This window comes from Schistocerca serialis, chromosome 2, assembly GCF_023864345.2.
Source record: "Schistocerca serialis cubense isolate TAMUIC-IGC-003099 chromosome 2, iqSchSeri2.2, whole genome shotgun sequence".
NCBI classification, from domain to species: Eukaryota; Metazoa; Arthropoda; class Insecta; order Orthoptera; family Acrididae; genus Schistocerca; species Schistocerca serialis.
The window spans coordinates 347445763-347517851 of NC_064639.1; positions in this window are offsets into that span (position 1 = coordinate 347445763).

Genomic DNA, 72089 nt, shown 5'->3' on the forward strand with positions numbered 1-72089 from the left:
AGCTTTGCATGTTGTGCAAAATTCATCGAAGAATCTCTGTTACTTGTGAAGAAAAGTGTACCTATAGCAACAAATGCAGCCAACAGTAAGTGAAAAGATGATGAAGTTTCACATGTAAAAAAATTATTTTGTTACATTTTTGAACTACCACTGTTATGAGTGTGAATACTGTGTCCTTCCTGGTCTTGCTCAGTAAGTTCTATCAATTTATTTGTAGAAGTATAGACAGTGGAAATTAAAATGTCCTGTGGTGCCTCTCCTGCTCCACGTCGGCCCGTTTGACTTCTTAGCCCCCTTAAATGGAGTGAACTGTTTGGCCTGTACCATGTTCTTACCAACTAGTATAAAGCTTGTACACTTAAAGCAGAAAATACATGCTGAAACGCTGAACCGAAGATATTATCAGTGAAGTCGAAGACAGATCAACACTGTCGAAATAGTTTTGGAAACGTAGGGTAGTATCAGACTCATAATCTGTTTCAAAGTTATAATATTTTCGGAAGATTAAATTTCCATATCCTTCACTCTATACAATACTATGATATTTTAATCAACAGCATTCTAGGACTATTCGTTCCTGCATTTATGTATGTTTTTTCCCGACTTTAGCATTCTGGTTGTTTAAATTTTTATAGGGTTCTACCAGACATGAAGCAATGTATATAGAGGTCATTTAACCTGTTTTTCGCTGCAAACTCATGGATTCAGCTCACCCCTCCTCACGTCGTTTTAAAAAATCTTAGTAAAAGTCTTTACTCACATTTTTCCATATTGAACAGATATTTGCATTTCAGATTGAAGAACTCATCTTTACTCAGAGGCATAAGCTCGCTATCTGGTGATGGGAACAACTAAACGAAAACAATCGATACATTCGTTTGTTGGAAAACAACCGATTCATTCCGTTGTAGTTTTAGTTACCAACTGAGATATTCATTCATCCCTTCGAGTGAAATTAGTCTGTAGGAGCAAGGGACTGGAAACAACCGGTTAAGTCGGTTGGACTACTCATTAATTCTTTGGAGTGCAACCAATCTCTGGAAGGAACCGAATGAAAAAAGTGATTAAGTTTTTCTTATTACTCATTCATTCTTTTGAACTAAACCAGTCTGTCGGAGCAACCGAATGAAAAAGTCGACGCAGTCCGTTGTAGTTTCATGTGTTGTTTGGATCATTATTTATATGTAATAGTGAGGAGTGTAGAGAGTAACTGCCGTTCAGAAAAATAACCCAATAGTTCATATCATTTGAATTGCAATAAAATTGTTCGTGGCTTACGTGAATTATTCGTGCATCAGTTACCTAATACATGCATCCCACGTTTTTAGTTTTAAATTTTACAAGTGCTTTCATAGCTATTCAGATTCGCAAGCATAAATTTTCAGTGCTTAGAAACCTGTATGGGCTAGAAGAAATTATTTAATACATTCTAGTCCTTTTTAAAACGTATTATGTTAATATGTTTTCGGCTTGTAATTATTGTTAGTTAAATTTTATTGAAGATCTCTCTCTCTCCCTCTCTCTCTCTCTCTCTCTCTCTCTCTCTCTCTCTCTTGCCGCCAGTTGGAACCCTACATCGACAATTCTTTTTCGGTGAATGCTGTAGTGACGTGAATATAAACTACATTTAATACAATTTGTTAAATTGGTGACATTGCAAGTTAAGAAATACTGCCACTTGTGGGAAGAATTTTTCGCGAAAACTATTTCTCATCATGCGTTAACTTTCACTGAATTTCTTTTTTTAACATGGTTTCATAATATGAATCGTCCTTGCGGATATTGTATAATGCATTGAATTTGTGTTGAGAGTCGTATGTTACTCAGTCATATGATTTCTTCTATTCATACATATTCCTTTGATCCATATATATGCATATTTATGTAATTATTAAAGCTTTTTTGTTTTCATCAGGCATTTGGTACATCAGAATGACTTACAGCGGTATTTATTTCCACTTAAGCGGTACAAACGAGCAAAATACACTCCTGGAAATTGAAATAAGAACACCGTGAATTCATTGTCCCAGGAAGGGGAAACTTTATTTACACATTCCTGGGGTCAGATACATCACATGATCACACTGACAGAACCACAGGCACATAGACACAGGCAACAGAGCATGCACAATGTCGGCACTAGTACAGTGTATATCCACCTTTCGCAGCAATGCAGGCTGCTATTCTCCCATGGAGACGATCGTAGAGATGCTGGATGTAGTCCTGTGGAACGGCTTGCCATGCCATTTCCACCTGGCGCCTCAGTTGGACCAGCGTTCGTGCTGGACGTGCAGACCGCGTGAGACGACGCTTCATCCAGTCCCAAACATGCTCAATGGGGGACAGATCCGGAGATCTTGCTGGTCAGGGTAGTTGACTTACACCTTCTAGAGCACGTTGGGTGGCACGGGATACATGCGGACGTGCATTGTCCTGTTGGAACAGCAAGTTCCCTTGCCGGTCTAGGAATGGTAGAACGATGGGTTCGATGACGGTTTGGATGTACCGTGCACTATTCAGTGTCCCCTCGACGATCACCAGTGGTGTACGGCCAGTGTAGGAGATCGCTCCCTACACCATGATGCCGGGTGTTGGCCCTGTGTGCCTCGGTCGTATGCAGTCCTGATTGTGGCGCTCACCTGCACGGCGCCAAACACGCATACGACCATCATTGGCACCAAGGCAGAAGCGACTCTCATCGCTGAAGACGACACGTCTCCATTCGTACCTCCATTCACGCCTGTCGCGACACCACTGGAGGCGGGCTGCACGATGTTGGGGCGTGAGCGGAAGACGGCCTAACGGTGTGCGGGACCGTAGCCCAGCTTCATGGAGACGGTTGCGAATGGTCCTCGCCGATACCCCAGGAGCAACAGTGTCCCTAATTTGCTGGGAAGTGGCGGTGCGGTCCCCTACGGCACTGCGTAGGATCCTACGGTCTTGGCGTGCATCCGTGCGTCGCTGCGGTCCGGTCCCAGGTCGACGGGCACGTGCACCTTCCGCCGACCACTGGCGACAACATCGATGTACTGTGGAGACCTCACGCCCCACGTGTTGAGCAAATCGGCGGTACGTCCACCCGGCCTCCCGCATGCCCACTATACGCCCTCGCTCAAAGTCCGTCAACTGCACATACGGTTCACGTCCACGCTGTCGCGGCATGCTACCAGTGTTAAAGACTGCGATGGAGCTCCGTATGCCACGGCAAACTGGCTGACACTGACGGCGGCGGTGCACAAATGCTGCGCAGCTAGCGCCATTCGACGGCCAACACCGCGGTTCCTGGTGTGTCCGCTGTGCCGTGCGTGTGATCATTGCTTGTACAGCCCTCTCGCAGTGTCCGGAGCAAGTGTGGTGGGTCTGACACACCGGTGTCAATGTGTTCTTTTTTCCATTTCCAGGAGTGTACATTTATAAATTTCAAACTTTACAAGTTCATCACAATGCAACACAATGTTACCTCAAAGGTTGTTTTACGTGTGTCGAAATGTGTGTGGGTAATAGAGTTAATTTGTAGACATGGTTTTCGTGTTGTAAGCGTTTGTGTATCGTATAAATGAGGCTGAAATGCTTAACCAGCTCAGCATTCGCCTAAACGAGTGTGGAGAAACCGTGTAAAAAGGCCATAGTCAGGCTGGCCGCCAAAAGTAATTCGAAGCGACCGAGAATGAAACAGAGATGGGTCTCGCTTTCCCAACTCTGGCACACAGAGTGCACAAACATTTTAAAAATAATACCTTAAAACTGCGCTGTTGAATTACATCATAACATCTTGTACCCGTGTTCAAATACGCTGTGAGCATACTCGCTCAACTTTACTATGAGCATAAATATATTTCAGTAAATTAGCTTAGGAAAGTTATAATTTTGCAACATTGGGTTTCCGCCGATTAGTCCTAGTTTCGATGGCGTCAAGAGGCGTACTGTAGGGATTTTCATACAAATATCTGAGGTAAACCTGGACATGTTTTCATGACGGTAGAGGTCCGATAGACTGGAAATAAATAGATCTGAAGAAACTATGTGCTCTCATCAGAGCAGCAATAGGACACGTTAACGAGGCTGGACGTGGTACTGGAATATCGCTTAGATACCCTGTGTGCTACGGATGGCGCACGAATTTAAGATGACTATCCATGCTCCCGCCCTTTTCTCCGTGACAGTCACGATTTTTCCAGCTCTGCTCCGAATTTTTTGAAAGGTAGTTCGGAACGCCTATTTGTTACGGATTCAACAATTATGAGACGATTTATCCAAAATTATATGTTTATTTCACCTGTATCTGTATTATGGTACAATAAGGATAGTTGCCGGCCGGAGTGATCGAGCGGTTCTAGGCGCTACAGCCTGGAACCGCGCGGCCGCTACGATCGCAGGTTCGAATCCTGCCTCGGGCATGGATGTGTTTTGCATTGGCAAAATAACAATAATTATTTATTTAGACAAGTAATAGTGAAGTGTCTTTTGTTTCCCGAAGCTGCAACGTTTCCTCGCGGCAATGTCACGCCACCGTCTCAGGAGCAGTAGGTCAGTTGGTGTCGCCTCAGGCTGTTGTTCCACGTAGCATATAGCGGCCTTGAGAGCAGCGTAGCCAGCAGTGTGACTCATCATCGGTGCAGCCTCTGCCGTGTCATCATCGTCACTCTCATACTGCGATCGAATGTTAACCACGTCAATTATGGAAGAGTCTGTCACTTCCAACTGTTCGTCCGAATTTAACCACTCGCCTACTTCCACCTCTTCTGCCTCTTCACACCCTGGCAATCTTCTGATTAAACTACACAATGGTTGATCGTCCTCATCTGCTAGATCTTCAGTTTCTGTGTCTGGCATACTTTCCTGTAGAATTTTCCTCCGTGACTTAGAAATTGTGTCTGACTTCATTTCGCTCCAAGATTCGCTAATCCAGTAACGACGTCCTTCAAAGTCACTTTCTTCAAAGCTCCTACAATGCTTTCGTTGTCTTCGGAATGCAGGATTGACTGTAGCAATCGCCGTCGATCATTTTTTATTTTAGACATTCGAGAACGCCCTGATCCATGGGCTGAATGCGACAGGAAACGTTTGGTGGGAAATACAAAGCTCGGATACCGTCGCACTGCAGTTGTCCTGCACTTGGATGTGAGGACGCATTATCCATGAGCAAAATTGCTTTGCGTAGCAGTCCCCTTTCTTTTAAAAAATTCTTGCAGTCAGTTACAAATAGTTAAAAAACCAGTTCTTGAAGATTTCCTGATCCATCCAGGCATTATTCTGATGTGTATAGACAACCGGAAGAGCTGAGATGGATACATTCTTGAATGCTCTTGGCTTAGCAGACTTCCCAATCACAACTAGTTTTAGTTTGTGGTTTCAGTTGCATTTGAAGCTGCCATAACTGTGAGCCGCTCTTTGCTTTTTTTGTGCCCAGGAGCACTTTTTTCTTCACAAGAAGCAAGTGTTCTTGCTGGTAACATTTTAAAATTTAGCCCAGTTTCGTCACAGTTATATATTTGTTCATTAGACAAATTTTCGTCAGTTATGATTTTTTAAACTCGACGATAAATTTTGAAAAGGCCTGAGCGTCACCAGAGAGTTTTTCTCCGCATACGTCTAGTTGACGCACTCCATACCTCTTCTTCCACTTGTCGAGCCAGCCCACACTAACGGCGAAATTGTCATCTCCTTCCTGCAGTTGGTTTCTGAAAAACAGAGCTTTTTATTGCAAGATTGGGCCAGAAACCGGAGCACTCTTATGTCTCTGTTGGGTAAACCACATGAACAATGCCTCACTTGTTTTTTTCGAAGTCTGATTTCTTTATACTTCTTCGTCTGAGAGATTCGTGTGAGCATTTCTGGGAAGAAAACTGTCCCAATTGAAGTCGGTTTCTTCGCCAGTCACCAACAGTAACTTCACCGACACCATATTCGAGAGCAAGTTTTTTTGTTGTTTCTTCTTTGTCAAGCCGTCTTATTGCTTCTAATTTTAGATGCAAAGGCACAAATTTCCTCTTTTTTGTTACAGCACTCATCTTTGTAAGGTGTACAACGGAACACACAGTCAACAAACAAAACGACACACAACACTGTACAGTACAGATACTGTACTGAGAGCTACAGCAGCGTATGAACTCCCCAGTTTTGATCGGTAGCAGACGGCAGCAGTCGGGGTATTTCGTGCTATACTGACAACAGATGTTCGTGCAACAGGGCAGCGAGCTAATCGTCGGTGTTGATTGCATTGTTGTCTGCTTTGTCACTGAGCTGTACTCTCCCTATCAATCTTTTGCAATGATGTTTTCATTATTTATCATGCCAGTAAAAAAAAGAAAGTAGATCGTTGCAACTTTTTAAAAGAGGCTCGGATTATTGGAAACTCGAACTATCGAGACTTTACTGTACTAATGTACCTTTGAAATAAATTAAACTGATAATTTGTATTTACTTCATTTAATTAAGACATCCTTTTGCAAATCTCAAAATTTTTTAATATGTCCCGAACTCTGGTCTAGAAAAAGTGGTCACCATAACACGCTGAACTCTGTTAACTAGAACCTAAGCTGTTTATTTTCATTCAGTTGTTCCCATCATCAGATAGCCAGCTTAGGCCCCTGAGTAAAGATGAGTTCTTTACTCTAGCTAGCAGATATGGAAATAAATTGTAAATAAAGCGTCGGTTCAATAAGATAAAAATTAAAGTGAGTAAGGACTTTTACTAGATTTTATAAAACTGCCTGAAGACTTAAGAGCGATGTGAGCTGAATCCATGAGTTTGCAACGAACAACAGGTTTCAGCAAGGAACCCGTGTAGTTGGCAGATTCGTTGGAAAACTACGTGAACCAATGGACAGATTGAAGTTTGTAACAATTTAGAAACCAATTAATATTTTTTGCAAATAAAAATGATCTTTTTTTTGTAAATTGCTTCATGTCCGAAATAACACTAAAAAATTTAAACCACAAAAATGCAAAAGGTGCGAAAAAATATACATAAATTCACAGACAAATATTCTTGAGTGATCGAGTTTTATAATCCTGTTAATTTAAATATCATAGTATTGTTTAGTACGAAAAACGTGGCAATGTAATCTCTCTAAAATATAATTTCGGAACAGCTTATGTGTCCGATACTGCCCTATCTTCCCAGAAGCATTTCGATCGACTGGATGCGTCTTTGACTCACTGATAATGTCTTTGATTCATTATGTCAGCTTAGCTAAACGTCCGTAGTGCATCAGGACATCGGCAAATAACTTACCCCTCTATCTAGTACATTTTATCACGTAACGTTTCAAAACGTATTTTCTGATTTCGGTGTGAAAGTTTTGCCCTATTTGGTAACAGCATGGTACATCCTGATACTGCAGTTAAATCAGCTTCTTGTATAGTTTTATGAGTTATGTTTAAAATTTTTTCTCTGTTACTTCCTTGTTCTGCAGATTCTCTCGGCTTTTTTAACTTTTCCGTTTTCAATGGTAATACCTTACAAGAAGAGGACGATGATCGTTGGTAGTATTGGTACTAATTAAGTTCATATCAGTTCCCCATATTTTCCATTCCAGTTCCATGTTTTCTCGTTGTTTTCGTTGTTACACTAACAGTGATATTTTTTCTCAATATGTCATTGTAACGGCAGGTTTTTCTCTACTTGCAGTTTTGAATTATACTCGATTACATATTCTACAGTAACATTCAAATAATAATGATAATGTTGATGATTTTTAGAAGGAGAACTTTAGGAAAGTAACTGAATCTTGAGAAATTCCTCATTCGAAAGCAATAACAGTCTAAAATATGTCAGTCAGTGCAAACACATATTTAATGTTCAACGTACGAAGAGCTTAAGAAGAGTAGTAAAGCAATGCATACCTCATATCTGGACAGGCTTTTAGAAGTAGGTTCGTTCTTTGGAACTTACAAACGTACTGAGAGTGAAGCGAATTTGGTGATGGAAGAGCGCCGGAAATCACATGCCGTGCCCAGATGCACCGCGGACGTGTACTTAAAGTGGGTTGCTTCCTGCCACATTTGCTGGTGAGAAGGAATTCCAGTCGCGTCGGAATCCTTTCCTGTGCTAACATTCCGGGCGGCAGTAGAAGTTTTGCAAGGCAACAGCGCCCTATCGTGTGTATCTGAAGAAGGGATATAGGAAATTTTCCGAATTCCATAGAATCCTGTATTATAGTTTCAAACATTGCAATATGTAACAGTACTCTCGTTTCTAATTACTTTAGCGGCGTTATGGATTATCCAACGCCACAAAATCTGGAAAAAAAAGGAAAAAGCACAGGATGAGAATATGAAAGTAGGCTGGATAGGTGTTTTTATTGGTAACACCACGTAGCGCTCTGCATGAAAATCACTGACTGTGCTGTGTGCAGTCTGTGGCTGGTTTGCATTGTTGGAATTTTTGCTACTGTAGTCTTGGGCAGTTGGATGTGAACAACGCGTAGCGTTGCGCAGTTGGAGGTGAGCCGCCAGCAGTGGTGGATGTGGGGAGAGAGATGGCAAAATTTTGAGAGCGGACGATCTGGACGTGTGTCCATCAGATAGAGTAAATCTGTAATATTGTATATCATGAACTGGTACATATATGATGACTTTTGAATGTTATTAAGGTAAATACATTGTTTGTTCTCTATCAAAATCTTTGATTTGCTAACTATGCCTATCAGTAGTTAATGCCTTCAGTAGTTAGAATCTTTTATTTAGCTGGCAGTATTGGCGCTCGCTGTATTGCAGCAGTTCGAGTAACGAAGATGTTTGTGAGGTAAGTGATTCATGAAAGGTGTAGGTTATTGTTAGTCAGGGCCATTCTTTTGTAGGGATTATTGAAAGTCAAATTGCGTTGCGCTAAAAATATTGTGTGTCAGTTTAGTGTTGATCAGAATAAGTAAAGAGAGAAATGTCTGAGTATGTTCAGTTCTGCTCAGCTGTTTGAAAATCAAATAACGTAAGAGGTTTATCAGCACAGTAATTTATTAATTTTTCTAAGGTGATGTTTCAAATAACAGAACAGACAGACTGATGTTGACAAGGAACGGCATTCAATTCGCATTTTTTTATATTGTGTTGCTTGTATCAATACTTATATAGACACACATATTTTGTGAATCAGGCGACGTTATAACTTTGTAATATATATAATTTTTCCTTTAATCCAAATTATCAATGTTTGTGTACCTAGTGAGGAAAGAGTAATTACTGAAAGAAACGAATGTGGTTTTCAGCTTTGGAACTACTGCGATTGCTACATATTTTATCTTGCTTATATTGCTCTTTCGTACATGGAATTCTTTGTCTCTGAACGAGGTGCGGAGGTCTCAGACAGCAGCAGACGCAGTTATAGACGCTGTGTGACTGTAGTTCATGTACAGGCGAAGTTGAAAATTACACAGTAATTTATAATCTTGGATGCAAGCTATTTACGGGTAAAACTCTGTGTTGTAATGAGTTACACCACAGGTACGTCAAACATTATTCAGAGGGGTAGACAATGGCGTGCTTTGTCTAATACGAGATGTGAAGATACTACGGAAGCTAATCTGCATAATACTCACAACTGCTGTGTGGGCTAAAAGCAAGATTTTTACCTTTTATGTCGGTATTTATAATGGTTATAGGAGGGACAAGCATGTTAGGGAGAGTGAGCTGATTTTTTAAATCAATATAGGATCATTTTATGGTAACTTGTATTACCATCTTTTACAGGAACCTAGTAAACATTTCATCGAATCTTTTCAGATACAGTCAATTAACTAAATGGTTCCTATGTCAGCGTAACATGTCGTGTGGTAATTTTAATAAGAGAGTGGTTAAGTAAAATTCTAGAATAGAAAATTATGCTGCTGATGTGAGAGGCCGCTTTGCAGTACTCATTATTTATTTTCACTTACTTAGATTCTCAAACTGAATAAGCGAAAACGAGTTTTGATAGTCTCAGTCTTGTCCTAAAAGTAACTTTAGTAACTGTTTCATGTAAATGAATACAACTATTATCAAAATCTGTCCCTTCAGGACGGGAGAGCGATTTCTATATACATTATTATCCACTTCCAGAAGAAAAATACTCAAGGTGAATTTGCACCGGTTTCTAATCCAGGTGAAAAAGTGACTGTTTCGTTGTAAAATGACCCTTGCAATGTCCAATAAAACGATTCGTATAGTAACGATAGCCTCTGCAATAACCATACAGATTTTACACACGATTAACTTTTATTAAAATCAGTTTCAGTTAAAGCAATTCTCAGAAATGTTGAAGTATGAATTTATTGGTCTCTTCGAGAGTACGGTTTACAGTACGACATTAGCTAAAGGTGGTAGTAAGGCCTTGAAAATTAGCGAACGCGACAATTCACTCGTAAAGTAGCCATTATAAGTTTTCGATATTTAGAGTAAGTGGTGTCGTGTAATCTGAGTAACAAAACTATGGAATAACCAAAATTAGAAAGCTGCTAAAATAGATAGAAAAAAATACCTTAGTTAGAAAGATAGCACGAAAATGGTTGCAAAAGGAAAGACATCAGAAGCAAAGGAAGATTATTTTGGTATGAATTTCTATATATCAAATATAACCAAGGCTTAAAAGTTTTTTAAAGCAAAAAGTGTATAATGGGTATCATTTGAGTTGCGATGTTACAAGCGGATGTTATAAATTACACAGTGATAAAATGAGAAATCAAGCGTAATAAAAATTGACGAAGAACGAAGTCTCGTAGCAGTTATATGAATTTAGAGAGTCCAGCACTCATGGAGGAGCACAGGCAAGGAAGATTAAAATATGTAACATAGGTCGTCAACTATGTGGTAAGTACGTAGGGAATTGATTCATGTTTGGAAGATATGACTGAACGGGGCTGTGGAGAATCGAGTTTTGTTGATAAGTTTTAACAACAAATAGAAGATTGAGTACAGCACGCGCGCACACACACACACACACACACACACACACACACACACACACAAACATACACTCGCGTACACAGACGATTATGTGCATCGCAAAACGATAAGGCTTATTTCCTTTCAAATCAACCTACCTCACAAAATTTTACTACATAAAATATTTGTCAGATAGCAGAAACGTAATAATAATTAATGCAATACTGACATTTAGCAGTTTACATGTAAACCATAATCTTACTTTCAGATAATTTAGTGCAAGTGCTACTATGAGATTAAAAGCTTGAACCGCCGATTTTTCTACTTGTGAAAACCCGTTAATGAAACAAGAAATCACTGTGCACAGCAACATTTAACCATGAATAGGTCCGTGGGGCTACGCCACACAAGAACCGAAAGACTGCATGCAAAGACAGGCACACGCACACTGTAAAACATTATCGCGGACAGCCAACCTATACCGAGAAACTTCAGACTTTATCAGTAGCGAAATATGAATTAACAGCGGGTGAATAAGTAGCGCTAACTCGCCCCCAGTGCGTAGCCAAGAGCAGAGCGGGTTTGAATAGATAATTTAAGCAAAAACATCAGTATATATGGTCCTCTATTTATGTAAATTAAATCTCATTCTCAATTTATAATTTGTTCAATTCTGTTGATGAAGGGTCACAAACTTTCCACCTTCAAGAGCAACAATCTAATCAGAAGAACGATCATTTACTAGTGGGAGGTAAATGTGTATATTTCAACTTCTCTATGATCTAGTGTTATGGTGTAAAGTCAAAAGCCGGCACGCCAGTCGGGAACGACAGGGAAGAGAAGGCTGTGAGAAGAAGTCAGCCAATCGCACGCTCACTGACACCCATTCCAGGACGACAATGCGACAGCAGCGGCCCCTATGTGGACACAAGCGACGCAACTGACTGGTGACGGCCCAATTCGATAGAAGCTTCAAGATTAACCACTTTGATAGCAGCGTCAACGTTAGGAACTTCGATAGCAGTTCAGTAAAGACTTTTGTCAGGTAGAGATCAGCAGTCACTGCAAACACTGATTGTTTTGTATGTCGCCCTTTGCTTGCGACACATCTGTGTAATTGCGAAAGTTAAGTATCTGTAATTTTCTCATTGTAATAAAACTCATTAATACGACTTGTTTGTCTAGCGAACCGAGTATGCAGGCTTCTTAGACACTACAAGACTGGCGATGAGGTGAACGAATACCACAGCGACAATCCAGAGGCTACGTGCCACAGATTTTGTTCTGTCATGGGGTTTTTGTTTTGCAAGAGCCTTAATTCTACCTTGTCTTTTCTTTGCAGGGGTATGTGTGGTTACATGTTTCAACCGTATCTCTTACAGTATTTCTCCTGTTCAGTGTTGTCAGGTGGGCGTTACAGAAATTTTCGTTCCTTGTGGCCGGCCGGAGTGGCCGAGCGGTTCTAGGCGCTACAGTCTGGAACCGCGCGACCGCTACGGTCGCAGGTTCGAATCCTGCCTCGGGCATGGATGTGTGTGATGTCCTCAGGTTAGTTAGGTTTAATTAGTTATAAGTTCTAGGGGACTGATGACCTTAGAAGTTAAGACCCATAGTGCTCAGAGCCATTTGACCCATTTTGATCTTTCCTTGTGTGCTTATTTTTATTGCTTGCATTGTCTATTTATTGCATTCTCCTATTCCAGATTGAGCAAGCCCCCTCTTCCATCCCATGCTCAGGCGCCTCACGAGGGGACCTTCTAGGAGGTGCATCGAGTTATGAGCTCCCACTTCGCGTGCTTATAGTGTGGGTAGGCACCTATCTCACCCTAAAATTGTAGGTGCCAATGCGGCCTCGTTTTTGAAATATTGCCTGTTAAAGTTTGGGCAGCTCTTTATATACAGAAAAGTTTCACTATTCTGGCAAGCGAGCGAGTAGCCGAGTACCGTAATTAAAACGCTGGTATCGCCGGCACGGTAGCTCAGCGTGTTCGGTCAGGGGGCTAGCTACCCTCTGTAATAAAAAAAACTGAGTGAACTGATCAACGAACAACCTGAACGAGTGTCATGGGACGTCCACCCTGAACGAATACAACGAACAATTTAGAACGAAATGAGATCAACGAAGAATTAAAAAAAAAAAAAAATGGCAAGTTAATGACGCGCCCAGGAGACCCTGGTTCGAGACCCGTCTATGCTGCTTATGTTTCCTTTTTGTTTTTTCAAGTGATTGTTTTAATTTTTTAATTACTCATTAACATTTTGCAAGGAATTGATGAAAAAGAATTACAAGCCTCTATAAATCAAAATTACAAATTGAATGTCACATTTCGTTTCAATCTTTTGCGTTTTTTTTATTTTAACAGGAAATTAACCATAATTAAAACGCCGGCATGCAAAAAAATTGTCTATTTACCTGAAAATTGAGAAAAGTTGTTAAAATATTTCTTCGAAAATAGTCATAAACTAACCATATAAATGTTGGGACAGGGTCCTAGAAAATTTTATACCTGTAAGATCGTTGACGCGTCGTCGCGCCTAATCCTGTTTATGGTCTGTGACCGTTGGCGTTCCCCTATTTGTACCTGCCGTTCCACGACTAAAGGGACTCTACTGTCTGTGTACGTGAGTAGCGAAGGTTATAACTGCCGAATAAAGTTTCTCGTCAGTTGAAAGCTTGGCTTTGAACTATGCAGATCTTTACGTTTTAAAATGGAGCAAAGTGCAAGTTGTTCACTAGTTGTCAGTGAGTGCAATTTTGACAATATTGAACATTTGGTGGAAGACCGAGGAGGTCTTTTGACGGCTCCACAACGGCAGGAGTTGAAAGACCCAATGCATTGTCTACTGCAGTTACTTATCATAAAAACTTTATACTGGAATAAGTGAGCTCCAACATCAGCGAACGATCTTCATTAATCGGCAGAGAAATGTTCAAACGATTTCTAGACATTTACGGGACTATGACATTCCCGGACCAAGAAGTGCTATTTTCCGACAATAAAGAGGTTGCGAGTCCTCCCGAAGCAAGCCACGACGAAAGTGACGCACGGATAAAACAAAAAATAGAAATAACACCTGTTTCTTCGGATTCTAATGAATAAGATGACGGAGATGAGCGGACCAGAATCCCATATGCAGTGAAAGTCAAGGCCGTGGAGATGGCAGAACTTCATCCAATGTGGTCATTGAAAACGTTACAACAACATCCAACGAGATTATTGAAAAGCAAAACCCAGTTGTCAAAGTGGAGATTCCAAATCGCAGTAGGAGGGACGCGAAATGATAAACTGGAATTAATCGCAGGTTTACGACCGGTTAATCGAGGCGAGAGACCAGAGAGCAGGCCTCCTAACAACACGGATGCTCCAACAGTGGGCAATGGCTGCTGCTTTTCAATTTCTGGATGAAAATTTTGATTTCAAAGCGTCGGAATCTTGGGTTTGTCGCTTCAAATCGATGCATCGGGTATCTCAACAGCGTGTAACAAAATATGTCGGCGAGAAAGGCAAGAGAACTTTGGACGAGCTTCTGGAAATCGCAACGAAATATCAGCAGCAAACAAGCAATATAATTACGAGATACAACCCTAATTAGATCATACATACAGATCAAACAAGATGTGAATGTAAAATAAGCAGAAGGCGCACTTTGTCGCACAAAGGTGAAAAAGTTATCGAAGTTGCTGTGGGACATATAATTAAATTGACGCACTCTTATACTGCGGAATATGCAACCACATTGTCTGGAAAACTGCTGCCTAAAGTATTTGTTTACCTGCAAGAAGTCCAAAAAGACGTCGACGGATATTTGGAGAAATACCAGAATGTTCACATCACATCGACAATGTCCGGAAAACTGCATTAACAAACGTACGAAGAGTTTTTGGATGTAGTAATTCAACCATACGTGGATAATAATCAGTTCCTCTACATCGTTGAGTGGGGAAACATCCACGGACTTGCATCAAATGAAATTCAACGATGAAGATGGCCTACCAACTTGTACTCCATCGGTGATACCACCGCGATGTACACCATTTTGTCAGCCATGCGATGTATATTTTCATCGCAAAGTAAAGAATTACATTCGCCACTTCCAAAACGCTCCGTACCTATTGCAACACAACGTAGAAATCACATCCAGGGAGGACATGGTAAAAATCCATTCGCTGGTACATGACCAACTGCAGGCCCCGATACATAAAAATATGATAACGTACGTGAGTAAAGCATTATTTTCAATTTTCGGATAGCTTGCTTGGATTTTCAGATATTCTACAAGTTCATCGTTAATATTGTTACAGATATGCCTGGCGTGCCGCGAAGCTATATCTATCGCAAAAAGAAGTATTCCATAACGTCAATGCATGGGTGTTTCGTGCGGACTTGAGAAAATACAGATGCGATTGCGACGAAAATGAATGTGCATTCGTGCAATGTTCGTGGTGTCGAAAGTACAAATGTTTTGATTGTTTTTATAAGAAGTATCATCCGTCGGAATGTAATCGGCAAAATATAGGAAATATCGATTAACTTTCCATTAAATGAAACATATTTTTAATCCCTCATTCGTTGATATTTTTTTAATATTCCCTACCTCAACAGAACAAAATTAAAATTACAACGAAATAAACTGAACAATAATAAAATATTTCAAGAAATTACATTACGGTTAATTTCCTGTTAAAATAAAAAAATGCAAAAGTTTGAAACAAAATTTGACATTCAATGTGTAATTTTGGTTTATAGAGGCTTGTAATTCTTTTTAATCAATTCCTTGCGGAATTTTCATGATTAATTATAAATTAAAACAGGCATTTGAAAAAAAGGAAACAAAAGCAGCCTGGACGGGTCTCGAACCAGGGTTGCCTGGACGCTTTTTTTGGTCGTTCCGGACGTCACATGACTTCCATTCAAGTTCGTTTGTTGATCATTCCACTCAGTTTTCTATTACAGAAGCCAACCGGCTCTCTGACCGAACACGCAGAGCTACTGTGCCGGCGCCACTCGGCTACTCGCTGACTTGCCACAATGGTGAAACATTTCTGTTTATAAAGAGCTGCCCAAACTTTAACAGGCATTATTTCAAAAACGAGGCACCTACAATCTTAGGGTGTGACAGGTGCCTACCCACACTATAAGCAGGCGAAGTGTGAGCTCATAACTCGATGTACCTCCCAGAAGGTCACCTTGTCAGCTGCAAACGATAGATGCAACGCAGCTAACACAGATGTTTCAGTTTCAGACACAGCAGATTGCAACCCTTCTACACCTGGTACAGCAATTATTGCCGCACGAAACACCTAACGCAGTCCAACATGCAACAAGTGTACCTCCAAGTGCCATATTACCTTTTCGCTAGTTTAGTGAAAAGAAGAGCAACGGCTTGAGTGGTTGTACCTGTCTGAAGCCCAAACCATTGCTCACAAAGTATCAGATACTGTGAAACTACATTACTTTTTGTCAACTATAGAAAGTTAACTCTTTCGCCTCTTTGAGAAATTGTTCCCTGACGCCACTCTGAGTGAACTTTCCTATGATCAGGTTGTAGGTTCTCTAACTATTAACACCAAGAAGTGAATGTGGAGGCCGCTAAGTACCAGTGGTTTCAGTGCAATAAAAGGTCAGAACAAACTTATCGCTAGTGGCTAACAGATTTGCAGGGTACGACGAGGAAATGCAAATTCAAATGTGGTTGTGGTGCTTTATATTCCGGTGTTATGTTGCGTGATGCGATCATATAAAACGTAACTGATGTCAAACATAGATTTTTAAACAGTCAGATCAATCATTTCTACACGTAGTGCAATTTCTAGATATGTATGACTCAGGTACCATTGCAGCTGATAAATTTGGGCAACCGCCAAGTTGTCTGGTTGAGTTGTCCCTTGCTCACGACTGGCCCAGTAGACAGCACGCACGCGCCAAGTCACATAAACAGTTCTCTAAGCAGGTGAATAGAATTAAGTCATACACTCAGTGCTATTCACAGCACAAACCCAAAGATTGCCCGTCCAGACAAGCTCAGTGTTGCGCTTGTGGCAAGAAACGTCACGTAAGATCATTGTGTTTGCAACAGAACAGACATAATAATTCTTCCCACTTACAAAAATTTAGTCACAAGGCCCATGTAATCAATGCAGTGTTTTCAAAGCCTATTGCAGACATTAGCAAAACTAGCAAGCAAACAGTTTCTTCAGTGCTATGCCAGTCCAACAAACTGTTTGTTCATTTGGATCTTAGTGGGAAACGTGCGAAATTTCAGTTGGACATGGGTGTCGTAACACATATGAACTGTTAGACTCCACGATCCTGTCTAAAACTAACACGCATCTGACTGGTTATAACGGACTAGTCATTCCCATTCTTCGAAACTGTACTTTGCCTGTCATGGATCGCTTACATACGCAAACTGTGACTTTCAGTGTGCTACAATCACGCGATTGTGAGAACATATTTGGCCTTAATTTGTTTGGTTTTCAGATTGAGGACAATGCGTTGTCAATGACTGTGTTCAATGCCCAAGATGGTGTAGTTATCTTGCTGAATGAATTCCGTGAACTCTTTTCTGAAGGGTTAGGCAAGGCTAACAATTTTGTTGCACAAATCACTATGAAAGACAATGCTCAGCCGAAATTTTTCCAGGCCAGAACTGTTTCCATTGCGTTGCGGGACAAAGTGGCTGCTGAACTTAAAGAATCGCAAGATAGCGGAGTTATTGCGCCCGTACAAACTAGTCAGTGGGCAAGTCCACCGGTTTTGCTCCCTAAAACTTCAGGACGCATTCGTCTCTGTGTTGACTTTAAGTCTGCAGCCAACCCAAAAACTGTGATTGATACTTATCCATTAGACGTCCAGAGCATCTCATGGACAGATAAGGCATTGGTGGCTACTTTTCAAAAATTGATTTGTGCCACGCATATCTTCAAATACCACTATACGACGAATCTCTAAACGTGTGTGCTGTGAACACCCATTTGGTTTTGATTAAATATTTACGTTTGGCTTTTGGCAGTGCTTCCGCACCCGCCATTTTCCAACGGTATTTGGAACAGTTGACTGCTCAAGTACCAAACTGTTCACACTGTTTGGACGATATTGTCGTAGTAGGTCGTACACCTGCAAATTTGCGTGCTTTGTTTCGTTTGTTATGTGATGCAGGAGTAAAGTGCAGACTGGACAAGTGTGACCTTTCTTCGACCTGAGTTGCAATATCTTGGTCACGTCGTTAAGAGCGAAAGTGTAGATCCTCTTCAGTCACATTCGGGCGTACGTGACCTGCCAGTTTTTCGCAATGTCACAGAATTGCAGTCTGTCTTAGGGAAAATGAACTATTATATTCTGTTCATAGCGAAAGTTGCACAAATCGCAGCTCCAATGCATCGCTTCTGTCGCGTGAATGTCTCCTTTGTTTGGACAGATGAGTGCCAAGAATCTTTTCAAAAACTTAATGATACGTTGCTCAGTGATCGATGCTTGGTGGACTTTGCTCCTGACAAACCAGTTTTGCTGCAAGTTGACGCTTCTTCTTACGGATTCGGTGCAGTGCTTTCGGACGTATTTGTTGATGAAGACAGGCCTATAGCTTTCGCATCAAAAGTGTTTTCCAAAGTTCAGAATAACTATTCACAAATAGCGAAAGAGGCATTGGATACTGTGTATGGTGTCACCAGATTCCACCAATATTTGCGGGGCAGAAAGTTCTGCTTACTAACAGATCACAAGCCACTGCAGTCCTTGTTTCATTCGATGAACTCGGTTCCTGTGCGAACAGGCCAAAATTACAAAGACGTACTTCGATTCTATCTCAATGCTTGTACGAGATTGTTTATCGTCCGACAGCTCGACATGATAATGCGGACGCGCTTTCGTGTCTTCCGATTGGCCCTGATACAGACTTTGACGCCTCTGCTGCATCTTGTTGTCACATTGATGCTCAGGATTCTGAATTGCTTCAATACTTTCCTCTGTACTATAAGAAAATTGCATAGGCCGCGGAAGCTGATTCAGATTTGAACATTTTGCGAACATACATTGGCACGTATTGGCCTCGATCATTGCTTATCATAAAGAACTCTGTTGTGCGCCGATACTTTGCACGTCGGCATAGCCTCGCTATACAGCAAGGTGTGATTCTCGTTCAAAATGACAGTGTTTCCACGTGTGTTGATCCCCAAAGCTTTGCAAAGGAAGTGTTGCAGTTACCTCACCAAGGACACTGGGGGATTGTTCGTACGAAACAGTTGGCGCGTCGATACTGTACTTGGCAGCGTATGGACAACCAAGTAGAACAGATGACGTGGCAGTGACACGCACGTGCGGAAAATCAGTCCGCTCCGCCACAAAAATTCTCTGCTAGGCCAAAGTCGCAATCACCATGGCAACGTGTGCACATAGACTTTGCGGGAGCTTTTTGGGACACTCGCTGGTTGATTGTGGTAGACTCTTATAGCAAGTTTCCTTTTGCTGTGCCAATGAACTCGACAACGCCACGTAGCACAGTTCTGGCGTTGTCCTCTACTTTTCTGTGTTGAATGTTTGCCTAAAGTCATAGTGTCGGACAGCGGCCCTCGGTTCATGTCAAACGAATTTGAAACATTCTGTGAACGCAGTGGCATACAACATCTAACTAGTACACCGTTCCATCCACAGTCAAAGGGCGAAGCGGAACGTTTTTTCAGAATTTTCAAGCAGCAGATGGCCAAACTTCGCACCGTACACATCAGGGATCAAGCATTGCAACTGTTTCTCGCCTCCTATCGTTCGCATCCACGGGACGGACTGTCGCCAGCGGCATTGCTTTACGGCCGCCGTCATCGGACACTGCTCCACTTGCTCCATCCTCCTCAGCATCCGACGCCCAAGGAAGGCCGCAAGTATCGCTTCACGCCGCATGATGTTGTGTTTTTCAGGGTTTCAGCGGCAGCAGACGGTGGGCGCGAGGTGAGAGCCTTCGTCGAACTGGCGCATGCATGTATCTCATTTCAGACCCAAACGGATTGCACCGCCGACATCACAATCAAATTCTCCACTGTCATGTGCACGGTGATCTTTTTGTATCTCTTCCCCCAGATTCACGGATCACGAGGACAGCGCGGCCACAGCAGCCGCCAGAGAGAGTCGTCACGCCACCGCGGGACGACCCCATGCAGAAGGGAGCCTCCTCTCGTCCTACCGATGGAACTGGAACCGGCCACGCCGCAGCAGTCGCCACCTTCTGCATCTTTGTATGGGCATCATGGGGTGGACGTGTACCCTTCTGATCGTTTTTCGGTGAACCTTCTATCAGAGCGCAGGCCGGATGGCGGGGTACGACCGGGAGCCTGACGTCACCTGCAACCACAGCTTCCGGTCTGCCCTCCCGTTCGCGTGCTTCATGTAGGACGACGGTCCGTCACATTTGGGGGGGGGGGAGGGGGGCAGGAATGTTACTGCGTAAAGTCAAGCACCGACAAGCCAGTCGGGAACGACAGGGAAGAGAAGACTGTGAGAAGAAGTCAATCAATTTCACTCTGACCGACATCTGTTCCAGGACGACAACGCGACAGCGACGCGACCGACTGGTGACGGCCCAGTTCAATAGTAGCTTCCAGATTAACGACTTCGATAGCAGTGTCAGCGTTAGTCACTTCGAAGCAGTTCAGGGAAGACTTTTGTCAGGTAGAGATCAGCGGTCACTGCAAAGACTGGTTATTTGGTATGTAGCCCTTTGCTTGCGACACATATCTGTAACTGAGAAAGTTAAGTATCTGTAATTTTCGTTTTGTAATGAAACTCATTAATACAACTTTTTTGACTGCTTGTCAAGCGAACAGAGTAGGCAAGCTTCCTAGACACTATAAGATCTAGGATGGCCACAAGGAAGTACATTTGCGATCTTTACAAGCAACGACTTGTCCATTGCAGTCTACAATAATCGTTATCGTCAAATCAGGATAGATTCCGTGTATTGTATATAGGAAACAATGTTACTTAACGATCGGAGCTACATGTGTTGGTTATTGCCTTACAGCACGTGATATGAAGGCATGAATGCACTTCGGACCACGCTGCCTAAATCACGGACGCTAGGGAGGGATACCAGTAATATGCTTCGCAATGAAATGTAAGTAAAAACATCAAAATTATGCATGAACACTAATCACAAACATCATCAGCGTAGAATCAATCAAATGTTCATTGTTGTCCTCGATTTCGAATATGACGGTCAACCATAAGCTGGACTGCAGTATTTGCCAAGGCACTTCCATTAGGTCCATTGACATTAACAATCTATATTAATCACGTTGTGCCAACATCAGGTGTAACTAAAACTCACATTTATGGTATATTCCAACGGTACTTGGGAATTATAGACATATCAAAACAACTGAAATACAGATTAGTAATTTTCCACAATAATATTTATTTTATAGATCCTTCTGAACTGGCTTTCAGTTTTTTATACCATCCTCAGACAACTTAGGATTAAACAGGTAGTCCACAAAACATCAGCAACTGTTTGTAGCTGTACAAGAATGGTTTTTACTTTTATTATTACCTTTTATTGTTACTTCGATCCTAAAAACATAAGCATAATGAAATACACATAGAAGCTATGAACATTAAGTGCTGCATTGTACACTACAATTACTTGAAATTCTGGCTATCAGTAAACAATAATCACACAACCTTGGCTTAATCCTTTAAATACTGTTTCACGATTCACCGCTGCTAAAGTAGCAGCAGGCAGTTAACATTTCTGTCCCATCCAGTCCGCCACTCACCCTCACTCCCCCCGTCCCCCCGCCCCCCTCCCCACCATTCCCAACTTTTTGTTTTTTGTTCATTACGTTCACCACATATAACATAGAAGTCTGCAGTAGCACTCACTTGTGTACTGGTTTGGTCTGGATATTCTTTTACTTTAAACCTTTGAGTATAATGTAGTATAACATTTATTAATTCATAGCCCTCTTGTGTATTTCATTATGCCTTCGTTTTTCGTTGAGATATGTAGTCGTGAAAGGTGACATATCTTTAGAAAAACAATCTTTGTGCAGCTAGAAACTGCTGCTAGTGTTGCATGGACTGCCTGTTTAGTCATAAGTTAGTAGGAGATGAACTAAAAAGCCTTAAGCCGGTGCCAACTAGCTATGAAATAAATATTACTGTGTTACATTAATACTCTGTATTTCAGTTTTCAGTATTAGAGAAATTTTCTAAACTCAGTGCGTATGTAGTGCCAGAACAGGAGTTTACGTATAAAAAATATATAACTGGTAGAGAAGTTTTAAAAAAATCATGGCTGAGCCGTTAACTGATTTAATAGACACAAATTTCTGACGAGAGTCAGGTAACACTATAAGATTCGAGGAACCTCTTTCACAATAACATGTCAGTATTTGACAGTATGACGAATTTTTATAGATACAATAGTTTCCTAAATCCTTCTTTAGATAAATGCGAACGTTTTGAAATACAGTGGTTTCCGACGTTTTTGAGCATAATCATATGTGTGATACCATGGCTGTTAACAATTTCGAGAGTCAACAACATTTTACACTCTGAGTGGGTATAACAGTTCTTTGTAATGCATACGGTGTCATTATGGAGCTTGAAAAAGAAGCTGGCAGTCAGAAGCGAATTTGCTGGAGCTGAGTAAGGGAACGACGCCGGAAGCGACAAGGAGACGCATTGGACGATATAGCTGTCGTGACGTGGTTCCCGTTTTTGTCGCTGATTGGGACCGACACTTCCAAGAAACGCGCCAGATTAACTGAGGCACACAATTCGCGATCTACTGACGTCACCAAGAGAATGTCAACCAGATAAAAAAAAAACAAATACGACTAAATGTTGATCACATTCTAACATGTACAGTAGCGACACTCACTTCAGTGAAAGTTGTTACCGTAAGGCTGGCCGGGGTGGCCGAGCGGTTCTAGGTGCTACAGTCTGGAACTGCGCGACCGCTACGGTCGCAGGTTCGAATCCTGCCTCGGGCATGGATGTGTGTGATGTCCTTAGGTAAGTTAGGTTTAATTAGTTCTAAGTTCTAGGGGACTGTGATGACCTTTGAAGTTAAGTCCCATAGTGCTCAGAGCCATTTGTTACCGTAAGACAGCTGCAGCGACAATAGCTCTGCAAGCACCGAAACAGATTTTCGTCATTGCTACATGTAAAAAAACGTTTTGTATATCGTAAACAAGCACACATTACAATTTACAACACGTAATTTATAAGCAATTTACTTACTAACAAAAGTAAGAAAAGTAGAAATTCACGAAGCACAATCATTGAACATTTATGTGTGTGGCGAATTGTGTTAGCAAGTGTACTTCTGCTATAGTGCAAGCTTCTTACGAAGAACTAGTTTCGCCTTATATATGTGTGACTAGTCATAGCTTCTTCGTTCTTTTGCTTATTAACGTTAATTAACAGATGCAGGCTGATATGTCGGCTAAATCACGTGCTCCCAGATTTTCGGCAACGTTTCTGTTCCATACGACACAGTTAATTTACAACAAATACATGTGCGTTTGCAGTGTCTCTCCAGTTGAGTAAGTGGCTGGAACAACACAAGAGATTATGACAGAGAAAATTCATAATAAAAAAGTTATGTACAGTGCTGCGCGAAGAAGCACCAGTAGCTTTTAGGCACATAGAAACAGTCCATTAGGCTGAGAATCGTTTTCTGGTCGTTTACTGAGGATATTATAGTGAGGGGAAATGTGGAATGATTTGCTTTTGGCGTGGTTTTTGACATACCACATACACAAGAGAATTGATGCAAAGTCCTTAGAAAAGACAATATAAATGCTCCACTCTTATCTGAATGCTCATATATTACTGCGTTGTTTTTATTGTCTTGGGAAAACTCACGAAAACCGTTGAGCTAATTGACGCCCTCTCGTCATTTCATTAATCGTATGACATATTAAAGAGAAAATAGACAAGTCCGATCCAGTATATTCCTGAGAACGGTTCAGCGACTAGATGTTTTGGTTAAGACTGAACGAGAAGATCAAAAGCATTTATACCATGCTCTTTGGATCATAATGTAACCAAGATATTCATTCAATACTATAGCGACGTGGGAGCTATTCAAAATGCTTATATTCGCTACTGAGTAAATTTTGAAAATCAGCAGCCGAAATGCAATATAAATTCTGCTGTCTGTCAATTATTAATAATAAAATATACTACATTCATAATAAAACGTAGTAGTTATTGGTGGGCGCCTATGTACAGATGTCGACCTCGCTGACATTAACTTCGCCGTGCCGATCTTCCATTGCATCCAGTGCACCTGTGCATTCCATGCATATTGGTCAACTCGTCATTCGCTATTTCCGTAACACTGTGTATCACTGTTAACGAACTACTGACGGTGCCGAAAAAAGAAAACCGAGACAGGATCAAACAGTGCTGAATGTAAGCTTGAAAACCGAGAGTAAAGTAGACCTTACCGTTGTCAACAGCAGGTAATATGCCTGAACGAAAAAAGTTTGTTTCCAGACAAGACCCACAGCGCATACCGTCGACATTCCCACAGTTGTGCTGAAATTTTCAGTGTAATGCCGATACAAGGGGTAAGAATGGACCGAAATGTAATTACTCTGTAACGAGCCACCAGAGACCACAGGGCCCTCTCACCAAAATACTGCCAGCCGTGGTGGGCGAGCGGTTCTAGGCGCTTCAGTCTGGAACTGCGCTGCTGCTACGGTCGCAGGTTCGAATCCTGCCTCGGGCATGGATGTGTGTGATGTCCTTAGGTTAGGTTAGGTTTAAGTAGTTCTAAGTCTAGGGGACTGATGACGTCAGATGTTGTCCCACAGTGCTTAGAGCCATTTGAATCATTTTTTGAACAAAAATACTCAGAAAATATCCCTGAACAAATTCCGAGATATTGTCGGTGGTTTTCCGAGTTCACCCAGTATACTGCAGGAGGCAGCATTTTTACAGATTTATCGAGCCCTCTCCACCATGTAAAGATGTAAAGTAAATGTAAAAGGTGAAAGGTATTTGTCAGGTGCTAGCTGCACCCGGTCACGCTTTACCGTGGCCAAGTCTGCTTAAATGGAAAAGTGAGAAAAGAGAAAACACATGTCTGTAATATGTTTGAGAATTGGGTATGCGTTCTAATCTTCTCCTCTCCCTTGTCTCTGTCCATCTCCCCAGTCTCTGATCATCTACCCCTCCCTCTTTCTTTTCCCATCTTGTCCTCCTCCTCCCTCTCCATATTTTATTTGAAAGAATGACTTTATTTCATTATTATCGATTGCATAATTTCATTCCCTCGATCATAAATAAAAATGTTTGTCATATGTACTCCACATCATGACCACACAGTTGTGTCAAAACAACAATAATAATTATTACAAACCATAATAGTTATAGACCATGCACCATAGATGTGAAGTTCTTAATGTAGAATGAAAGAATTACAATTCATATCAGGGTTTTGTCGGTGTACCAGTGTACAACTTATTTTTATTAGAATAACACTGGTGAGCACTAGCTTACTGGATGCAATGTATATGTTTTTTTTTTATTATTGGTCTATGGCTTTTGAGCCATCTATTAAAATTTGGCATTGACTAGGGCACCATACACCTCACTTTAATGTTTAGTTACATTTATTGTCTATAAAGTATTTCTTTAAGTGCACTGCGATATGTATTTTGTAGAGTGAAACAATAGCGCAGACATTGAAGTCATGCCAAACTAAAAAGTACGGAGAGTGACTTCGCTGCAAACCAGGATACATTACCCGCACATTGTTTTCACTTTGACAGAACACGATCAGCGACACGTAAAAAGTTCAGTTGAATTTTAGTTTCATTCCGAGAGAGAAACAACGAAAGGACATATTTAAACTGGAAAAAGTAAAGAGCTACCGTTGCTTAAGTTAGTGAGTTCTGCGGAAGTTGGGATCGGAATACGGGATAATGCGAATTACACTCAGGTTTTCGATACGTTACTGATCAGATGTAATTTATAGTACGTAGTAATGGTCACGACTGTGATAATCGCACACGAGACATCCCTCCAGTCTTCCCTGCTTCATCCCGACAAACGCAAAGGATTTTATTGCACTCAATCATCAGTCCGGGTATTATTAATGGGGCGCCGATCATAAGTCGATAAAGCGTATTGCGGTTGACAAACGGATGAGCGTGTCGGCGCTGATATTGGTTTTTATTCCCTGCGGTTGACCGACGTCGTCGTGAAATGGCACGACATCGCTTTTCCGTCAGCCGCAGTTCATGACGTTGAATATATGATCCACCCGCTGTCTGCGTGGAGAGAGAACAGACCACACCGTTCGATCTCCATTACTTGCTGTGCTCATCACGCTCCTTTTCGTCTGACAAATTCTGTTCATAAAATGTAACGTTAGCTTGTGTTCTTACCTTTGTTTTGATGTGGTTAACACAGAAATTGTTTTCCTCTACCAAGTCTGGTCCATAAAACGCAATGTTAGTTGATGTCCTTAGGTTTGTAGTGATACAGTTACCGCAGAAATATTTTACACCTTCGTCGTTTCATTCCCAATTCAAGTATTGATACTGAAAGTTCAAGTGAAGTGCGCTTCTTGCCATTAAAATTGGAACACCAGGAAGTGTAACTAAAAACTGAATTGAACTTATGATACATTTGCAGTATAGTAGTAAGAATACATAATTAAATTCGTAGGTGATTTGAGAGTATACATGGCGGGAAATTTAGTACACAGTTCTTCCCAATTTGATATCAACAGTGGCTCTAACCCGATTATGCACTCAATCGAACTGAGCTCGATGAGGGTACGTCATTCCGTTGCTCTACCCCTGTGAACACTTACTGCAAACAAGCGTAGTTTCCTGACGTGGATGCACAGTCCTGCAAGATAGAGTGAGCAGTGTCATTCTCCTCTCGGGCGCTAGCCACATGGAGTCTTTGAAATACTGCATGGCGTTAAGTATGGCTCTCGTGAACCAGTTCTTCCCGTATTTTCATTACAATTATGACATGCTGCTCAAGTCGAGCACCGATGATGCGGAACTATAAATCACTTTCTTGTAGGCCACTGTCCAGCCATTGTCGAACTCAAACACGTGTTACATCCAGGTAGACATTTCTCCTTCTTAGACGAAGCCTAACACGATCTTCTTACAAACTGCCAATTTTCAAATGCTACGAGGGGCGTTCAATAATTAATGACACTTAATTTTTTCCGCCAATTTAGGTTGTAAAAATGCGGAATTTGTTGTGTGACATCGTGGAATGTTTCCACCATAGCCCCTGTAGTTTTAAAAAGCTAGGTGACGGCGCTATACGTAGCCCTCATACTGGCGTCTGTAGCCGAGGTGCGTTCCAAGCAAACGTCTTTGAGTTTCTTTTCACGGAAAACAACACCATATCTGATACTCATGGGCACTTGCAGAATTTCTACGGAGACTTGTAAGTAGGCTGTTTAGGTTTTCTTATTGGTAACGCCACGTAGCGCTCTGTATGAAAATCACTGGCTGTGCTGTGTGCAGTCTGTGGCTAGTTTGCATTGTTGTCTGTCATTGTAGTGTTGGGCAGCTGAATGTGAACAGCGCGTAGCGTTGCGCAGTTGGAGGTGAGCAGCCAGCAGTGGTGGTGGATGTGGGGAAGTGAGATGGCGGATTTTTTAGAGCGGATGATCTGGACGTGTGTCCATCAGAAACAGTACATTTGTAAGAATGGATCTCATGAACTGCTATATATATTATGACTTCTGAACACTATTAAGGTAAATACATTGTTTGTTCTCTATCAAAATCTTTCATTTGCTAACTATGCCTAACAGTAGTTAGTGCCTTCAGTAGTTTGAATCTTTTATTTAGCTGGCAGTAGTTCGAGTAACGAAGATTTTTGTGAGGTAAGTGATTTGTGAAAGGTATAGGTTAATGTTAGTCAGGGCCATTCTTTTGTAGGGATTATTGAAAGTCAGATTGCGTTGCGCTAAAAAAATATTGTGTGTCAGTTTAAGCACAGTCATGTATAATTCTTCTAAGGGGACGTTTCAGACTTAGCACTGAACAAATGCACGGTGAGTCGTTGGGTGAAGCATCTGTCATCATCCCAGCTCGCACAGACCTGTCCGTTCACCCGCGTGGGTGGCCGATGACACCTGTAACTCCAGTAATTAATTTTTGTCAAACATCGAATATTCGTCATTACTTCGAACCGGAAACAAAACGGCAACCAATGGAGGGCCGCCATTCAACCTCTCATCCAAAGAAAACGTACAAAGCAGCTCCTTCAGCCGGTAAAGTCATGGCGACGGCCTTCTGGGACTCTGAAGAGGTTATTCTGTTCGTTGTCAACGTTCAAATGTGTGTGAAAGCTTATGGGACTTAACTGCTAAGGTTATCAGTCCCTAAGCTTACACACTACTTAACGTAAATTATCCTAAGGACAAACACACACACCCTTGCAGCAGGGAGGACTCGAACCTCTGCCTGGACCAGCCGCACAATCCATGACTGCAGCGCCTTAGACCCCTCGGCTAATACGGCGCGGCCGTTTGTTGTCCTCCCTCAAAGTGCAACGATAAACTCTGAAGTGTGTTGTGCTACCGTCAGAAATCTGAAGAAACGACTTCAGCGTGTTCATCGCCACGAAAATGCAATCGAACTTCTTCTTCTCCACGACGACGCAAGGACTCATACAAGTCTGCACATCCAAGAGGAGCTCACAAAACTCCGTTGGATTATTCTTCCTCATCCACCCTGCGGCGTGAATCTCGCACCTTCCGACTTCATCTGTTTAGCCCAATGAAGGATGCACTCCACGGGAAGCAACATGTCGATGATCTACAGACTATTCATGCAGCAAGACAAGGGCTCAGAAGTCCACCAGTAGAGTGGTACCAGCCGGGCATACAAGCCCTCCCTGAAGGTGGTGTAAGGCAGTCGCATTGAATGGAGATTATGTTGAAAAATAGTGTGATTAGTAAGTAAAACGTCGTAGATGCCGTGTTCAAAACCCGCCATGCACAAAATTATGAATAAAAATCGTAAGTACTGGCGACCGAAGACTTCTGGAATAAGAAGTTGCCCTCATTCTGCCAACGACCTTGTCAAAGAGGGCGGACGTTCAAGGCACACTCCGTGAAACTAGAATCAGCAACGACATGACAATGCAGAAACCAACTGAAATACACTCCTGGAAATTGAAATAAGAACACCGTGAATTCATTGTCCCAGGAAGGGGAAACTTTATTGACACATTCCTGGGGTCAATTACATCACATGATCACACTGACAGAACCACAGGCACATAGACACAGGCAACAGAGCATGCACAATGTCGGCACTAGTACAGTGTAAATCCACCTTTCGCAGCAATGCAGGCTGCTATTCTCCCATGGAGACGATCGTAGAGATGCTGGATGTAGTTCTGTGGAACGGCTTGCCATGCCATTTCCACCTGGCGCCTCAGTTGGACCAGCGTTCGTGCTGGACGTGCAGACCGCGTGAGACGACGCTTCATCCAGTCCCAAACATGCTCAATGGGGGACAGATCCGGAGATCTTGCTGGCCAGGGTAGTTGACTTACACCTTCTAGAGCACGTTGGGTGGCACGGGATACATGCGGACGTGCATTGTCCTGTTGGAACAGCAAGTTCCCTTGCCGGTCTAGGAATGGTAGAAGGATGGGTTCGATGACGGTTTGGATGTACCGTGCACTATTCAGTGTCCCCTCGACGATCACCAGTGGTGTACGGCCAGTGTAGGAGATCGCTCCCCACACCATGATGCCGGGTGTTGGCCCTGTGTGCCTCGGTCGTATGCAGTCCTGATTGTGGCGCTCACCTGCACGGCGCTAAACACGCATACGACCATCATTGGCACCAATGCAGAAGCGACTCTCATCGCTGAAGACGACACGTCTCCATTCGTCCCTCCATTCACGCCTGTCGCGACACCACTGGAGGCGGGCTGCACGATGTTGGGGCGTGAGCGGAAGACGGCCTAACGGTGTGCGGGACCGTAGCCCAGCTTCATGGAGACGGTTTCGAATGGTCCTCGCCGATACCCCAGGAACAACAGTGTCCCTAATTTGCTGGGAAGTGGCGGTGCGGTCCCCTACGGCACTGCGTAGGATCCTACGGTCTTGGCGTGCATCCGTGCGTCGCTGCGGTCCGGTCCCAGGTCGACGGGCACGTGCACTTTCCGCCGACCACTGGCGACAACATCGATGTACTGTGGAGACCTCACGCCCCACGTGTTGAGCAATTCGGCGGTACGTCCACCCGGCCTCCCGCATGCCCACTATACGCCCTCGCTCAAAGTCCGTCAACTGCACATACGGTTCACGTCGACGCTGTCGCGGCATGTTACCAGTGTTAAAGACTGCGATGGAGCTCCGTATGCCACGGCAAACTGGCTGACACTGACGGCGGCGGTGCACAAATGCTGCGCAGCTAGCGCCATTCGACGGCCAACACCGCGGTTCCTGGTGTGTCCGCTGTGCCGTGCGTGTGATCATTGCTTGTTCAGCCTTCTCGCAGTGTCCGGAGCAAGTATGGTGGGTCTGACACACCGGTGTCAATGTGTTCTTTTTTCCATTTCCAGGAGTGTAGATGCATTACAAACACATAGTCTACTGTAAATGTAGCCTGTAATTGAGAACGAGTCATGAAATCTCTCCAGTGGCTAAAGATCCCGGAATAGTCCCCCATTCGAATCTCTGGGAGTAGACTGTCAGGGGGAAGGTGATCATGAGAAAAAGACTGAAAAACGAACGAAAGGATAACGTTCTACGAGTCGGAACGTGGAATGTCAGAAGTTTGAACGTGGCAGGGAAGCTAGAAAAGCTGAAAAGAGAAATGCAAAGGTTCAATCTAGATGGAGCGCAGGCCAGTGAAGAGGAATGGAAAGAAGACAAGGATTTCTGGTCAGATAACTCTGAAGGGTGTTGTACTATCCTATGAAAACTGAATAAATGACTTCAGCCTCTTCATCAACACAAAAATGAAGTGCAGGCCAGTGCTGGTCAGTGAAAAGGAATGGAAAGAAGACAAGGATTTCTGGTCAGATCAGTATAGGGTAATATCAACAGTAGCAGAAAATGTATAACGGGAGTAGAATTCGTTATGAATAGGATGGTACACAACAATTTAGGTATACATTCCGAGCAAGCAGAAAGTGAAGAAGAAAATGTGGATATTGGATGACAAATTCAGTATGTAAAGGAAGATGAAAATCTAATAGCCCTCGAGGACTGGAATACAGTTTTAGGGGAAGGAGTAGAAGAAACCGTCACGGGAAAATACGGGCTTGGTACTAAGAATGAAAGAGGAGAAAGAATAATTGAGTTTTGTAATAAATCTCTCCTACTAATAGCAAATACTCTGTCCAAGAATCACAAGAGGAGGAGGTACACTTGGATAACGCCTTCAGATAGTGGAAGATTTCAGTTTGATTGCATCATGATCAGAGATTCTGAAATCAGACACGGTGCTATAAGACCAGAAGCAGATATACACTCACATCACAAGGTAATAGTGATGAAGAGTACGCTGAAGTTTAAGAAATTAGTCAGGAAGAATCAATAATCAAAGAAGTGAGATATGGAAATTCTCAGGAATGAAGAGATGTACTTGAATTTCTCCAAGGTGGTAGATACTACGATAATGAACAGATCAATATGCAGTTCAGTTGAAGAGGAATCGATATCTCTAAAAAGGGCAATCACAGACTTTTGCAAAGAAAAAAAATAGATACATAGATCTGCGCAGAAACCAGGGGTAACAGCAGACAGACTCCAGTTGATCTATGAAAGAAGGAAGTACAGAAACGTTTAGGGAGACTCAGGAATACAGAAACAGAAGTCCCTGAGGAATGAAATCAATAGTAAGTGCACTGAAGCTAAGACGCAATGGCTGATGAAAAATGTGAAGAATTCAAAAAAGAAATGATTGTCGGAGGAGCTGACTCGGCATATAGAAAAGTCAAAACAAGCTGACATTAAAAGCAATGGAGGTAAAATTAAGAGTGCAATGGGAATTCTAGTGTTAAATGTTGAGGAGAGACCGGATAGATGGAGAGAGTAGAATGAAGGCCTCTATGAGAGTGAAGATTTGTCAGATGTGATAGAAGAACAAAAGAAGTCGATGTAGCAAAGAGACCGGATCCAGTGTCAGAATCAGAATTTAAAAGAGCTTTGGAGGACAGAAGATCAAATAAGGCAGAAGGGATGGATAACATTCTATAAGAACTTCTAAAAACGTTGAGGGAAGTGGTCAGAAAATGCCTGTTCACAATAGTGTGTAGAGTGTAAGAGACTGGCGATATACCATCTGACTTTCGAAAAAATATCTTCGACACAATACCTAAGACTGTAAGAGCTGACATGTGCGAGAATTATCACACAATCACCTTAACAGCTCATGCATCCAAATTTGGTGACAAGAATTATACATAGAAAAATCGAAAAGAAAATTGCAGATGTGTTAGATGACGATCAGTTTGGAGCTAGGAAAGGCAAAGTTACCAGAGACGGTATTCTAACGTTAGGGTTGATAATGGAAGGAAGACTAAAGAAAAATTAAGACACTTTCGTAGGATTCGTCGACATGGAAAATTTGTTCGACAATGTAAAATGGTGTAAGATGTTCGTCTGAGGAAAGTAGTAGGAAGTTATAGGGAGAGAAGGGTAATACGCAATATGTACAAGAACAAAGAGAGGATAATAAGAGTAGAAGACCAAGAACGAAGTGCTCGGATTAAAAAGGGTGTAAGACAAGACTGTAGTCTTTCGCCCCTACTGCTCAGTCTATACGTCGAAGAAGCAGTAAAGGAAATAAAAGAAAGGTTCAAGACTGAAATTCAAATTCAGGATGAACAGGTATCAACAATAACATTCACTGATGACATCGCTATCCTAAAGACTAACGTAATGAGAAGTAGCAGAAACGAGAACAGAGAGAAACATAACAGTAAGAATGATGGCCACGAAAGAGTTGACGACTTTACCACCTAACCAGCAAACTAACCAGTGACGGACGGAGCAAGGAGGATATCAAAATCAGACTAACACTGGCAAAAAGGGCGTTCCTGGCTCTGCCAAAAGAAGTTTGCTAGTATCAAACATAGGTCTTAATATGAGGAAGAAATTTTTGAGACTGTACATTTGGTGGACAGTATTGTATGGTAGTGAAAAATGCACTGTGGGAAAACCGGAACAGAAGAGAATCGAAGCATTTGAAATGTAGTGCTACAGAAGAATGTTGGAAATAATGTGAACTGATAGATAAGGAATGAGGAGGTTCTGCGCAGAATCGGAGCGCAACGGAATATGTGGAAACCATTGGCAAGAAGAAGGAACAGGATAATAGGACATGTGCTTGAGTAACGTCAATGGTACTAGAGGGTAATGTTGTGAGTAAAAACTGTAGAGGAAGACAAATATTGTAAAACATCCAGCAAACAATTCAGATGAAGATGTTGGCACAAGAGAGGAATTAGTGGAGGGTGGCATCAATCAAAAATAAATGACTTTCGTTATGTACTGAATGCAGATAGTGTTGCTCCTACCTACTTCCAGTGATTGTGCTGCAACGAATATCCATGCACGTCACTATGAATGTGCTGCGTTCCGCCTTCACGATGTTGCAATTTTAATAACCAAGTTTCACAAGCCACACTATACAGCACACCATGGAGGGTTATAATGTGCAAGCTGTACGATGCGTGCTGGGAGCGCCACAGGTATCCGTGAGCCTTTGAGGCTCCGACGAATGCTGAGGTTGACCTCACGGTATTCACCCTTGCAGGTAAATGTGGTACAGTTTATTCAAATATATGCAAGCATATGGTGGGTCCATAATGGCGTAGGCTGCGTTTACATCAATGGGTCGAATCCTCTGGTCAATCGTTCATTGGCTCGAAACGGTGATGTTAGACTACTTGTTTCCAAAAAACGATGGACTTTATATGGATGATAGTGTGCCGTGTTACCTGGTCACAACTGTTTGCTATTGGTTTGAAGAAATTTCTGGACTGTTCCACTGAATGACTTGGCCACCCACATTGCTTGACATTAATCCCATTGAACATTCATGAGGTCTAATTCAGACTTCTGCACAAAATCCTACACTGGTAACACTTTTGAAATCATTGATGACTGTAGAGACAGTGCAGCTCAATATTTGTGCAGTGGACTTCCAACGATTTTTTGAGTCCATGCCACGTCGAGCTGCTGCACTAGGCTGGGCAAAAGGTGGTCTTTCAAGGTATTAGGAGGTATGCCATGACTTTTGCCACACAGTGTATACACTCGACGTAAAGGAAACTCCGACCTCAACCCCAGTTGGGCATTGAAATAAATCCACTGACGACAAGTGAAAGTACGTGCCGGACAGGGACTCGAACTCGTATTTCGCGCTTTATGGGAGCGGTCGCCTAACCACTTCGACTACCTAGCACCCTTTCTGTCCAATCTAAATTCACAACTAGTCACAAACTACACATGTAGTGTCCACTGTCCACTATCCTCACTGTTCACAGTTTCACCTGTTTCCCGCATCCGCACTGAAGGTGTCATTATTCGCCATCATGTGTGTGTGTGTGTGTGTGTGTGTGTGTGTGTGTGTGTGTGTGTAGGTGTGTGGTCTGGTGTTTATCCTTTCGAACGCACATGTATATATTTTCAAAAGGTACAAAGAAGTACATACAATTCATTAGCATATAGTGACATACAGGGTGTTTCAAAAATGACCGGTATATTTGAAACAGCAATAACAACTAAACGAGCAGCGATAGAAATACACCGTTTGTTGCAATATGCTTGGGACAACAGTACATTTTCAGGCGGACAAACTTTCGAAATTACAGTAGTTACAATTTTCAACAACAGATGGCGCTGCATGTGATGTGAAAGATATAGAAGACAACGCAGTCTGTGGGTGCGCCATTCTGTACGTCGTCTTTCTGCTGTAAGCGTGTGCTGTTCACAACGTGCAAGTGTGCTGTAGACAACATGGTTTATTCCTTAGAACAGAGGATTTTTCTGGTGTTGGAATTCCACCGCCTAGAACACAGTGTTGTTGCAACAAGACGAAGTTTTCAACGGAGGTTTAATGTAGCCAAAGGACCGAAAAGCGATACAATAAAGGATCTGTTTGAAAAATTTCAACGGACTGGGAACGTGACGGATGAACGTGCTGGAAAGGTAGGGCGACCGTGTACGGCAACCACAGAGGGCAACGCGCAGCTAGTGCAGCAGGTGATCCAACAGCGGCCTCGGGTTTCCGTTCGCCGTGTTGCAGCTGCGGTCCAAATGACGCCAACGTCCACGCACCGTCTCTTGCGCCAGAGTTTACACCTCTATCCATACAAAATTCAAACGCGGCAACCCCTCAGCGCCGCTACCATTGCTGCACGAGAGACATTCGCTAACGATATAGTGCACAGGATTGATGACGGCGATATGCATGTGGGCAGCATTTCGTTTACTGATGAAGCTTATTTTTACCTGGACGGCTTCGTCAATAAACAGAACTGGCGCATATGGGGAACCGAAAAGCCCCATGTTGCAGTCCCATCGTCCCTGCATCCTCAAAAAGTACTGGTCTGGGCCGCCATTTCTTCCAAAGGAATCATTGGCCCATTTTTCAGATCCGAAACGATTACTGCATCACGCTATCTGGACATTCTTCGTGAATTTGTGGCGGTACAAACTGCCTTAGACGACACTGTGAACACCTCGTGGTTTATGCAAGATGGTGCCCGGCCACATCGCACGGCCGACGTCTTTAATGTCCTGAATGAATATTTCGATGATCGTGTGATTGCTTTGGGCTATCCGAAACATACAGGAGGCGGCGTGGATTGGCCTCCCTATTCGCCAGACATGAACCCCTGTGACTTCTTTCTGTGGGGACACTTGAAAGACCAGGTGTACCGCCAGAATCCAGAAACTATTGAACAGCTGAAGCAGTACATCTCATCTGCATGTGAAGCCATTCCGCCAGACACGTTGTCAAAGGTTTCGGGTAATTTCATTCAGAGACTACGCCATATTATTGCTACGCATGGTGGATATGTGGAAAATATCGTACTATAGAGTTTCCCAGGCCGCAGCGCCATCTGTTGTTGAAAATTGTAACTACTGTAATTTCGAAAGTTTGTCCGCCTGAAAATGTACTGTTGTCCCAAGCATATTGCAACAAACGGTGTATTTCTATCGCTGCTCGTTTAGTTTTTATTGCCGTTTCAAATATACCGGTCATTTTTGAAACACCCTGTAATTAGATCGGAGACACTTTTTGTTGTATGTATCCAGTGTCAGATCCTCCAGGATTTAGAAAATGTTTTAACTTCCCTTCCACACATGTGTACTCATGGATGTAAGATAAACCGAGAATTCATTCAATTTTAAAGATAATAACAGACTTATCACAAAACATGTAACGTGTAATACACTGAAGTGATGATGATAATTTTTAGGGTGTTCTAACCATGAATAATCACAGAGTGATCAGATTACCGCTCTGAAGGTACGCAGGAGATAGATTTTAAGTAACATTCACGATATTTGATATAATTCGAAACCTTCTGGGTTCATTTCGCCATTTCGAATAAAACTCTCGAGCTTTCGACAGCTGTCTCCGCCCTCGTCATCAGGAGTGGAAATCACTTACTGCTGGGTCTGGTACCGTGTTCGGCTTATATACATATAACTCAGAGTCTGGTACCTTCCAGAGAGTGTCGGAGTGACGCAGGTGCAGAAGGCAGGTTGGGCAGCTCCTTGCGCATCCATCCCGCCACGAGACCATCACGCGCCGCGTAGCCGGGGCCAACGAGATATACGGGCCCTCCAACAAACCTTTTACATCACACCAGTAGGCTTGTATGCCACACTTTGGGAACTATCAGCTTCGTGCAGGTCCCACAGGAAATCAATATTTAATTGGAAAGGTCATAATTTCGTCGTATGAAATAGTTACTCACTCCCCGAGGGAGACGCCTGCTGGCACTCGTTAAGACCTCCAGTGTCACGTGCAGTGGTGTACGTGCCACAGCCTATCTTCCTCGTAGGCGTCGGGGCGAGCGGTCACCTTCGCGTGTGAAACTGTCGCTTCCACATCCTTACAAGCGTCAAACCTACGTCTTTGCTTTTACTCATTGTCCAAAGACCACCCCCACGCCCTACCAAGTGTGTAGCCCTGGTCTCTGTTAAAATTGTTGCTGTTTATTCTACTTTAGGTCGCTTCTTTGCTAACAGAATCCCAGTACGACGGGGTTTGAGCTAACACTCTCGATGTTTCAAAGCGTGTTTTATGCCCATTTTCTAGGTGATGTGACCAGAACAGTAAGTAACCGAAACAGCTTCACTTTAGTCATTTGTTTACTTCGTTCGAAATCATTGTGAGGCACAGTTAAGTTAATAGGACATTTTCACACATCTTGTTTGGTTTAATGACACCACCACCCTTTGAAGGGGACCATCATCCCAGGAAACTTCATAATTTTGGAAAACGAATAGTGAAACCAAATGTAAAATATATCTTAATGCGAACGAACCGTCTGAAGATGAACCTGTCGGTTGGAAACTGGCAATGACACTGTTTAAATAAATAAATAGCATTACAAGAAGTGGCTGGTTGCTGTTATCTTCTCTCTAAGAGTCAACCTATATTTAGTAGTTTCTCCGTTGCTGTAACCATTTTCTCTGAACATGAGCTTCAAATGCTTAAATTCAGACTCCACATAGTCGTCGTCAGATATAGTATTTGCCCTGCTAGTAACATGATCAGTACCGATTTCTTGTGCACGAGGTGACGAAAGCTGTTGGCGTTTACGTACCGGTCAGTGTGAGTAAATTTCCTGTACACTGAATGACCTCCTGCCTGCCATCCCTCGTCTCATAATATCTTTTTCGGTACACAAAGTAAATGGTCGTTAACGCATGGTGGAACAGTTTGACCATATCAGGTGTGTCTTATAGAGGCATTCTTGTAAAAATTAATACAACGTCCAGGCTCACCACTGAGTCATTTTGGCCTGTCTTTATTTTCTTGAGGGTCTCAACGAATGTCTGCCTGTTAACAGCTCGTATGCCACAAGAAGCGTCGAAAAAATTAATGTCAAGCGCCACCAGACTTCCGCCCCCCCTTCCCCCCCCCCCTCCCAAGCTTTATGTATTACCGAAGATACACAAGTAAAATGTTTCTCTGAGGCCTGTAGTTAATGCAATCAGTTCACTCCCCTATAGATTGGCTAAACATTTGGCAGAGTTGTTACGACCCAAAATGGGACAGTCCGAATATCACGTTATTAGCTCACAGTCATTAGTTGAGACCCTCAAGAAAATACAGGCCAAATTAACTTAGTGGTTAGTCTATACATTGCATCACTTTTTACGAGAGTGCTGGTATAAGACAAGCTAGATCATTTGGCACACTTACGATGGTCAGGCTGTTCCGCCTTGCCATAACGATAACGTACTTTATGTACCGGAACGAATATTATAAGATAACGGATGGTACAACCATGGGATCCCAATTATCTCAAGTTGCCAAGAGGCGTTTTAATGGCGTACTTTCAAAAGCAAGCTCTGAACTCTGCGAGGTTGTGACCATATTGCTTCCCAAGACATTTTGACAACTCTTTCTTGATGTGGCCTCAGGGTGAAAATGCGATACAGGCAGTTCGTCGACCACATGAACAGTGTCCTTGCCAACATTAAATTTACTGTCAAGTTAGAAAGGAAGGCTAGCTTCCATTCTTGGATGCTTTACTTGAATGGAAGGCAGGAGGCTGGCTTAGTCATTCTGTGTACAGGAATTAAACGCCAACAGTTTTCACCACCATAACACAAGAAAATAGTAATGAACACGTTAGTACAAAGGGCAAAGATTATATCTGACGACGACCATGTAGCGCCTGATTTTCTGCACTTGGAGCTAATGTTCAGAGGAAATCTTTACAACAATGGAGAATCTACTAAAGCTTTCAACTCCGACGAAAGACTCCTCGTGATTTGGTGGAGGAGGCCAAGACAACTGCATTTGTTCCGTACCATGGAGCAACTACTAGCAATATATGGCCCATGCTGAAAAAGAGACGTGGACTAAGACCAGTGTTTAGCCCCGCCTCCGAGATAAGTACGTCCCGTTACAGACTACTTCGATTCCTGGCGTGTATGGCGACCCTCTGAATGTGCTAATATTGACACAGGCCAAACCATTCGCGCTTTTGCCGGGCGTTCTGCAAAGAATTCATGACACATACGACAAGGGGAACTTGACAAGCCAGCCGGGGATAAACATAGCCCAGAAAACGGACATAAGATACAATTTGAAAAATCCAGGATTTTGGCTTAAACCATACCATACTGGGATTCTATTATCAAAGTGGCCGAAATTAGAAGAAACATCAACAATTTCAACAGAGACCAGGGGTACACACTTGATAAGGCGTGGGAGTGGGAATTGGACATTGAGCAAAAGCATAGACATAGCATGACGCTTGTAAGGAGGCGGGAGCGGCAGTTTCAAACGTGGAGCCCGTCGCTCGGACCATGTGATGTCAGTTGGTCTCGCCTAATCTGCCGTCAGCATATTCGCCACTCCGGCACTCTCTGGAAGGTACCAGATGCTCCATGACGAGTATATAAGTAGAACACTGTGCCAGCCATGGCAGTCAGTGATTTCCACTCCTCATGTCGATGGTGGAGAAGCTGTCGAAAGCTTGAGTATTTTATTCGAAACGACGCGGCTTGGTCGCGCGGAGTGGCCGCACGGTTTGAGGCGTCATGTCACCGTCTGCGCAGCCCCTCCCGCCGGACGTTAGAGTCCACCTTCGAGCATGGGTGAGTGTGTTGTGCTTAGCATAAGTTAGTTTAAGTAGTGTGTAAGTCTAGGGACCGATGACTTAAGCTGTTTGGTCCCTTAGGAATTGACACACATTGGAACACACACATTTTGATTCGGCTTGTAAATTGAGATGTTTTTACCGAAGTATGCCACCGCGAAAACTCCGAGGACAAATACACTGAAGAGCCTAGAAACTGGTACACCTACCTAACATCGTGGAGGGGCCCCGCGAGAACGCATACGTGCGCAAACGCGACGTGGCATGGACTCGACTAAAATGTGAAGTAGTGCTGGAGGGAACTGTCCATAAATACGTAAGAGTACGACGGGATGGAGATCTCTCCCGAACAGCAGGTTGCAAGGCATCCCAGATATCCTAAATAATTTTCATGTCTGGGGAGTTTGGGCCAGCGGAAGACTGTTCCTGGAGCTACTCTGTAGCAATTTTGGAAGTGTGACGTGTCGCACTGTTCTGCTGGAATTGACCTAGTCCGTCGGAATGCACAATGGATATGAATGGATGCAGATGATCAGACGGAATGCTTACGTACGTGTCACCTGTCAGGGACGTATTTAGACGTGGTCCCAAGTCACTCCGACTGCACTCGCCCCACACTATTACAGAGCCTCCACGAGCTTGAACATCCCCTGCTGACATGCAGGATCCATGGATTCCATCCACTCGATACAATTTGAAACGAGACTCGCCCGACCAGGCAACATGTTTCTAGTTATCAACTGTCCAATGCCAATGTTTACGGGTCCACGAGAGGCGTAAAGCTTATTGTCGTGCAGTCATGAAGGGTACACGTTGTGGACCTTCGGCTCCGAAATCCCGTATCGATGATGTTCCGTTGAACGGTTCAAGGGCTGACACCTGTTGATAGCCCAGCATAGAAAACTGCAGCAATTTGGGGAAGGGTTGCACTTCTGTCACGTTGAACGATTCTCTTCAGTCGTCGTTGGTCCAGTTCCTGCAGGATCTTTTTCCGGCCGCAGCGATGACGGAGATCTGATGTTTTACCGGATTCCTTATATTCACGGTACACTCGTACTATTGTCATACGGGAAAATCCCTACTTCATCGTTACCTCGGACATGCCATGTCCCACCGCTTGTGCGCCGACTGTATCACCACGTTCAAACTCACTTAAATCTTGATAACCGCCATCGTATCAGCAGTAACCGATCTAACAAGTGCGCCAGGCACTTATTGTGTTACAGAGGCATTGCTGACCGCAGCGCCGTATTCTGCCTGTTTACATATCCCTTTATTTGAATGATCATGCCTATACCTGTTTCTTTGGCACTTCAGCTTATATACATAGTTGTAGCACAGTCTCTTCAATTGGCACGGGTGATTTCATGGGAGATGTCACCACGACATGATACAAGAAGCGTTAGGGTAGCAGGACATGAGGCTAGGTGTTGTTCCTCAAGGAAGTACATGCAGATTATGCTGACGGCACAAGAATTACTGCCGAGCCGTCGAGGTAGTAGACACAATTCAAGCCCCAATGGTGCAACCGGAGCTGTAATACCACTATCAACGGAAGCCGCCGCGGCGATGGAGATCTAATTACCATGTGATCATGCCTTGTGTCATGGCTCCATTTTGGCTTTGATGATGGTGAACGATGCCTTGTCCAAACCGAGATGGGCCAAGCCCAGGTAACTACTGCCCATTTTAGCTAGCCAGTGTCTGTCACCTCCCTCAGTCCACTACGAAAGAACCTTCACACCAGCCATTGTCCTCATAGTAGGTGTTATCTAGGTGCCGCTGCTAGTAGCTGTCTTCATTAAACTGTGGGCCTGGCCTCTGCTCCTAAGACTGGATGCCGCTGCGATCTGAACTGGTGCGTTCCTGCCAGAGGTTCACCTGCCAGCTGACTTCGATCGGCTACAGGTCGCTTACTAGGGTGTCCGTGGTTTACACATGTCTGGTCATATGCCTTGTGCAGACACAACACTACCACCGCTCATTCATGTAGCGCGGGCTTACTCTACTGCTGCTGCTTCGGCCTGTGCGGGCAAACGTTTCTGCTGCAACCTGCTGTCTGTGACATCTACGCTGGGGTCAACGGTTCGACCCCACACAATCCGCCGCCAGAGTGCTGGCGGAGGGAATCTGCCCGCTACTGTCTCCTTACGACGTGAGCTGACCATTGTCGCGTCCTGAGCGTGGGATTTTCCGGAGTTTGAGCGATAGGGCGATACAGAAGGTTGACCGTTGTGAGAGGGAATCGTGCTCTGGCTAAGATGATCCCTGGTGTCAAGGAAAAGGACTGGAAGGTGTCTTAAAATTAAACCCGTTAGAAAGGTTTAATAACATCTGAGTTTATTAGTTAGTACAAGCTGAATCTATCTGCATTGTTGGAGGTACCTCCAAGAAGTGACCAAGTCTCAAATGCAGAGACGGCAACTGGCTACCGCCATTCCGTCTTCTTTAAGTGAACCTGCCCGTGCTAATAAGACCAATACGACACATAGTCCAACGGCTAGTTAATAGCTGTATAAGATCCCGTTTGACTACTATCTTCCTGCAGTGATCTCGGACTAAGTACTCCCGGAGCTTCCCGACGACTAATCTGCCCTTGGTGCCTCTACGCACTTCAAACTGCTACTTCTAATCGCCAAATTTCTCTGCAACTTCCCCTGCTCGGACCTTCCAGGTCCCGAGTCTCTTTCACATTTCCCCTTGGACCCCGCCAGCTATTGCCTTTTCGTAATGTGGAAGAGCTCTCGCTAACTTAGTGGCTCTGCATATGTTACTTCTTCAGCAGTTCTTCAGAGGCTGGCTGTAGGGAAAGAGGTTCCCCTCTTAGTATGGTCAGCCTAAGCCACTGATTGGCGTCCCAAGGCAAAGCGTTGTCCTCCACAAAAGGCCCTCTCTCTGTAGCCCTATCGTCCCACAGTGCTCTCTGTCTAGCAGGAGGTGTTGTTCTCATCAGTATAGCACGGTAGCTCCGTGAGGCTATTTGCAGATGACACGATTGTCTACAAGAAAGTAGCAACATCAGAAGACTCGTACGTACTCCTGGAGGACCTGCAGAGGATTAATGCATGGTGCGACAGCTGGCAGCTTTCCCTAAACGTAGATAAATGTAATATAATGCGCATACATAGGGGCAGAAATCCATTCCAGTACGATTATGCCATAGGTGGTAAATCATTGGAAGCGGTAACGACCGTAAAATACTTGGGAGTTACTATCCGGAGCGATCTGAAGTGGAATGATCACATAAAACAAATAGTGGGAAAAGCAGGCGCCAGGTTGAGATTCATAGGAAGAATTCTAAGAAAATGTGACTCATCGACGAAAGAAGTAGCTTACAAAACGCTTGTTCGTCCGATTCTTGAGTATTGCTCATCAGTATGGGACCCTTACCAGGTTGGATTAATAGAAGAGATAGACATGATCCAGCGAAAAGCAGCGCGATTCGTCATGGGGACATTTAGTCAGGGCGACAGCGTTACGGAGATGCTGAACAAGCTCCAGTGGCGGACACTTCAAGAAAGGCGTTACGCAATACGGAGAGGTTTATTATCGAAATTACGAGAGAGCACATTCCGGGAAGAGATGGGCAACATATTACTACCGCCCACATATATCTCGCGTAATGATCACAACGAAAAGATCCGAGAAATTAGAGCAAATACGGAGACTTACAAGCAGTCGTTCTTCCCACGCACAATTCGTGAATGGAACAGGGAAGGGGGGATCAGATAGTGGTACAATAAGTACCCTCCGCCACACACCGTAAGGTGGCTCGCGGAGTATAGATGTAGATGTAGATATACTATCATTATAAGTTGAATGGATTTTGACTCCACGCTTTTGAACGGACCACTGTCCAGTAAAGCCCTGTAGATTCTCTGTGAGCTTGTAGCTTGTCTTAATTGCGCCTGGCCGATGGACTGGCGTCTGGCCAGCTGCCTGATTTTCATGTCACTTCCCAGTGACTTCTGTGGGCAGTCCTAAGAATTTTACTTTATTTTTATCTTGTTAAGAATGATAATATGAGACTTGGCTTTTTGCTGTGGACACGCCGCCATGCTAACGAAGACTATGTGCTGACTTTGGAGCCTTCTCCACCACACAGATTCAAGTCTCGAACCTGGCATTTGACGGCAACGCCAGAACCACTGTAACTGATGGGATAAATAAATTCAAGTTTCCTTCACTTTGCTGACCTACCTGTGGACATTGACCTATCCCCAGTAACGCGCTGTCCGTGTAACCAAACCCTGTCATCACCAGAAAGTGTAGCGGATAACCTCACTACAAATCTGCTTCAAATTAGTTGGTTGTACTAAGAAGTTCATCAGTGGTGCAGATGGAATTGTTCACCAATTAGTCTATCAGGCTCGCTTTAAACGGAACATTATTAATAAGCAAATTTTTTGTGAACGCTGGAAAATTATTGAAAATGTGTGTTCCTAAATAATAGATACATTCCTGAATCAAAGCAAATAATTTTACACCTTTATATAGATTATTATTATTTCTAGTTTTGATTCCATGAAGTGAGCTGTTGCTTTGAAAAAGTTATATATTATTTATGACAAACGTCATTAAAGAATAAACTTATGGGGATACGTAATTAGTACCACCAGTTCGATGAACAGGTTTATGCTGAACATCTGCAATACAAATAATTCGTATAACACACATTTTACCTTGATGGGTTTCCAAGGTATTTTTTTTATGCGTTTGCGTCCACGCCCGTACCACGCAGCGTCTTATCTTGTGCTTAATGTTTATGACGTCATGTCTCCTAAGCTATCTGCCGTAGAGTGACATCATTTTGTAGCTACACTCAGCGACATACGTGGATACTGTCTGCAAAACTGTTACGAATGTAGTAGCAGCGAAGTAATAATTATAAACTTCGCGCACGATGCGGCAGTTCTCAACGCATTACGCCGGTAATGACGTCACATCTGAAGTATGTATCCTACAATGATATGATATTATGATATTGTAGCTACATTCAGCGCCCTATCTGGACGCCGTCAATAGAGTTAGTAGCAAAGAATAAACGTCATGCCTGAAGTGGCAGTTTTTCGTGTATCTAATTGCGTAGGGCGTAATATCTCCTGAACTATTTATTGCACAATGACATAATTTTGCAGTTACGTTCAGTCGTACATTTGGATATTGTCTGCAGACTCTGTCGCGAATACAATTACTAGTAAAGAAGTAAAAAATTATAACAACGCGCCTCATGCACTATTTTTACTGCATGAACAGTGGAAAAGTAGTAAGCGGTAAATTTTATTTCGTTTTATCATTTTGTGGAGGTTGTCAGTGAGAAAAATTTCGTAAGGGATTGAAATTATGTCTACTTCAGAAACTAAGTCTTCTCATTCTCAAATACTAGGTGAATAAAGCCCGGGAATTCACTTGTCGCGGGCTGCTTTCCTTTTTCACCCCCAACACACTGATATATAGGCGGTTCTCACACTCACATCGATTGTTGCGTGGCAGTAAGGTATATATATACCAAGTTTGGCTTCAATCGGTCCAGTGGTTTGGGAGGAGACGCGAAACACAAACACACACACATGCATCTATTTTTATATGTATGGATAAGCTATGTCCGACAACTACCTTCCTGGAAATAAAGATTTGTTTAGTTTCTGTGGTATGCTCCTCCCAACTGAATTTATTATCAAGCTGTAACCGGAAGAATATAACACTGAGATCCTGTTCTGTATGTTCGTCATCATGTTTCAGACATGTACTGGACGGTTATTTCTTATAATTTCTGAACTACGATTTAGTTTCCTAGAACAAAGAAATAGCTGGAAACCATTTATCAATGTCCATGAGAATTTCACTTACCGATATTTCTCAAACCAGACTTCATTTTCTTTAAAGAAAGAACCACCGCCTTCAGTCGTAATTGCGATTTTATTTCAATGCACGACGCACGATCAGGTGCTTTACGGTCTGCATGAATTTTGTTTTCAGATTTAGTTTAATTCAGTTATTTAACAAGTGGCGGATACATCGTTTTGAAATATAGTACATTTTATATTTCGTGTACTTTTTCTTGTGTATAGACGAAAGCGTATGGACCCTTCGATGAAATCTACGAGTTGGACAGGAGTGTAATTAGTTCTCAGATAGCTGAAGACAGTTCAATACAAGGATCTTTCTTATTTGCAACCTTCAGTGCATTTCAAAAATATACCATTTTAAATATTTTGAGACATTTCCTGTTACATTATTATTTTAATTTGCTAAAAAGTGATGTGATCCGCAGTCAAAGTAACTTTACCATATATTATCAGTACGCAGAGTGTTAAGAAGCCGTTTTTATACAGTCTTTTCCAACATTAACATAATAGAGAACGGCCGTAATTGTAACTCGGAGCTTGCTCCATACAAGGTTGACTACCTATGAAAGTCAAACATGGAAGGAAATCTTTCAAGGAATAATCCACCGCTTGGCAATAACCAAGGAAGACTGCACTCGGATACGGTGGGCAGTCACCTGAAAGATAACTTGGATGAGTCGGAGCATCTGAAAATACCCAAAACGGACAGACGACCAAAACTCAAGACAGGACAAATAAACTACATTGCGACACACAATATAAATTCCCTCATACAACCAGGCAAACTCAAAATTCTGACGAATGAAATGGATCGCAAGGGGATTCTCATAACCGGACTTCAAGAAATGAGAAATACTGATCAGGAGCCGATAGAATCACAAGGATATAGGATTTATAAGGGAATACCAGGGAAAAGAGTCATGAAACAGTGTCCACAATTTGGAACAGGATTCGTGGTGAGTCTGAAAATAATAGAGTCCATAATAGAATTTAAAGCACAATCTCCCAGGCTCTCAACATTAACTCTAAAAGCTGCAAATAAAATGTACACAATAATAAATGCCCATACCCCGACAAATGATAAAAATAATAAAAAAGAACACAGAGAAGAGGTAGAAAAATTTTGGGAGCTCTTAGATCAAACGACGAATAACATTAATAAAAATCACATCAAAATTTTAATTGGAGACTTCAATGCCCAGTTAGGAAGGGAAAAGAGATATAGAGACGTAATAGGGAAATGGACAGCACAAAGAAGAACAAACAAAAATGGCATAAGATTAGTGGAATTTTGCAGAAACCATGTCATGATCTCAAAGTCGACGTATTTTAAGAGAAGACCAAGTAAACTAAAAACTTGGAAACATCCAGACTGGAAAAAAGGAGAATGGCAACTGGACCATGTCTGCATGGATAAGAATTACCACAAGGAAATTTACAATGTGAAAGTACTGAGAGGGACAGATACCGGATCAGATCATTACATGATAAAAATTAAAATTAAATTAACCCCATTAGCAAAGAAAAAATCCCACCAGAAGAAGAAGAGAACCTATGACCCTCATAAACTGATTCAAAATGAGGATTATGAAGCACAAACCAGGGATATAAAAATAACAGATGATCTGGAAGAAATAATTCCCAAATTGAAACAAATAGCTGAACAAGTTGCCCCTATAAATCCAAGGAAAAAACACCAGTGGTGGAACGATGAATGTGATGAAGCAGTGTTGGATCGACACCAAGCCTGGTTAAGGCATCAAAATGAAAAAACAGAAAAATCATATTTGGAACTCACAAAACAAAGGAAGACAACACAAAAAATAATAAGGAGAGTTAAACGTCAGTACCAAAAAGATATACTTCTAATGATAGAAACAAATAGTGAAAAAACAAACTCAAGAGACTATTACAAAATATTTGGCAGACAATTACAAAGATATGATCCTCCAACATTAATGTTAAAAGATAAAGATAATAACCTAGCCCATAGCAATAGTAAAAATACAGAAATTCTAGCAGAAACATTTAACAAGTTACTAAATTGTGAAGATTCCCCAGAACTTCTTCAGATAAACACAGAAACCCCAATTAAAACACCAGCAGAAAATATAAATCCACCTACAATAAATGAGGTCTACAGAGCTTTGAAAGAACTCAAAAACTACAAAGCAAGTGGAGAAGATCAAACGTTTGCTGAACTTTGGAAATATGCAGCAGAACCAGTAAAGATAGCATTACACCAATGCATAGTAAAAATCTGGAATGAAGAGAAATTACCAGAAAATTGGATTACTGCTATAATACATCCATTACATAAGAAAGGAGAAAAATCAAATCCAGACAACTATAGAGGAATCTCCCTTTTGGACTGCACATATAAGATCATGTCAAGAATACTATACAACCGCTGTAAAGATCAATTAGAACTGGAACTGGGAGAATATCAAGGAGGATATAGATCCTGGAGAAGCTGCCCAGAACAGATAATCACCTTGAAGTTAGTTATGGATGTCTACAAAAGAAGGCAAAAACAACTAGTCATAACCTTTGTAGATTTCAAAAAGGCGTATGATTGCATCCATAGATCTTCAATGATGAAAATATTAAGGAATTTTGGACTTCATCCTAAATTAATAAAAATGATACAGTTAACCTTAACAAACACCAAATCCAAAGTAAAATTTAGAGGAGAAATATCTGAACCATTTACGATTAAAACAGGGTTGAGACAGGGAGGTTGTTCATCACCATTGCCATTCAATTGTGCTCTTGAATATGTAATGAGAGAATGGTACAAGGAAAATCCTATGAATATTAAAATTGGAACTAAGAAAGATAAAATAAACCTAAATTGCTTGGGATTTGCTGATGACCTAGCATTACTAGCTAATAATATTCAGGAAGCCACGAAACAAATAACAAGCTTACAAAATATAGCACAAAAATTAGGACTCCAGATATCATTTGAAAAGACTGAAATAATGGTAACGGATCCACTTGTAATAGATCACATCACAGTGAACAATAGGGAAATTAAAATAGTGAAACAATTTAAATACCTGGGTGAAATTATAACACATAAATTGGACGAGAAACCTGCATGGCGAGCAAGAACTAATAAAATGATAAAAGCTCAAAAACTAACATGGTCTATGTACAATAAAAAATGTCTATCAATTACGAGGGTTATTCCAAAAGTAAGGTCCGATTGATTGCCAAATTGAAACCACAGTGAACATCAGAAATGTTTTACTTGTAACAATTAGCTACACCTTTCAGCTACTTCTCTACGTAGTCGCCGTTCTGACTTAGACTTTTGTCATAGCGTTGTACCAACTTTTCAATAGCCTCATCATAGAAGGCAGCCGCCAGTGCTTTCCGCCAATTCTCCACGCTGGCCTACACCTCGTTGTCTGTGTCAAAATGTTGTCTTCAAAGACAGCGGTTCATGTGACCAGAGATGAAACTCAGGGGGAGACAATTGCGGACTGTATTGTGGGTAATTTAACATTTCCATTTGAAAACGATGCAGGAGCATCTTCATTGCCCCTGCAGAATGCGGCTGAGAATTGTCGTGAAGACGAAACAGCACGACAGTTATGTAATGTTGGCTGCATAGCTTCAGGCGAAATTTCTCACCAGGCCCTCGTACTTGGCGGCAGACACTATTTTCTAGACATCTTTACGCACTCACTGCGAGCTCAGAAATGAGAAGAGTGACGTGATGCTAACTGGGGTTATACTAGAGACACTACCCAACACATCTGTGCAAAGCTTTATCGGATTTTCATAGTCGTTTCCATTTCGCGACCGATCGGACCTTACTTTTGGAATAACCTTCGTAAAACAAAACTAAAACATTACAAGACGGTGGTTCAACCAGAGGTTACATACGGAAGTGAAACTCTTTTTAAAGTCACCCAGAATAACAGAATTGACAAAATTTTAAAAGTAGAGAGAAGAATTGCTAGAACATGCATAAATAAGAAATATCAAAAAGCTGGGCAATGGCGGATAGTTCCAAATGAAGTGGTATACAGAGAACTGGAGCCTATCACTGATACTATACGAAAGAAAAGGATCTCTTTTTGTGGTCACATTCTGAGGACACCAGAAACCAGATTATCAAGGAAAATTATTGAGAAACTCTGGAATTTGAAACAACAAGGAGGATGGCTTAAGGAAATAAGAGAGGATATGGAAGAACTGGAAATAACTCTGGATGATTTGCAGAACAAAACGCCAAATTTAAAGAAGTTGAGGGACACAGAAATAAGATTTAAACCAAAAATTGACAAACGACATACAATGAAAAGGGTATTTACAGATAAGGAACGACGAAAAGCATCGGAAGGAATGAAGAGATACTGGGCCACTTGGAAGGGGAAAATACCAAAGAAGAGGACCAGAAATGATTGACTGAAGTGGTCCAATGAGGCCGTAAAAGCAGAAGAAGAAGAAGAAGAGAACGGCCGCAAAAGTTAAATTGGATGAAAATTCGATAGCATTTTCAATAAACTTTACCTAAAGTGTGAATTTTGGGGCAGAAACAATAAACAAACCGAGGGAATATTTTTACTTTTCTATGGTGACAAAACTAGCAATAGAAAATAAATCAGTAAAGAATGACAGGCTTGTAAATGGGATCACTTCTAGTTAGCTCTTGGCCACTGGGCGGTGCACAGTACATGATGAGATACACGGGGCACTCCATTAGGAAGCAAAGGCTATCGATCGCACACATTCATAACAGGTGGCTACGCCAGGCTCGTGGGCCGATATTTACGATCGACCCGCGGGCGGACCCTCGAGCGGGCGCTGTCGGCCGCGTGTATCGGTTTGCCGGGTGGGCCGTGCACAGTGGACGGCAGCCGGCAGCCACAGCGTCCCGGCGCATCGCTCGTACTTCATCTCGCACCGCGCCGCTGCACAATCACGTTCGTGCACGCCGCCCCACGGTAATGAATCTTGGCTGGTGATCCAGAGACCGAAGCTGCAATATCTCACCGCAAAATGCACTGTGTATTCTGTGTCCTCGTAGTTCATGAAGTTAGTGGCTCTTGTCTCGGTTACACAGTGTCGTCTCTCTCTCTCTCTCACACACACACACACGCATACACACGCACACAAGTACTCACTACTCACACAAATTCACATGCGTAGCACAGAGGCAAGCACAATTACACGTTTTGTTTCAATAAACTCCTACCTTCATAAAGCTACATCGTGAGATAGCTTATGCACACTATTTTGGTCACTCTGTAAATTCTGCTTTTTACGTAAATATCGATACGTATAGCTCACACAGAGCAAAATCATGTAGCGGAGTAATCTTTGACTATTGTTACAATATCTTTGTATTGCTACATCCCCTCTGCCTGAGAGCGGTAGCAATGTTACGCGCATTCTAAGTTGAGCAGTTTTGAATAGGAGACGTATTTCGAAGAACGATCAGGGAATTTTCTTTGTAACTGTGATATGAGATAAGTGAAATTGGAGTATGAATATTTTCGACGCTACTATGGAGAGAGAAGTTAAGGAGATTAATTGTATTTTTTTTCTGGAATACTGAGAGGTTGAGGTAAGCACTCAAGTGCGTAGCATTGTTATGTGTTTTTGACATAGCAATAACGAAGCAATAGCTCACTTAGTAGAACTGTTATATGGACATATTGGCTGCTCTGATATGAGATTCCCCTTGTTTACAGTTACTTCTTAAAATCATGAAAACACTATTGCGATCGTTTAGTTGATTTTTAAAGCATTAGTTTTGAATACAGACTTTTATTTGTATTCGGTCAGAAGTCATTTCTTACCAGTTAAAATTCGCACACTTCGTTCAGTTTACCATGTATGTAAGCACATTGCACTTTGTGCTACGGAATTTTCAGTCGTTGTTTTTAATGTCGCTTCGTTGCTGTATGCTGTCCGGTGCTTTCGAGAAATCTGCAATAATGTTTGTCAAGGCACAAGGTAAGTGAAAATACAGTTTATGCCCAGGAATTTCCTTGTAAGTTCAGTTGCGCATTTATTTCGTAAGTCAGGTTACATTCAGCGTAGGACTGATTTTTATAGAAATAGTTAGATTCAACTTGTAGACAGTGTTGATCAAATCATTTTAATTAGTCTGTTTCGTAATCATATTTGAGAAGTTTTGGTAGACAGTTTTAGGAAGATTCACTCAGACAGAGCGAAGCAGACAAGCAGTAAAGTTGCAACATCACCAACATACAGTACCTGAATTATACAGGATTAGTCATCTAAGATGTTCAGGATATTTTTGGATGTGATGAAGTTATCTAAAATCTGTTCTACCAGATGAATAGTAAGAATGTACACCGTAAGTATTTTGATGAAGCCTATACGACCAACGCACCCTAAGTTTAGTGAGAACCGGATCCCAGTGGTTTTAGGTGGTGCTGGGTTGAGACGGAAATACATGGGTTCGCATAAACACTTATTACTTTACTGGAAATCAGCATCGACCCGTCCCAAGAAGAAACAAACCAACATTGCTGAATTAATATTAAACAAGTCAATTAAATTACCATAACGATTTATTCCCGACAGGGTATTCTTCCTGGGTACATTCCACGTTAAGTTCCGAACATTATTTCGTCCTCGACTTGCAACAGAGACACAGAGCGACAAGACGACAATGTACAATCAAAACTCAGTTAACAGGCGTTAATAGGCCAAATCAGAACTTAGGTGTTGATCATACATTTACCACATAACAGAAATGACCCAGATTCTGCTGAGTTCATAATAAATAAGTCCATTGAATAACTATAATAATTCCTTTGCCACAGGCGATTACCTTTAAATACATCTACCTTCAATATTGCAAGTTCTTCGTCTGATTACAAAATGGCCACAGATCGACAAGACGACAACATAAAATCAAGAAATCAAAAGTAACACGCCTCAATCGCGTAGGTGCCACGTATCTACCACTTAGTAGAAACGACACTTTACAGTTTTGCTGAGATCATAATAAAAAAGTCCATTGAATAACTATCATAATTCTTTAGCCACAGACGATTACGCTTGTCTATGCCTAACGTCAAGATTGCAACGTAAGTTCGTTGTTCAATTACAATACGCCCATAAATCGACCAAGCTACCATTCACAATCAGGAAGACAATCAAATGGCGCTATTCAGCCCAAAAATAACTAAGGTATTTTCTACGTCTTTATCAGGCAAGAACTAAATTCAGAGCAATTAAAAAACAAGATTTAACAATATGAAAATATGAAAAAAGCCCCTTAAAAGATACAAGTAATTGCCGATAGCCTGAAGAATAATGAAACTTAACTATAAGGAACAGTCTAATCAAACTGTGAAGGTTAACTAACGCCACACCGCTCATATAACACCACTATTCGAGCACATGCTCGTCGCACTCCGCTAATATTGTCCCAGTCAAAACTAAGGTTTACAAATACTGGCATCCAGTGCTAAATTGCCGCGTTACAGCAGTGAGGAAATCGATCACAAGTTTCGTAAAAGTTCTTCTGCTAAAAGCTCGAACTCAGTTTTCACCACCGTCTACAAGCTAGTACAGAGCACCCGGCGCCCGCTGTGACGGTCATAACATGACACTAAGCCTTAACATCAAGAAATTGCAGGTCCTACATTAACTACTATCTAAATCTGCCACCATACGCCCAACAATTCACAAAGGCAAAGTACTGCAGAACATAGAACACCTCCTATGCATTGGGAGCCATATTGCAGCATCCGCAAATACTGATGCTGAAGTTTAATATCGTTTCAAATGTGCCAGTACGGTTTCCACTAAGACTCTTTGATAATCGTAACACGAGCATTAAGGCCAAGCTACTGTTACACCATCTCTTACATATGGACGCGAAACACGGTTCAAATGGTTCAAATGTGTCTGAGCACTATGGGACTTAACATCTGAGGACATCAGTCCCATAGAACTTAGAACTACTTAAAACTAACTAACCTAAGGACATCACACACATCCATGCCCGAGGCAGGATTCGAACCTGCGACCGTAACGGTCACGCGGTTCCAGACTGAAGCGCCTAAAACCGCTCGGTCACTACGGCCGGCCACGGAACATGGACTACTTACAGAAGGCACTTATGATTACAGGAAAAGTGCCATAAGAGCTGCCTGAGAAGGATCCTGAGGGTTAAATGGCAAGACCTACACAATAATATCAGTGTTGTAACACAAGCATCCACTGCCGTCATTGAAGCCGCGGTCACTAAGCATCAACTGCATTGGACAGGCGACATCGTTTGTACGCCTGAATCCCGTCTACTAAAACAAACTATGAATTCCCAGCCAAAGGATGGCCAAAGAAAACTAGGAATGCCACAAAAACGATACAAAGGTGGTATTAAAGGACAACATTAACACATGTAAAACTCAAAGTGGTTACTGGGAAGCTACAGCACTTAACCATCCAGTATGGCGTTATTAATGTCTGGGAAGGAATTTAGCGCTTGGAGCAACTGAGGTGAAAAGCAGAAACAGACAATCGCAATGCTAGGAAACAACGGCACTTTCTGAAGACAAAAAATACTACGCAGCCAGCCCCGCCAGAACAAATGTGTGACAACAATGTGGAAAAATCTGAAACTCCAGGATTGGCCTCAAGAGTCACTGAGTTCCGAAGAAGACAATTATATCTGCTCAACACACACCGGCGAGACGTGTAGATGGTGCGCAGGCAACGCCTTGCTCGAACGTTGCCCAACGCCTGGAGATACAATCATTCAAGTATCATCGTTATGTGAGCTTATTTCCAGAAGATAGCCATTTGTACAGATGTTCTGCTTTGTGGATGCATGATGGCTGTTGGGTGTGTTTCACGTCGCCGTAACTTTTCAGATGAAGACCTCAGGAAAGAGCGTCCAGAGGACGTGGAGGAGCAATTTATTCTAATCTTTTGGACTTTGAGAAAGACTTGAGGGACTTGAGAGCAACATGCCGATAGGTCGTACAGATAGGTTGCTGTCGTGGAAAAACTGTAAAATGAATAGTGAGGAGGTGCGGTCAGGACAACAGTTTGACAAAATAAAGGGCAGCTTTGTTCACCTGGCTGTGATGAACAAGTTGATGACAACAGCTGAAATCCGCGTATAGGGCACGGGTAGAGCATCCCCGTGAACCTTCGGGAACAGTGCGAAGCTGCTGTCACGATCTGACATTATTGTCATATATCGCTGTGAATACTAGTTCATTTTCTGTGGCTACTTTGCAATTACACTACTGGCCATTAAAATTGCTACACCAAGAAAAAATGCAGATGATAAATGAGTATTCATTGGACAAATAGATTATACTAGAACTGACATGTAATTACATTTTCACGCAATTTGGGTGCATAGATCCTGAGAAATCAGTACCCAGAACAACCATCTTTGGCCGTAATAACGGCCTTGATACGCCTGGGCATTGAGCCAAACAGAGCATGGATGGCGTGTACAGATACAGCTGCCCATGCAGCTTCAACACGGTACTACAGTTCATCAAGAGTAGTGACCGGCGTATTATGACGAGCCAGTTACTCTGCCACCATTGACCAGACGTTTTCAATTGGTGAGAGATCTAGAGAATATGCTGGCCGAGACAGCAGTCGAACATTTTCTGTATCCACAAAGGCCCGTACACAACATGCGGTCGTGCATTATCCTGCTGAAATGTAGGGTTTTGCAGGGATCGAATGAAGGGTAGAGCCACGGGTCGTAACACATCTCAAATGTAACGTCCACTGTTCTAAGTGCCGTCAATGCGAACAACAGGTGACCGAGACATGTAACCAATGGCACCCCATAGCATCACGCCGGGTGATACACCAGTATGGCGATGACTAATGCACGCTTCCAATGTGCGTTCACCGCGACGTCGCCAAAAACGGATGCGACCATCATGATGCTGTAAACAGTACCTGGTTTCATCCGAAAAAATGACGTTTTGCCATTCGTGCACCCAGGTTGGTCGTTGAGTACACCATCGCAAGCGCTCCTGTCTATGATGCAGCGTCAAGGATAAACGCAGCCATGGTCTCCGAGCTGACAGTCCATGCTGCTGCAAACGTCGTCGAACTGTTCGTGCAATTGGTTGTTGTCTTGGAAACGTCCCCATCTGTTGACTCCGGGATCGAGATAAGATGCCTGTCATCTCGACTGCTAGTGATACGAGGCCGTTGGAATCCAGCACGGCGTTCCGTATTACTCTCCTGAACCCACCGATTCCATGTTCTGCTAACAGTCATTGGATCTCGACCAACGCGAGCAGCAATGTCGCGATAGGATAAGCCGCACTCGCGATATGCTACAATCCGACCTTTATCAAAGTCGGAAACGTGATGGTACGCATTTCTTCTCCTTACACGAGGCATCACAACAACGTTTCACCAGGCAACGGCGGTCAACTGCTGTTTGTGTATGAGAAATCGGTTGGAAACTTTCCTCATGTCAGCACGTTGTAGGTGTCGCCACCGGCGCCAACATTGTCTGAATGCTCTGTAAAGCTAATCATTTGCATATCACAGCATCTTCTTCCCGTCGGTTAAATTTCGCGTCTGTAGCACGTCATCTTCGTGGTGTAGCAATTTTAATGGCCAGCAGTGTATTTCGGTGATCATACTGGAGTGGTGTATTTGAAAAGGCATCCTAGCAGCCGCCATGTTTGGCTGGTTGTAACGATACAAGTTATTACGAAATAACATTCAATGCAGTAAGGCACGTAGTCATATACCAAGGTGGCTTCAGGATGGCTACGTTTTTTCTTCGCTCTGACTCACAGCGCAGCTGACGCTACCAGCCGTGTAAACGGGCTCAAGTAACATTCAGTCGGTACGCAAATTCATACCTCTCACGAGTCTAAATAAACCATAGTATTTATCATCTGAATTGGTTCAAACTTGGTACGCAATATTTGGTTATTAAGGAAAGGATCTGGTTAAAATTTCAGATTTTTATCTTTTGCATTGCGAAGATTGAGAAAATTACTTAAATGTTCTAAAACTGAAACTTGTGTTTCAAACCTCAGTTAGGAACAATAACCAAATGTCTTTTATTATCATCTGAAGTCGAAACAAAGCTCACACTATATAAAATCACTTAATTGGAATTTTCTTTTCAAAACTTTAATTACTATACGTTATGTAGTATAAAAATCATTCAAAATTATTATGTGCTTATTATTTTTTGTGTGAATACATGGGAATGAATGAGGGAGTGTATACGAGACATACGTTGAAACTTGATGTCATTTTATGTGAAAACTTATAAAACTGAACCGTGGGAAAATTGTGTTGCAAGCACGATGCTGATGACGTATGTCGATGCGTGTTCGCTTTTGTAAGACAGCAGCCAGAATAAAAGTCTGAAGCGGAAAAAGTATCTTTATTAATTTAAAGAATATTTTGCATTTCGTTCTATTTTATTATCAATATATTAGAAACTGAAATTATAATGACGTAAATGACTAACTGATTAGTGGTTGCCTAAGGTAAGTTTTGCAGCGAGAACGATCTGGAAGGAACATTCTGACTGGTCATTCAGATCAATAGCGAATTGGAACTAAGCTGTTCCCGCGCGCAGATAATTAGATAGGCAGGGACGAGAGGAGCATCGAGAGAGTCGCTCGAGGCTAACCTGCTTCGGGGTAACACCATGCTAGATGTCTCCGTGAAGATAGTATGTACACTCCTGGAAATGGAAAAAAGAACACATTGACACCGGTGTGTCAGACCCACCATACTTGCTCCGGACACTGCGAGAGGGCTGTACAAGCAATGATCACACGCACGGCACAGCGGACACACCAGGAACCGCGGTGTTGGCCGTCGAATGGCGCTAGCTGCGCAGCATTTGTGCACCGCCGCCGTCAGTGTCAGCCAATTTGCCGTGGCATACGGAGCTCCATCGCAGTCTTTAACACTGGTAGCATGCCGCGACAGCGTGGACGTGAACCGTATGTGCAGTTGACGGACTTTGAGCGAGGGCGTATAGTGAGCATGCGGGAGGCCGGGTGGACGTACCGCCGAATTGCTCAACACGTGGGGCGTGAGGTCTCCACAGTACATCGATGTTGTCGCCAGTGGTCGGCGGAAGGTGCACGTGCCCGTCGACCTGGGACCGGACCGCAGCGACGCACGGATGCACGCCAAGACCGTAGGATCCTACGCAGTGCCGTAGGGGACCGCACCGCCACTTCCCAGCAAATTAGGGACACTGTTGCTCCTGGGGTATCGGCGAGGACCATTCGCAACCGTCTCCATGAAGCTGGGCTACGGTCCCGCACACCGTTAGGCCGTCTTCCGCTCACGCCCCAACATCGTGCAGCCCGCCTCCAGTGGTGTCGCGACAGGCGTGAATGGAGGGACGAATGGAGACGTGTCGTCTTCAGCGATGAGAGTCTCTTCTGCCTTGGTGCCAATGATGGTCGTATGGGTGTTTGGCGCCGTGCAGGTGAGCGCCACAATCAGGACTGCATACGACCGAGGCACACAGGGCCAACACCCGACATCATGGTGTGGGGAGCGATCTCCTACACTGGCCGTACACCACTGGTGATCGTCGAGGGGGCACTGAATAGTGCACGGTACATCCAAACCGTTATCGAACCCATCGTTCTACCATTCCTAGACCGGCAAGGGAACTTGCTGTTCCAACAGGACAATGCACTTCCGCATGTATCCCGTGCCACCCAACGTGCTCTAGAAGGTGTAAGTCAACTACCCTGGCCAGCAAGATCTCCGGATCTGTCCCCCATTGAACATGTTTGGGACTGGATGAAGCGTCGTCTCACGCGGTCTGCACGTCCAGCACGAACGCTGGTCCAACTGAGGCGCCAGGTGGAAATGGCATGGCAAGCCGTTCCACAGGACTACATCCAGCATCTCTACGATCGTCTCCATTGGAGAATAGCAGCCTGCATTGCTGCGAAAGGTGGATATACACTGTACTAGTGCCGACATTGTGCATGCTCTGTTGCCTGTGTCTATGTGCCTGTGGTTCTGTCAGTGTGATCATGTGATGTATCTGACCCCAGGAATGTGTCAATAAAGTTTCCCCTTCCTGGGACAATGAATTCACGGTGTTCTTATTTCAATTTCCAGGAGTGTATAATGAAGAGCTAGAGAGTTCATTGTGTTTAGCGTGACTAAAGCGGCTTCAGTTTCGAACACTTTGAGGAAAGTGTGATGTTTCGGAACCAATTAGTTGAAGTTTTACGAGCGTGTGATCTTTTGGTTGTAGAGACAATTCCGTGTGGCACATTCCGTGCTCTGGATGGAATACTTTGGCGAGGACTTCTAACATAGAAGACCACTGAAACGACCGAATGTTCAACTCGCTGATAGTGGTAGGTCAGTGGCTGTTAGATCGCAAAATTAATCGGGTCGGACTTGCAGAAATTCTGGCTGCTTTTACGTGTGAAACATGTTGGATAAAAAGTGAACTTGGAGTGTTAGAGCTTTTGCCTTATTAAATACGGACATGATAGCCATTTCATGTGATTCCTTATGAATAAAAAGTCGTTAATAGAATTTTCAAATGCCTACTGCGATTGAACTGCATTCTCCTTCCGCCCGAATTTGTGAAAATGAACTTACAGGAACTGATTTCCAATTTGAGTTACGCGGCCTCTGTGTGGTAGGTATTAGGTAGTGGTTTTATCAACGCTGCTTTACCCTGTCTAGCAGATCTACTACTGCAGAGTGAAGGGACGTCGGAAGGAAGAAATATAGAAGTGGGTGAACTGTTCGATGAAAGTGACTGAGAGAGAGAGTAAGGAGACGAAAGAACGACCGAACGACCCAGCCCCGCCGCACGGTGTGTAACTGTAAACATACCTACGGCGTCCTTTGTAGGCAGAGGGCAGTCTATAAATCTCATTAGGTCAAGAGGGTCTCCTCAGGGAATACGGGTAGTTTCACAAAAGTCTGCAGCTCTTAAATGCCGGGCAAATTCCTGCAACCGCTATGGCCAGGGAACGCTGCAGCCACATCACATGCCCTAGAAAATACCTGACCACGCCATTTTTGCACTTCTGCGCATCCTTCTAAGAGCCAGGTACACCACGGCACCACTCGTCCAATGTGGGAGGATCAGTTACATTCGCTTTAAGAATTTGTTTCAACCAATAGTACTGCGTCACTACAAACTGTGTTCTTGGCCTGTAAGTTTGAGCAATAGTGAAACTCTACTTTGGTCCAGTATCAAATTCGTGTGCATCTTGTGCATAGAAGGAGGAGAGTTAAGTGCACTTTATCGCTGTCTTCACGAATTTATCAGCAATTCTTGCCTGTCACATTGGCAACGGTATGAAGTCGTCGGCTCCAAGTAGAATTTTTTGAAAGTGAAGAGTCGAGGGCTGTGAATTTTGGCTCTGGGGTTCTGCTCTGGGCTCCCACAGAGAGGGGGTCTTCTCTGGCCGCCGGTCGATACCGACTGGCACCTGCTCGATGTTTAGAGGAACGTTAGTGTCACAGTTGCGGTAGCATGTTCCATATTCTATGCATTTCATTACTTGCCCACTTTACCACGAAACTTCTGTTATAATGCGTGGCTCCTTTTATAATTTTAACTTGGATTTCGCGAGCTGCCAAGATAAGCATATCTTGTTGCGCTCATACCATACAGTCTTCCACACTTTTTTGTACCTCCCTTATTTTTCGGCGTAATTTTGTAATTTGATTTAAATTGTGTAGGTCTTTTCTGTCTGTTACTTTCATTCTGATTTTTCACAATTATTAAAGCAAATAAATTACTGTTAATCTCAGTCTTGTCTTTGATTTCAAGATCATTTGAATTTGACTTGTCCTGCCACTTGTCATTAGAGCAAATAAGTAACTGTCTCAATCGTGACTAGGATTTCTGGGCCATTTAACTTGTCCTCCGACACGCAATACAAAACAAATACAACCTGTTGTGTACCGAACTGGTTCCTTCCACTATGTCGTGGTTGTCGTGCACGCTGCCCAAGTACAAGGATAATTTACTCACTCTTTCGTGGAAGCAACAAGCTCGTCTTGCGTCAGTAGTACTTGGTTTTACTTGGTATCTTGTGCCAACTACGAGCAATGCACCTGCTCATTTTTTATTACAAGTTGCTTCTTTTAACCAGCGGCAAGAATATTCAACAGAGTAATGGAAGCTGAGTTGATATCTTAGAGCCCACAGCCGTTAACAGCCACCGGAACACAGGCAAGAGATTTGCCTGGTTCTGAGTCAGACCAACTGGGAGATTAAGTGCCATCCTGAAATGTTCAACCGGCCGTGGTGGCCGAGCGGTTCTAGGAGCTTCAGTCTGGAACCACACGACCGCTACGGTCGCAGGTTCGAATCCTGCCTTGGGCATGGATGTGTGTGATGTCCTTAGGTTAGTTAGTTTTAAGTAGTTCTAAGTTCTAGGGGACTGATGACCTCAGCAGTTAAGTCCCATAGCGGTCAGAGCCATTTGAACCATTTGAAATGCTCAGTGTAGAGCCTCGCTTCTATTTTCGGATGTCATTTCGATACCAGTGTGTCTCTTGATGCAACTGTAGACAATCGCATACTGAGCTCGACAATCAATACCAGCTCCTTTTTTTTTTTTTTTTTTTTTTTTTCATCCGTCACCGAGTTGTTTGACGTGGCCTGCCTCGAATTCCTGTTCTGTACCAAACTTATCCCACCTAATCAATTATTTGCTGGATGTATTCCAGTCTCTGTCTTCCTCTCCAGTTTTTAACCTCTACAGCTACCTCTAGTACCCTCGTGGAACTTATTCACTGATGTCTTGACAGATGTCCTACCATCCGGTCCCTTCTTCTTGTCAGTGTCTTCCATATATGCCTTTCCTCGTCAATTTTGCGGACAACCTCCTCATTCCCTACCTTATCAGTCGACCTAATTTTCTACATTCTTCTGTACCACCTCATCTCAAATGTTTCTATTCCCTTCTGTTCCGTTTTTCCCACAGCGCATGTTGCACTATCATACAATGCTCTACTCAAAACGAACTTTTTCTGATATTTCTTCCTCGAGTTAAGAACTTCGTTTGACACTAGTAGACTTCTCTTGACCTTTTGCCTAGTTAGCAGAATCCCTTAACTTCATCTACTTCCTGATCATCAACTCTGATGTTAAGTATCTAACTGTTCTCATTTCTGCCACCTCTCATACTTCCGTCTTTCTTCGATTTACTCTCGACCCACATTCTGTAGTCATTAGACTGTTCATTCCGTTTAACACCTCCTGTAATCCTTCTTCGTTTTCACTGCAAGGTCATCAACGAATCTTGTCATTGATGTCCTGTCACATTGAATTTTAATTCCTTTCTTGCTCCATTCTTTTATTTCCTTCATTGCGTCTTCTATGTATAGATTGAACAGTAGGAGCGAAAGACTACATCCCCGACACCCTTTTTAATCCGAGCACTTCATTCTTCGTCTTCCAGTCTTACTATTCCCTCTTGGGTCTAATACGTATTTTATATTACCCTTCTTTGTCCATGGTTTACCCATATTTTTCTCAGAATTTCGAATGTTTTGCACATTACTATGTTGTAGAACGCCATTTCCAGGTCGTCGAATTTTGTGAACGTGTCTTACTTATTCTTCAGTCTCACCTTTCTCTGGAGCCTTCACCTGCCCTATAGCCAATTTGATCTTCATCTAACTAATCCTCAATTTTCTTTCACATTCTTCTCTATATTAGTCTTGTCAGCAATTTGGCCGCATGAACAGTTAAAGTGATTGTCCTATAACTCCAGCACTTGTCGGCTCTTACCATCTTCGGAATTGTGTGGATGATTTTTTTCCGGCAGTTTTCTGATAGCACATCGCCAGAGTCTTACATTCTGCACAACAATGCGAATAGTCGTTATTTTGCCACTTCCTCCAATAGAAATCTGATGAACGGTTATCTATCTCTTCTGCCTCATTCGATCTTAAGTCATCCAATGCTCATTTAATTTCTGACTTTAATACAGGATCCCGTGTCACATCCCCGTCGACTCCTGTTTCTTCCGCCACGTCAGTAGCCAAATTCTCCCCCTCTTAGAGACCTTTAGTGAACTCCTTCCACCTACTCGCTCTCTCCGATTAACAGTGGATTTTCCATTGCTTTCTTAATGTTACCACTCGGGACTGGACTCTACTATGTGCTGAATCACTCTTTCCGACAACGACATCTTTTTCAATTTCTTCACATTTTTCATGCAGCCATTTCACTTTAGCTTCTTTTGCACTTCCTATTTTTTCATTCCTAAGTGACTGATAGTTTAGTATCCCTGAATTTCTATAAAAAACTTTCTGTTTCCTTTTTTCGTCGATCAAGTGAAGTATTTCTTCTGTTTTCCATGGTTTCTTCACTGTTACCTTCTTTGTACCTACTTTTTCGTTGAAAACGTCTATCATTGTCGTTTTCGTTATGTCCATTGCTCTTCAACTGAAATGCGTAGTGAGTTATTTACCATCGCAGTATCTATACCCTCAGGGAACTTCAACTGTGTTCATTCATTTCTTAACATTTCCGTATCACATTCCTTGGCACATTGATTCTTCCAAACTAGTCTCTTAAAGTACGTCCTATTCCAGTTTATGTCTGTTTATCGGTATGCCTTCGACTCCAATATCTGATTTCGGAATCTCTGTCCGAGCTTGATGTAATCTAATTAAAATCTTCTCGTATCTCCTGGTCTTCTCCAAGTATACCTCCTCGTCTTGTGGTTATTTCCTATTACTAACTGACATATAATGCAGAACCCATTTAGTCTTCCACCTCTCTCATTTCTTCGATGAAGTCCATATTATCCCGTAACCCTTTCTTCTTCTCCTTTCCATAAACCGCTTTCTAGTTCCCCATGACTATTTTATTTCCCTCTCACTTTACGAACTGAATTACCCGTTCAATTTCCTCTCATACTTTCTCTGTCTCTTCATCCTCTTAGTGACGTCGACACATACGTATAAATGAACTATTGTTGTCGGTGTTGTTTTGCTGTTGGTTCTGATGAAAACAATCCAGTCACTGAACTGTTCAAGTAGCTTACTCTTTGCCATAATATCTAATTCATAATGAATCCTCCTCCTGTTATACTATTTTCTGCTACTTCTGGTATTATCCTATACCTGTCAGACCAGAAATCTTTGTCTTCTTTCCATTTCGCTTCTCTGATCCCCGCCATATCTAGATTGAGCCTCTTCATTTCTCTTTTCAAGTGTTCTAGCTTCCCTATTGCGTTCGAACATTAGACAGTCGACGCCTCGACTCGTAGAATCTTGCCCTTTCGTTGATTTTTCAGTCTTTTTCAGATGTTCACCTCCTTCGTGGCAGTCCCCTCCCGGAGATCCAAATGGGGGCTATTCCGGAATCCTTTGCCAATGGAGAGATGATCATGACCCTTTCTCAATTACGGACCTCATTCCCTGTGGATACACATTTGTGTCCTTAACGCACAGGTTTTCATTACCTTCTACATTCTCATGCTGTTGATGTTTGCTGATTCTTCCGCATTCAGGAGCAGTTTCCTACCACAATGGCAAGGGAGTGCCCTGATAGAATGGCAAGTTTCGCACCCGGGATCGAGGGCGTTTTGATTGCTAGTCAAACAGTTTTGTCACTTTAATATCGTCACAGAGTTTGATAAATACTGTCTTGGTACTTCTTGGCGTACCTCTTTTATTTTCGTCTCGAAAACATTTCCTTTTTTTTTTTTTGGTCAAATAAATATACTGTGAAATCTGCTGCTAGTACCGTGCAACAGACGAAAGTTTGTAATGTCATACAGAAGTAATTTCTGTTGATTTGTGAAAAATTTATTCTTCCAATAACTCGTTACAAATGATTACTTTCTCCCAAAATGATGCAGACTAACATCAGAATGAGACTGCTCTTCATCCATAGAGATGTTTAAAGAGAAATAGTAATTGAAATTTACATAAAACGATGACAGACGTACAGATGGTATTACTGAAGCAAATGGTCTTGACGTGGCGATGTTTGAATTGAAAATGAAAAATGCTGCGTTATTATGCTAGACGGGGATGATAATTGTACAGCTTGGAAGATCCTGGTTAGAAGTCTGATGTCCAACTTTTAGGTACACGGGCAAATAGAATGAAATCGAACGGAGGAAAGTAGTGGATGGGGGGGGGGGGGGGGAGCTGACACTGAAGATTGCTGCTTTATTGGGGTAATCGAATACGGCTTGGTTGGGTCTGTTAGATACTGCAAACGGTAGGACGAAAGAGGTATCTAAATAAGAAGACGTGAAATGGGAATGGTCGTGCAAATAAGTGTCGGCAGCACTTTGGTGAAATATGTAACGGGCAGCCAGTGTAATTTGATGAGCGTTATCTTCTGTACAGGGGCGGTGCCTAGGGAGTTGATACGATGTAGTGATGCGCCGATAGGACCAAAGGGGTCTTCCATTCTCCGAAGAAAAAAGTTTAACGAGTGAGATGAATATAAATAGCTATTTCTTTTGCAGTTCCACAGGAATACTGTAACGCAGTCTATCATTAATAACATGTAGGACTAAAGCTTACTAACGGATTTTATTTCTAAACTTAAGTTATCTTTGACTTACGAAGAAGTACAGGGAATAGCGCTCCTTCTTCCCGTTCTTACGCCTCTACAGTAAGCGAGTGAATCTTCTTACTACAAATGTCTTTTAATTCAACAGTGGATTTGACTTTGACGAATAGCTGGCAACGTTCCGCAAGTCTTCAGTGCGTCCACAGTTTCAGAGTTACGAAAAAGTTTCATTGGATCATTTCTACTCTGCAGCAGTGTTCCATTTTTGTTGTGGTCGTCAGTCCTGAGACTGGTTTGATGCAGCTCTCCATGCTACTCTATCCTGTGCAAGCTTCTTCATCTCCCACTACGTACTGCAGCCTACATCCTTCTGAATCTGTTTAGTGTATTCATCTCTTGGAATCCCCCTACGATTTTTACCCTCCACGCTGCCCTCCAATACTAAATTGGTGATCCCTTGATGCCTCAGAACATGTCCTACCAACCGATCCCTTCTTCTTGTCAAGTTGTGCCACAAACTCCTCTTCTCTCCAATCCTATTCAATACTTCCTCATTAGTTACGTGATCTACCCATCTAATCTTCAGCATTCTTCTGTAGCACCACATTTCAAAGGCTTCTATTCTCTTCTTGTCCAAACTATTTATCGTTCATGTTTCACTTCCATACATGGCTACACTCCATACAAATACCTTCAGAAATGACTTCCTGACATTTAAATTTATACTCGATGTTAACAAATTTCTCTTCTTCAGAAATGCATTCCTTGCCATTGCCAGTCTACATTTTATATCCTCTCTACTTCGACCATCATCAGTTATTTTGCTCCCCAAATAGCAAAACTCCTTTACTGCTTTAAGTGTCTCATTTCCTAATCTAATTCCCTCAGCATCACCCGACTTAATTCGACTACATTCCATTATCCTCGTTTTGCTTTTGTTGATGTTCATCTTATATCCTCCCTTCAAGACTCTGTCCATTCCGTTCAACTGCTCTTCCAAGTCCTTTGCTGTCTCTGACAGAATTGCAATGTCATCGGCGAACCTTAAAGTTTTTATTTCTTCTCCATGGATTTTAATACCTATTCCGAATTTTTCTTTTGTTTCCTTTACTGCTTACTCAATATACAGATTGAATAACATTGGGGAGAGGCTACAACCCTGTCTCACTCCCTGCCCAACCACTGCTTACCTTTCATGCCCCTCGACTCTTATAACTGCCATCTGGTTTCTGTACAAATTGTAAATAGCCTTTCGCTCCCTGTGTTTTACCCCTGCCACCTTCAGAATTTGAAAGAGATTATTCCAGTCAACATTGTCAAAAGCTTTCTCCGAGTCTACAAATGCTAGAAACGTGGGTTTGCCTTTTCTTAATCTAGCTTCTAAGATAAGTCGTAGGGTCAGTATTGCCTCATGTGTTCCCATATTTCTACGGAATCCAAATTGATCTTCCCCAAGGTCAGCTTCTACCAGTTTTTCCATTCATCTGTACAGAATTCGCGTTAGTATTTTGCAGCCGTGACTTATTAAACTGACAGTTCGGTAATTTTCACATCTGTCAACGCCTGCTTTCTTTGGGATTGGAATTATTATATTCTTCTTGAAGTCTGAGGGTATTTCGCCTGTCTCATACATTTTGCTCACCAGATGGTAGAGTTTTGTCAGGACTGGCTCTCCCAAGGCTGTTAGTAGTTCTAATGGAATGTTGTCTACTCCCGGGGCTTTGTTTCGGCTTAGGTCTTTCAGTGCTCTATCAAATTCTTCACGCAGTATCATATCTCCCATTTCATCTTCATCTACATCCTCTTCCATTTCCATAATACTGTCCTCAAGAACATCGCCCTTGTATAGTCCCTCTATATGTTCCTTCCACCTTTCTGCTTTCCCTTCTTTGCGTAGAACTGGGTTTCCATCTGAGCCCTTGCTATTCATACAAGTGGTTCTCTTTTCTCCAAAGGTCTCTTTAATTTTCCTGTAGGCAGTATCTATCTTACCCGTAGTGAGGTAAGCCTCTACATCCTTACATTTGCCTTCTAGCCTGCCTGCTTAGCCGTTTTGCACTTCCTGTCGATCTCATTTTTGAGACGTTTGTATTCTTTTTTGCCTGCTTCATTTACTGCATTTTTATATTTTCTCCTTTCATCAATTAAATTCAGTATTTCTTCTGTCACCCAAGGATTTCTACTAGCCCTCGTCTTTTTACCTACTTGATCCTCTGCTGCCTTCGCCACTTCATCCCTCAAAGCTATCCATTCTTCTTCTACTGTATTTCTTTCCCCCATTCTTGTCAATTGTTCCTTTATGCTCTTCCTGAAACTCTCTACAACCTCTGGTTCTTTCAGTTTATCCAGGTCCCGTCTCCCTAAATTCCCACCTTTTTGCAGTTGCTTCAGTTCCATTAGAAAACGCAAATTAGATCCCTGTTTATAACCGCATAACAAGGCTTCAAAAAAAGATAGTCATTACTTTATAAGCCGCTTGATACAACTCGTTAAGATTAAAATACATTAGAAGTATATATAATCTTTCTATAATACTTATGGTGAAGAAGTTCACTACTTCGCTCAGAATGGTGACAGGAACTAAACTATGATACACTATTTGCTGGGAATTACTTTCTTATTTCTCAGATGAAGAAGAGGGAGAAAATCCTTCTGCAAGTTTCGTTTACAATCTTTTACTATTAAAAATACGGGGGTTACGGGATTCCGCCAAAACTGCAAAAGAAACGGTGATTTACATCTACACCTACATCCATACTCCGCAAGCAACCTGACGGTGTGTGGCGGAGGGTACTTTGAGTTCCTCTATCAGTTCTCCCTTCTATTCCAGCCTCGTATTGTTCATGGAAAGAAAGATTGTCGGTATGCCTCTGTGCGGGCTGTTATCTCTCCGATTTTATCCTCATGGTCTCTTCGCGAGATATACGTAGGAGGGAGCAATACACTGCTTGACTCCTCGGTGAAGGCACGTTCTCGAAACATCAACAAAAGCCCGTACCGAGCTACTGAGCGTCTCTCCTGCAGAGTCTTCCACTGGAGTTTATCTATCATCTCCGTAACGCTTTCGCGATTACTAAATGATCCTGTAACGAAGCGCGCTGCTCTCCGTTGGATCTTCTCTATCTCTTCTATCAACCCTATCTGGTACGGATCGCACACTGGTGAGCAATATTCAAGCATTGGGCGAACAAGTGTGCCGTAACCTACTTCCTTTGTTTTCGGACTGCATTTGCTTAGGATTCTTCCAATGAATCTCACAAGGGGAGGCCACGACGTTTGGAACGCGGATTTACTGCAAAACTTCGTACACTCGTAGTACTCCATGAGGACAACAAAATGTGTAAGCAGTAGCGCGTACTTCTCAAGCGTTGTTGAGAAAATCGCAAGATAATTTCGGTCGTCAAATATATATATCTGTGCGTGGCCATTTTTACCATGAAGCGGCTGCAACCGAGTAGTACCGGCACGGTAACTCAGCGTGTTCGGTCTGAGCGTTAGCTACCCTTTATAATAAAAAAACTGAGCGAATAGATCATCGAGCAAACTGAACGGGTGTAATCGGACGTCCGCCGTGAACAAATTAAACGAAAACTATAGAACATTCTTTTTTTTAAGAAGTTGGCGTTCGAGCCGCTGGATCGAGTTCCGTTCGTCAGTTTCTTTTATTTTCAACAGAGTCATTTTCTTTGTGATTTACATTACAACTGATATAACGGGGAAAATACGTGTAATCGGATGAACTTTTGTTAAATTTACAATGTTATTTGGCAGTCAACTAATTTTTATTATCACAAATAATGTAATATTTATAACTATTGACTAGTAAACGACGAAACGTATAAAGTGATACTGAAAATGTATGCTTGTCCGTTATTTGAGAAATCCCTTATACTTGGAAGGAGTCCGAAACGACTTGTTACCTCCAAGTGTTGACCGGCACGGTCGACTTTCGAAAGATGTAAAATTAATCGTCGCTTTCGACATTACGAGTACAAGTTTCAGGACGGTATTTTTCGTAAAAACATGGAAAACAAAGCTAAACGGCACTAGCTGCATTGAATAAATGCTATGCTTCCGCATATGCAAGGTCTTTTGACGTTTTCCGTGGGAAAACAAACCTCGTCAACATCTTCAAAAACCTCTCTTTCAGACGATAGCTTGGAAGTAAACCATGCATAACGCAGTATTTCCTTAAGCATAGGCGCTAATAATTGGTTATGCAGTATCGAGCCTGTTTTAATAGCGTCTTCCGAGAAGCAATTTCTCGCTCTCTTTCGATTAAATACGAACAGTTTCGAAGACACGGACAAGCATACATTTTCAGTATCACTTTATGCGTTTAGTCGTTTACTAGTCGATAGTTACGATTATTATATTATTTGTGATAGTAAAAATCAGTAGACTGCCAAATAACATTGTACATTTAATAAAAGTTCATCCGATTACACTATTTTTCCCATTATATCAACTGTAATATAAATAGTAAAGAAAACGACTGTGTCGAAAACAAATAAAAAAAAGAACTGACGAACGGAACTCGATCCAGCGCCTTGAACGCCAACCACTTTTTTTTAATACATTTTGCTCTATATTGCTCGCTGCATTTGTTCAGGGCGGACGTCCGATGACACCACTTTTGTTTGTTCATTCATCCGTTCGCTCAGTTATTTTATTAGAAAGAGAAGCTAACGCTCTGGCCGATCACGCTTTTTTTAAATCTCTTTTTGTTCATTTTCGTTCGTTGCATCTGCTCGGGGCGGATGTCGCAAGACATCCGCTTCAGTTCGTCGTTGATCCCTTAACTAAGTTTTTTTGTTACAGAGGGCAGCTAACCCTCTGACCGAACACGCTGAGCTACCGTGCCGGCACCACTTGGTTGCGACCGCTTCACGGTTAAAATGGCCACGCACAGATATATATATATTTGACGACGGAAATTATCTTGCGATTTTCTCAGTAACGCATGAGAAGTACGTGCTACTGCTTACACATTTTGTTATCCTCATGCAGTACTACGAGTGTAGAACGAAGTTTACAGTAAATCCGCGTTCCAAACGTCGTAGCCTCCCCTTGTCAGTCTGGTATCTGCTTTACCGACGATCAACGTTATACGATCATTCCATTTTAAATCACTCCTAATGCCTACGCCCAGGTAATTTATGGAATTAACTTCTTCCAGTTGCTGACCTGTTATATTGTAGCTAAATGATAAAGGATCTTTCTTTCTATGTATTTGCAGCACATCGCACTTGTCCTCATTGAGATTCAACTGCAATTCTCTGCGCCATGTGTTAATTCGTTGCAGATCCTCCTGCATTTCAGTACAATTTTCCATTCTTATAACCTCTCGGTATACTACAGCATCATCCGCAGAAAGCCTCAGTGAACTTCCGATGTTATCCACAAGGTCATTTATGTATATTGTGAATAGCAACGGTCCACGACACTCCCCTGCGGCACACGTGAAATCACTCTTACTTCGGAAGACTTCTCTCCATTGAGAATGACATGCTGCGTTCTGTTATCTAGGAACTCTTCAATCCAATCACACAATTGGTCTGATAGTCCATATGCTCTTACTTTGTTCATTAAACGACCCTGGAACTGTATCGAACGCCTCGCGGAAGTCAAGAAACACGGCATCTACCTGGGAACCCGAGTCTATGGCCTTTTGAGTCTCGTGGGCGAATAGCGCGAGCTGGATTTCACACGATAGTCTTTTTGGAAACCCACGCTGAATCCTACAGAGTAGATTTCTAGTCTCCAGAAAAGTCATTATACTTGAACGTAATACGTGTTCCAAAATTCTACAACTGATCGACGTTAAAGATATAGGTCTATAGCTCTGCACATCTGTTCGACGTCCCTTCTTGAAAACGGGGATGACCCGTGCCCTGCTCCAATCCTTTGGAACGCTACGCTTTTCTAGAGACCTACGGTACACCGCTGCAAGAAGGGGGGCAAGTTCCTTCGCGTACTATGTGTAAAATCGAAGTGGTATCCCATGAGGTCCAGCGGCCTTTCCTCTTTTGAGCGATTTTAATTGTTTTTCTATCCCTCTGTCATCTATTTCGATATCTACTATTTTGTCATCTGTGCGAAAATCTAGAGAAGGAACTACAGTGCAGTCTTCCTATGTGAAACAGCTTTGGAAAAAGACATTTAGTATTTCGGCCTTTAGTCTGTCATCCTCTGTTTCAGTACCATTTTGGTCACAGAGCGTCTGGACATTTTGTTTTGATCCACCTACCGCATTGACAAAAGACCAAAATTTCTTAGGTTTTTCTGCCAAGTCAGTACTTAGAACTTTACTTTTGAATTCATTGAACGCTTCTCGCATAGCCCTCCTCACACTACATTTAGCTTCGCGTAATTTTTGTTTGTCCGCAAGGCTTTGGCTATGTTTATGTTGGCTGTGAAGTTCCCTTTGCTTCCGCAGCAGTTTTCTAACTCGGTTGTTGTACCACGGTGGCTGTTTTCCATCTCTTACGGTCTTTCTTGGCATACTCATCTAATGCATATTATACGATGGTTTTGAACTTTGTCCATTGATCCTCAACACTATCTGTACTTGAGAAAAATTTTTGTGTTGAGCCGTCAAGTACTCTGAAATCTGCTTTTTGTCACTTTTGCTAAACATTTGATTCATTTTTGTCTGAATTTTTAGCTATTTCTCGTGTGAAGGAGTATAATCAGTTACGAGTAACGACTGCATATCTCTTGTAGGAAGGTTTAATTTTGCTTCCTTTCCCAAAACACGAGTATAATTTGCACAAACTCATCTTGAAATAACTGCTGCGACAAAATCTTGAAACATTGTATCATATAAAAAAGGAATGGGTGATCAGAGAGGTTAATATCTTACGGAAAATCTCATTGTTTCGCTTTGCAGTTACATAAGAGAAGAAATCTCAGGTTTGTTTTCATACTATCCAATTCTCTTTTCCCATGCTATTGGTGTCTTTTTAATACAGTACTGGCTTGAAAAAAAATAATGAAAATTGTAGCTTTGGCTGCATCGACGTAAATAAGAAAGTTC